Source organism: Sturnus vulgaris, chromosome 25, assembly GCF_052056855.1.
Source record: "Sturnus vulgaris isolate bStuVul1 chromosome 25, bStuVul1.hap1, whole genome shotgun sequence".
In the NCBI taxonomy this organism is placed as follows: domain Eukaryota; kingdom Metazoa; phylum Chordata; class Aves; order Passeriformes; family Sturnidae; genus Sturnus; species Sturnus vulgaris.
This window is the reverse complement of record NC_142267.1, coordinates 2,286,092-2,343,807: the sequence shown is the minus strand read 5'-3', so window position 1 is coordinate 2,343,807 and position 57,716 is coordinate 2,286,092. Positions and strand designations below refer to the sequence as shown.

The following is a 57,716-nucleotide window of genomic DNA, read 5'->3' as shown; positions in this document are numbered from 1 at the left end:
AAGGTTCTGGGTTTCTCTGGTCAAAGTCTTCATGTTTAAAACTCAGCATATGTTTGTTCTCTTGGGGGAGGGTTGGACCAGGATAACAGGAACAGGTGGTTATTTCTGGAGGACTGAAAATAAAGTAAACTCTCCTTGTAAAACTCCAGCTGACGTTCTGTAAAACACTTACAGAAATCTGAATAGGTTTTAGTCCCTTTCATAAGAGAAAAGCCTGGTACTTCAGCTGCAGGTATTTTATCTATGATCACAAAAGTGATCATATTTGACTTCTTGGGGACACAATGGCTGCTCAGGCAGGATTAGATTTCCCTTTCTTGGATTTGCCTTGTTCTTTGGGGACACAGTTGTGAAGTGCCAGCTCTCACATGGGGCAGCACTCAGGCAATGAGAGACACGGGCTGATGTGGAAAGGAAAACGCATTGTCTGATGTGGAAAAGGAAAAGAACTCCCCTTGGGAAAGTGTGCACTGTGCTGCTTCACCTGGGACACTGCTGCAGTTCCAAAAGTGAGAGCATGGTTACTGTGTCTGCAAAATGTAACCCTGGATGTTCCACTGGCATTCCTCTGAGAGCTACCACTGAGAATCATCGTGATGCAAACCTGCCATGATCAGAGGTGCACACCTTCAATTTACTGAAAATTTTGGAATTTTGTGAGGATGCTCCTACCCACACAATTCTCCTGCACAATGTGCGTTATGTGCAACAGCTTCTTGATATTTCTCCAATGAACAGAAAATTGACTGGGACAACTGAAGATGGGAACCATTCCCTGGTAACTCAGACCCACGGAGCTGATCCAGAAGCAGTGGGTTTGCAGGCAATTCCTTGAGCACAGACAGCTGAGAGTGCTGGTGTGTTCCTGGCATGGATCAAAGCCAAGTCCCAGTGCCCAGCAGAAGCTCAGCACAGCTCCTGCAAGTTCATCTCTTGGAAAGGCACAAACACTGTTCAGTTCTGTGCTTCCAGAGTGGGGTATCCACAGGTGTAGCACTGGGCATTAAAACTGCCAGGTGACTCTAAACATGGAACCCAGTGTTTCTGTTTTCATATTACAGGACTCCAGTAGGGATGGAGCTGTTATTGTGAGGACAATATGGAAAATGTGGCCTCAGAAATATTTCTTCATTTCCCAGAAGCTGAAGTTTTCTGCTCCTCTAACTGCACTTGTGACCATTTTGCTTTCAAACTGAATTTTGCAACTGTGACCACTCTTGAGTCCCTGGATACAAACTTGTGCTTTCAGATTTGGATCTAAAAGAAAACATGAACTTCATGGCACTGGTACAGTTCTGGTTTAATAAGCAATTCACACCCATGTATGATCTTAATAATCCTTAAAAGAAAACCCAGCTCATTTGTAAGGCAGAAAGTGAGACAATAAGCACTAGTGTCATACACATTTATTAATTCATGTTCTGCTTCTCCAGAAGTGACTTCAGTGATTGCTTCACACATATGAGCACAGGTTTCCCCAAATGAGCAATGGCCCCATGACCCTGAGCAGTGCTGGAGGAAAACACTGCAGTCACTTTGTCACATGCCATCGCTGAGCCTGGAAACACTGGGTTTCAGTTCTAGGAATCAAAATAGGGAATATCACCTGGTGCTTCGCAGGCAATGGGTCCATTGGTGCTCCCCATGGAGTGGCTGCCCCCGGGATTGTGCCGGGCTGGCTCTGACAGGACACCAGGTGCCACCAAAGCCACTCCATCACTGCCCTCCTCATCTGGACAGGGAGGAGAATACAACAAAAAGCTCATGGATGGAGATAAGGAATTTATACATCTGAAATGTTCACCATAGTTAAATAGACTGGAGCACACTGATCCTAAAGAGCCGTCAATACCTTTTCTGTCGTGTTTCATGTGTTTTAACAAGACTCTTTAGAAAGGGAAATTATCTGCTCTTCTAACCATTTATTTCTGACTTATATATTTCATACCAGGTTTCTCATTTCTTTATTTCTCCTTCGAGTCCCTCTGACACGGCAGAGGCTCCGGGGGTGTGTCCAGCTGTCGCACACCTGATGGAGAGATGGTGATGGTGAGAGCAGCGCGCAGCCCCGAATCGCTCCGGGGAAATCTCTGCGAGCCGAGCTCTCCGCCCTGCAGCTCCTCCCTGACATCCCGGTCACGGCAGGCAGGGACAGGGACGGGGACAGACGGGGGACAGGGGCTGGGCAGGGGCACTCGGGGGGAATCGGGCAGCTCTGCCCCGCCCGGCCCCGACCCCTCCCGGGGCGGGCGGAGGATCCGGGGCCGCGGGGCCCGGGCGGGGCGGTCCTGCCGGGTCCTGCCTGGTCCTGCCGTGCCCTGCCCCGCCGAGGCTCTGCCCCCCCGGGGATGATGCTGGTTATTTATTGCGCTGCCCAGCACGGGCTGTCCCCAGGGCTCGGTGTCCCCTTTCAGCGCCGGCCGCGTGTCCTTGAAGCGGCGGCGGTGGCTGCCCGTGGGCTCCACGGCCACCAGCCCGGAGCCTCCCCAGCACATGCAGCAGGGACTCGAGGCGCTTCTCCTTTGGCCACCTGCTGATCCAGTCCCGGGGCCCCCTTTCCTAAGCATCGCTCTGTTCTGGGAACAACTGTGAGAACTCTGCCCGGTGAGTAACCACTGCCTGTTCCCAAACCTTTCCCACCGTGACCAAGTGACATTCCCACACCAGAACGGTGACTTGCTGATGGCCATTCTTTACAACTTCTTTTTTGATCTCTAAAACAATCAGCAACTTTTAAATTTCACTGCCTCCCTTGCTCTGTGGACTGAGGTGAATGGTTCTCTCCCAAGGCGACTCCCAAGTGTCACTCCTGAGCAGTTCGCAGATGCTCTCCTGTGGTCAGAACCGTTGTTGTGGTACAGGAAATCCATTGCAGGAGGTTCAGTACACACAACCCTGCTGTGGCAGCCGTGCCCCTGAAATGTCACAGGCGCTGTTCTCCTCCTTTTGTACTGCACTAGAGCTGAAAAAAGCCATTTCTGGCTGCACTGGAGCAATGGAAAAATAACTTTAATATATCTGGTGGACACAGACAGTTCTAGACTGGCATTTTCAGACAGGCCTCTGGTATGAGGCACCCCATCTCAGTTACCTTTAAATAACAATGATTTGGTTTTCTGTGAATCCTGCACGAGTCATTCTCTCCCCCAAGCAAGAGTGAAGCACCATTGCATAAAAATATTTATTGATTCAGAAGCAACTTTTACAGTGGGACTGTTTGCATGTTCTCATCTGGAGTAATGGTACGACCATGAAGAACAATCTGAAGTGGTTTTGTTCCATATTCTTACAGAGTGCTTTCCCTTTTCCACCCCAGGGAAATGCATTCCCTGACATACATTCTCTGTTTAAATCAGTGAATCATCTACCTTCCTTCACAGATGCCCTCAGAACATGTCTGATTGGACAAGTCTGTGGTATGTCTGGTAAGTCGGCTTTTAATCTTCCTAACCCAGAACGATTTGGAAGTTTCTATGAGCAGTTCTTGGAACGAGGCAATGGAAACGCTTCTCTGGGGCAGGATCAGGGAAGGGTTTCTCTGTTTTCTGAGAGCTGCCAGAGGAATGGACTGGACGAGGCCAGGGGACATTGGGTGTCAGGTGGGGACCAGCATTCACCCAGGGCTATGTCATCTTTCCCTTCTGAGTGCACTGGAGTTGAACTCAAGGGCTTGTTTGTTCTTCCTAAATAGCCAAGCGCTGCTGGCCATTGGCTCTCGGCACAGGGCGGTTCCCAGCGGGGATTCGCTGGGACGTGGCCCTGCCCCATGCTCGGATCGCTCCCTTCTACGGGCCAGGGACTGTCCCCCTCTGCAGAGCTCCAGCCAGCACAGAGCTGAGCACGGCCTGCCGAGAGACAGAGGATTCACAGCAGGATTCGTCTCCTACCTGCCACGTGCTATAGGTGCCCTGACATTGTTTGCAGCCTTTGCATTCTGTCCGTGCACTGCCTTTGGTGGCAGCACGCAGAGGGAGTTGATTACTTTTATCTCTTTCAGGCTGGAGCAATTTTGGTTGATACAAAGAGTTGTGTAAAAAGACACAGTTACCAAAAATAGCTGGAGACGGCTTCTAAAAGCCTCGACGACAAGAGAAATTTCGATTGAGAAACTGAGGGGTGGGAAGGTGGAGTTTCAGTGGAGAGGAAAACCTGAAACACGGGTATATCAGTCTAGGAACATTGTAAATTGTTAAATTATAAACTTCCTTAAGCAATAGCTAGAGATAGAATTGTGTTTTCAAGGCATAAATATAATTTAATATACTATCATTTCCATGCTCATTTATAAAGAGAGGACTAGACTTGTGGAAGTTTATGCTTGTATTTCCCTCCAAGTACAAACCCTTGCTGTGGAAAGCAAAGCCATTGTCCCTGCACAGAAGTTGAAAATAACCAAAATAGTGAAATGTTACAGCACCTGTGAGCCATAACGGGTTGTACTGATGGGCAGCAGTTCTTCAACTCGAGACTGAGTGTTTGTGATCCAATTTTCTAATCCAGGATCCAGCACCCATCCAGGACTAAATCAAGGAGGCTTGGCCTGTCTTCCAGCCATTTAGAGTGGAATTATATTCTGGTTTAGAAGAAGTAAAACATAAGCAGTGCAATGATGGAGTTTTCCCCCCTCTTTCAGGCTGATCTTACTGCTGGTGTTCCTGCTCCTGCTCTGTGGGGTCTCAGCGAGCTGCATCAAATTCTGCTGCCGCAAGAAGAGGCTCCCAGTGGAGACCTTCCCTCGGCACCCCTGTGACCTGGCAGTGATTGGCCTTGACAGTGACAGCACTGCCCACAGCACAGTGACCTGTGAGTGTCCTGGGAGTCACCTGCTCCATGGGACATTGCTCCTCAACCTCATTCCTGTGCCTGGAATTCTGTGCCCAGCCCCTGCAGGAATGGGAATTCCCAGGGAGCTCCCACAACAACTTCCAGCCCCACGGGATGGGCACGAGAGGTGAAGGGAGGGATCAGGGTGACAGTGAGTGACAGCAAGTGACACTAAAGACCAGGAGTGATGCTATATGGACAGCTTTAGTATACAGTGCATTTGTTCTGAAAACACAAAAGTCTGTAATTTCCTGGCAAAAAAAGGAGGATTAGCCCTTTCTATATCAGTGCTTCATACAGGTGTTTAATTTTTATTTTTAATTCTTCTTCTTCACAGCATACAGCTCATGGCAGTACCCTCCAAGTGTCCAGATTCCCTTGGTATTTGTGGATATGGATAAGAACACTGTGTCCCCTCCAGCTTACAGCCTCTATGCCATGGACCTGCCACCTTCCTATGATGAAGCTGTTCAAATGGGAAAGCAAGGGGCACGGACAAACCAGAAACTGAATGACATCACTGAACAGGTGACACCAGGTGGGCTGAATCCCAGCCAGTCTCTACCTGACACAATCAACAGAGATCCAGCAACACAGGCAAGTTCAGAAGATTCAGAAGATGCCACAAAAGAACAGCCACAGGTCTGACTCAGTTCAGATGGGGAGTAAAGTGAGGGAAGGACGGTAAGAGTTAAAGAAGACATGAAGAGTTTGGTTTATAAGTAGGTTATGATGGAAAGATGTTTCTTCTCATGCCCTTGTAATGATCTATCAGAAGAAATGTTTTCTGAGACTTCTGTAATCCCCTGGTAAAGCTTCTTCAAGGATATGAAATGAGGGAAAAGGGCAGCAGTTTAAAAATGCCTCTGGTAAAAGTGGGACGTGAATGCATGTTCATCTTCTGATAAAAAATTGTTCCTTGTGTCCAGCAATAAAAAAGGAGAATTTTGCCACCTTGGGAATACACACTCAGAACAGTACAAACAGGAAGTTGTTGTTCTAGAACAGAAGTTTCCCAAGCTGGAGTTGAAGGGGGAATCCCAGCAAGTGGCACTGAACAGCCCCTGTAGTTTCTCTTCTTTTGAGAACATCAACTGCCCAGAAAACTGCTGAGGACAAAGTGCTGCACTGGGGCTCATGTTCCTCAAGGAGCAGGAAGATGCCAGGACAGGAGAGCGTGGAGGGAAATGCTTTGTGTTGTTTCACACAGGGAATGAGACAGATGAGACACGACACTTCTGTGGTGCTGGTGGTCATGAGACCTCAAGGGATTGTTTTTGAGGTTCTGTAAATCCTCCAATTTCTATTTTTGAGATGCATTGCCTTGTGGGTGGGTTCCCTTTGCCGTTTCTTTTTTCCAGATAAAGTACACATTAATTCCAAAGAGACACTCGCACACATGGTTTGGTGCTACTGAAGTGTTTCAAATATTCATCAAATATTTCAAAGATGCTTTTATATTGTTATCTGCTCAAGCAGCACAGGAAGGAAAAATCACAGGTTCGTGGCAGCTTTTACCAGTTCAGAACATGCTCAAGGAATGAACAGGGTGACACAAAACATGCTTGTGCTGAGCCATCCAGAATAAGTTAGAGATACAAATACCACAGTACAGGCTGGGCAAGAGTTCAAAGAAATTACTCTTAGGGATGGTTCTTCCTGAAGTACTGATAGAAGGATAAGTGCTGAGCATCATTTTAAAACTGGGAGCTTGGAGCTGATTACAGCAGTCACAGCCCACACAAAAACACGGGCTCCAGAGGCAGGGTTTTTAATGCCAGCTCTTTCCCTTGACCCTCCATATTCCAAATGGTCCAAATTTTGTCCACTCCTGAGCAGTGATTTTTTTTGAATCCACTTTAGCAAGGTGCTAATCTGTCTGCTTTAAGAACATGAGCAATTGCCAGGGTGGCTCATTGCTCTGGGTAAGAGCAGCAACCAAAGCCTGAGCACTCGGTGCTATTAGTGAATGTGGCATAAATTCAGGTGTCTGTCATTAACAGGCAGTAGAAGTGGTGGGCACAAAAGCCTGCACAGCTTTTAGAAGACTGTTATTCTCTGACAACCATTACTGCAAGAACTGCCCTGGAAATGAGCACTAATGATTTAAAAATGAAGATCTGTGCCAGCCACAGGCCTGAGATGCTGCTGCAGAGTCGTGTGTGAGCTGTCCATGAGTCTGGCTCCCCAGGGAAGGGTCGCTTCTATATTTAACTTGCATGTAATTTACTATGAGGGTTGAGTGGTGTAACAAATTTGCTTCTCTTGTGTCTCCTCTCTGTCATCCTTCATTATATTTCTCCTGTTTTATTCTTTCCTCTGTTTTCCTTATCTATGTCAAGATGGAGGCTGGGCATAAGCCAGGGTAACTCTTTGGATGTCTCTGCCTGGAAGGGCAATATTTGCCCAGTCCTGGATGTCTCCAAGCCATTAATACAGCAGATGTAAATGTATTTCATTTATTGACCTTTTCCATTGTACTCAGAAGGAAGCCTCTGCCCTTGAGAAGAAGGAATTTATGTTGGAGGGAAATGGCTGAGCGCTCACTCTCAGACAGAGACGGGGATTCAAAGGCGGGCGAATGAAAGAATCGTGACTGACACAAGAGGGCAGTCCCTCCCTTCCCGCTGTGCGCAGAGATGTCGGCGGCACGGGCTGGGGAAGGGGCTGGAGCTGCAGGGGCTGGGGACGGTGACCACGGCTCCAATTCCCCGCCCTGCCCTTCGTGCCTCGGCAGCGCCTGGACGGGACCTGCCCGCTCTGCTCTGTTCGGTCACAGGAGATACAAAACCCCAAAAAACCCCAAATGCCTGTGACTTCCTAGGAATAAGGGCAGAGTCTGGTGTTTCCTTTCTAGCACCTCAGGAAAAGTCTTGTGTTTTGCCCAGGCTCTTGCCTTGTTACAAAGTTCATTAATTCAGAAACTGTTAATAGCAACTAGAGCCCCACTCAGCCCTCAGGAGCACAGACTCCCCTCTGCGCACCAAAAGCAGCTCAGTTTGCTGGGTAACCTTCATAGCTGGGAAATTATGAAGATTTTTCTTGTGACCGACCTTTTCCAAAGCCTGCTTAGGGTGACCCCATGCTGGAGTCCTTCCTGCAATGGAGGGCTGAAGAGATCCCTCATCCCTGCACAGATCCTGTTTCATGGAACAGTTAGAACTTCACATTTTGGAACTTACAGTTCTCCATCACTTTGCATGAAATTGGTCAGTGGATTCAGAAGTTTTTATTGGGTGTGCAGAGTGGAAGGAAGGGAAGCAGGACATGGATTTGGAATTTGAGATTCCAAAGCCTTGCTTCCAGAAGAAACCAGGTTTAAAAAGAAACCAGGGAGAGGTTGGTCCCACAGCAGCTTATGGGCTTGGCCTGATGCAGGATCTAAGAATTTGGATTTGTCAGGCTGGTGGTTTTCACCATCACTAGATCTATTCGAGTCTTATTATATCCACACAAGCTTTGTGACGTCTCTGAGGGAAAAGCCCCTCTCTGTAATTACCCAAAGTGCATTTTTAATTGTGATTTATATTTGGTCCTCAGTTTGGCACTGTTCAGCAAGCAATTTTTCTTCTCTCATTTGTTCAAAATGATCATTTTGTCAGTTATTTTCTGCTGTTCTTTGCTGGCTGTGTGAAAGAGCCTGTGCTGGGGACATGGACTGCTGAGGCTGGAGCCTCCATCACTGTCTCTCCTCTCACACACATGCACTCAGCACGAGCACTTGTGCTCAGAAAGAAAATGCAGCCATGGAAGTAAATTTCCTCAATAATTCATGGGCTTTATAGCCCAGAGCAAATTATACCTTGGCTCTGTCATGAAATTCAGGCTGCAAATCCCTTTATAGCCAAGCTCGTTAACAATATAAGTAAAGTGCTACCTCTAGAATGGCTTTGATAATTGATGCATTATAATCTTTGGAGAATATTTAGTGGTAAACCTGCAGCATCCAGACTGAGGCATCAGTGGGGTCTGGATACAGGAAAAGTCAGAGAAAAAAAACATTTCTTTGTTTGCCTTGCAGTTGCCTTTGTCTGCCTCACTGGCCTCAAGTAGCTCAGCTCTGGTTACTCTGTTTTCTAAGTGCATTTTGTCTTTATCAGCTGCAGTTTTTGAGGCACAAGGATCACTGCTGCTGCCAATGCAGATGAGTGGGACACTTGGACACGTGCAAAACCTGCTCATTTATGGAACAAAGTATCTCTGCCACAACCACTCTTAGCTGTCTCCTGGTTCTGATCCTAATCCTCTTTACCTGTTAGAACTCTTTTTTGTTTAAGGAGACACTGACTAATTTTGCTGCAAGTAGCAGAGGTTCTTTCCTTCACCCACAATTAAAATTCAAACTGTGAGAGAAACCTTGGAATCCTTTTCAGAGCAGACGATGAAAACAAAGTATCACAGGGGAATTGTGCTCTAAAAACTGGAGAAGACAATAAATGTTTTATGAAATTCTACATCCTAAGGTCAAACTCAATGCACGAAAAAGGCTTAGGTGCAAACCCAGATTTCTGGGAAAACATTTTGTTCTGGTCAGTCAAAATTTAGGATATAAAATGCCAGTGCTGCTCTCTTTTTATCTTACTGGAAGGAAAAAGGGGTCTGTAGAAAAGAATGCAGACTTTCAAAGATTTTTCTTTTTTTAATAACAAAGCTCACCTTGGGCACTTGGAGAAAGGAGAAAATCAATTTCTATTTCAAACCTAGAAATGAATCTGCAGACCTGAATCTGCATTAAAGTGCTTAATTTTTACTCTTTTTTTTACCCTGCTTTCCCAAGTAGCTCAAAAAGGAAACAAAAGAGAAGAGCTTGATGTTGAGCTCTTACTTGTGCATTTTTTCTCTTCCCATACTAAGAGTTTATGGCATAAACCATTTCCTTCCACAAGTGAGGAAGTGCAGTCCCGAGGTCCCAGTGCTGACCTGGGAAACCCAGTTTGGTGATTTTCCTGCCCCAGCCTTCCCACATGACCCTGGTCTGTAGAGCAGCGACTGTGGGACTGTGGTGCTGCCTTTTCTTGTGCAGAATTTGGAGGATGAATACATTGAGCGTGGGCTGCGCTGTCACATTGAAATACAGGTACAGTCAGAGCATGATGAACTTTGTGTGGGACATGAAGTGCAGGAAAAAACCTCCCCACTCCCTCCCCCTCTTAAGGGGCGAATCTGGAGAAGAAACTTGGGCAAAGTGTGAGATTTAGAAACAGCCCCTGGACTTGAGGAGCCTCATCACAACACTCCCGACGAGGGGAGAGAGGCAAGGTTTGCTCAGCTCCATGGGGCTGGAAATGTTTCTTTCCCCACAAACCCTGCCAGGCCGCCGTGCTGGAGGTGGGAGAAGCTGCTCTGCCCCGCACATCAGGTCACTCCAGCTGGGTCTGAAGGCAATGGAGCTGTGATTAGCCGGCAAAGCAGACGGCCATAAAAATAAACACCCCGTGTGCGTTTGGAGGTTTCCGCCGCCCTTGGCTGAGCTGCCTGCTCCCAGCAGATGGGGGAAGTGAGCCGGAGTGGCCCCGGTGAAGGTCGGCTGGGCAGACGGCAAGGCCAACACACACAGCGCCAATTCCATTTACTGCGATTATTTGGAGGAGAAAAACGTGCTATGCTTTTATTCCTTACTTGTTTCGCATATAGACCTTTCCCTCTTGATACACAGTACCTGCTGTAAAATACTGAAATTCAAATGACTTGGGCCATCTGGGAAATAAAAAAGCGTATGTTCGGTTATTTTCCACTGTAACAATGAGGAAAAAATCGGTGATAATGAGTAGGGTTATCTCTCAATCAAGAAACATCCTGGAGTGTGACAGACTCCAGCTCTACCACAGATATCCTGGGCATCTAGATAGGTTTCAGTCTCTCTGCCTCTATTGTCCATTGGTAAATGATTCCAGGATCCAGAGGTTGGAAGGGACCTTTGGACATCCCCTAAAGCAGCCCCTGCTGCTCACTGGGGCCAGCCAGAGCAGCTTGCCCTGCCCACTGTGGCTCTGAATTCTCCAGGGATGGAGATCTCCCTGCCCCTCTGTGCAACCTGTTCTAGTCTGACCCCCCTTACAGTGAAAACAGGTTTTTGGAATGTTGGAGTGGAATTTCCTGTATTTGGGATTGTTCCTCCTGCTTCTTGCCATGCAAGCTGGTGCCCAGTGAGAAAAGTCTGCCTCTGTGTTCTTTATACTTTCCCCCCAGGTATTTATACACATTTATAGATCCCTCCTGTACCACCTCATCCTGAGGCCAAAGACTCCCAGCTTGCTCATCCTTCCCTCATACGTCAGATGCTTCGATGCCTTAATCATCCAAATATTTAACTCCATCTTTTCTCCAACTTGTCTAAATCATCCAGGAATTTCCCCTGGATTCCAGGGAGCTGTTTAATGGATTTCTGCTGCCTGTGGAATAGAGCTCTGCAGAAAGCAGAGCGTGAAGTCCCCCGTGGATGCCTGTCCCCGTGCCTCTGCCCTGGCTGGCGGCGGTGCCACCTGGGCACGGGGCGATTGCAGGGCTGGCACTGCCACTGCATCACCTGGCACAGCCAGGGAGCACCGCCAGCGTGTGACACAGCGTGTGACAGCGGCCACCTCGGCGTGGCCACCTCGGCGTGGCCCCACGGGAAGGGGAGTGCCAAGGTGAAACCAGAGGAAGATGAATCTCCCCTCTCTCCTCTGCTCTACACCAACTGTTTAATCAGAAATGGATAAAAGGAAAAAGAAATGCAACCTCCCTCCTGCTTTACACGGGGCTTTGGGGTGGAAGGTGCTACAGAAATACCCCTCCTTTGGGAAACCGTGCTTTAGAAGCACAGGAAATTGCCTGGATTAAAAAAAGAACACAAGGAATAATGTTTTCCAGGCCAGAGAAGGAAGAAAGATTTCCCTTCCTTTCTCTAGTTTATCATATTGTCACCAATAAGAAAACCATATTCCATCAGAGCTTGGCCTTGCTCCCCCAGGTTTCAGTCAAAATGGTTATTGATGAAAAATCTTAAGTGAATTGTAGTTAGAGATACTGTAAACCCACTGCTCAGTGCTATGCCAGAATAACAGTAATGAAAATTCAAAGTTTCTCATTGATTCCCACCTCTTGATTTCCTAACACATCCCACTGTTTTAGGTACAAAACCTACACCCCAAAATCTCCAAGCTCTAATCAATGTGCAAGATGCCAGGTAACACACACATTAATGTCATTAGACAGCACAACAAAATCAGGATAAGGATTTGTGAATCAATGGAATTCGTTTGGTGATTTCTTCATCCATTTATAATTATAAATCATAAAAGTGCAAGTGTGTGCACATGTCTAATCAACTGATGGCTGTCACACACAGTCCTTCTTCCTGTCCCCTCCCGTTTTTGTGACCAGGCAAGAACTTTCAGGTTCCTTGGTACCTCTTCCCTTTGTAACTCGGTGCAGTCACTTACCCACGGACCTGTGGTTAATCCTGACGCCCAAACTGGCTCCTTTGAGTCTGAAACAACATTCAGAGAAATGAAACTGAAATAAAGGGAGTTTCTCATCCATCTGGAGATGGGGTGGGGGACGGAAGAGGCAACTGCTAGGTCCAAAAATCAGATTGCTCTGTATGAGCCCCGAACCACAGGTGTGGATGTAGAAGGGTCTTTCTTCAAATCCACATCTGAGTTCCAGTGATTCACATCGAAAGCTGTGGCTGCATTGTCTTGAATTCAGGGAAGGCTCCAGTATAAAATCTCTGGCACAGGAAGTTCAGCTTCCTCTCCAGATTTCTTTCTTCCACCTCCTTATATGCAGAACAGCAGGGAACTCACTTTGGCCTTGCCACTGCAAGTGAAAACTCTCAGGACTGCTGAGCAGTTTGAGTTTATGGCCAACAGCTTCAGCTCAAGAGTTCAAGGGAGGCAGCACAGACCAGTGGTTCTTGGTGACAACACTTAATCCCAAAATATCCTCAACTGCTGAGCTGTGTTTGGCTGGAGCACATGAAGCTCCAGTCCCTCAGCAAACATGATCAACAAGGATGACACTCTTAGTGACATTCAAACAAACCATTTCCACAAACTCTTACTGATGACAGTGAGCATCAATCAAAGGCAGAAAATTTGGCCATCATGTAACTTTGCTACAATTACAAAGTAAGAAAAACTGTGGAAGAGAAGGTTTGGATCCAGTCAATGCCTAGACTATCACTAATTATAACAGGCTAATTTCACTTTCTAGATTTTTATCTAGGCTTTGGTGTCCTATAAAAACAGCCTGCTAGACTTCAGGCCAAGGGTCTGGCAGTTCAATTGTCCAGTTTGAGCCTCAAAAACTGAAACAGGAAAAATGTGAACAGCATTACAACTGGAAGCTGATGTGAAGTTTGCTGGGAGAATGGCAATGTCTGAGCATGGCACAACCCTAGAGACCTCTGAGCTACGTCTGTAGGAACAGGATCTGTGGATGTGCGTGCAGAGATCCTCAGCAGCATCCCAGAAGCAAAATGCCACGGATTGGGGCACTCAGCAGGGCTAAACTGAACTATGGCAAGGCACTGATGATGCTTCCAGTTCTGCAATCTGCCTGTGTGGCTCTGCTGCCAGTGCACAGTGCATGCATTCCCCACAGGAATTCTCTCCAGGTGGAACAAACCCAGCAGGCTGTGCTTGCACAGTGTCACTGAGCTCCACCACGCAGAGGCTCTTCCCTTCCAGCCCCTCTCCTGTGCTACAGTGGGGAAGGAGCAGAGGCAGCAGCTGCTCCAGCACCTTCCACAGCACAGCCACCCCCAGAGTGCAGTGAGAGGGGAGAGCCCTGCACGGCCCAGCCCCTCCAGGCCGGCCCCAGCACTGCTCTGGCAGTGGGGCTGGGAACAGACAGGCAGGGAGCTCTGCTACCCCCCTGCAGGGAATCTCTGCTCCCAAGGCCCCCCTCACCCCTCACTGCCACACCGAACTGCACAGAGCTGGCTTTAGCTGTAGCCCAGGCTCAGCAAGTGCAGAAATACCCTCGGGCAGCCCCTGCAGACAGAGCAGAACCCTGCCCTTGGCTCCTCTCTGCCAGCCTTCCCAGGACACTCGTGCTGCCAATGCCCGGCCTCTGCTGGGCTGGGAAATGTCATCACCAGAAAGCACAGACAGGGGAGTCACCTCCGAGCCACCAGTGGCTGGTCTGGGCAGCAGGAAGGGGTTAAAATCCACCCGTCACCTGCTACCTCATACAAGAAAACAGGAGAGTCATTAAGTTTCAGTCACATCCAGATGCTCAGAGTGAGAGATTAATAAATAATAAATAGGAGTAGCATCAATTACAAATGCCAAAGGGGGATGATGTCTCTGGATGCATTTCTGCTGACTGGAGCATATTAGGAAACCACAGAGTGCTTTTAGCTTTGACTCCAACATTAATTTTGGCAGCGGAAAGAGGTTTTATTAAAAGTACTGAAAATGTCATTCATCTTTATTCGTATTACATTTGTTACAAGGATTTAAACCCCAATATGGAACTATGGGGAGACAAAAAAATTGAAATGGACTCATCTGATCATAAAAATAAATGAAACTCTAAACATGTTTTAAATAGTAAGAAGTACATTTGGGTATTATATTTCTAATACTGGAAGGTGATACTGATATGAACTGTTTTTTTATGGTTTGTTTTTCTCTAAGGTGTTCTTTTTGAACCCCTTACAAAGCAAATTATTTGTAGGTATGCTATGATGGTAGCCCATAATCCATAGGGGAAAAATAAATAAAAGATGGAAATGTGGAGAATTGAAACCATACAATTATTATTTTTAGATATTAAATTCAAAGGAAACAAAACTATTATTTGAAGTACTACCCAGTGATCTAAGAGGTTCAAAATCCTGCTGTAAGTCCATTTACTCAAAACTGTCTTTTTGTCTATTTTAGTTAAGTGCTGAATAGTACATTGATAATGCTGGATCTTTTCTAGGATGTCTCCAAGCTGAACTTAGTGGGGAATTTAAGTGACTTGCAGTCTAGGACCCCGAACCCAAAATCCAGATTTTTCTGCTGCAAATACAAAATTTGCAAAATGAAAAAAAACTATTTCTGATGCAAATCCCTAGGGGCACCACTGTGTCAGAAATCACAAAAGCCCAATGATCTTTGTGTTTTATGGGATTGGCACAACACCAGAAATGGAAGAGCACAACTCCACCCCAACACAGAACAGCTCTGGGGCTCTGGAGCTGAGCTTCTGGAGGTGACAAATGGGCATTTCATTGCTCCTGGTGTCATGTAAAAGCTGATTTCCAGCTGTGAAGTTCTTGAGTAAAAATGTCTTTAATCAAGCATCAAGTAGATTTTATTCTCAGGTCTGAAACTGGATTGTTCAGTGAGTGAAAAGTTAAAGATTTTTAGAGAACACTGGGTTTTATGGGTTTTCTTCCTGGTTTTGTACTTGTTCATGATAATGCTCTCATTGGGGAAAGGAGGGAGTTTATGTTACTTTGAGTATCTATTTTTTAATGTATTTCTTGATTCTTTGGAACTTCTTAGTCCAAACTTGTTTGTGTTTTAAGATTTATAAAAATATTTCCCATCAAAATTATTTCTTCAATAAATATTTTGGCTTGACCAAGCAAAAATATACATGTAGAGGGGCTTATTTTTTCCCCACTATATGTAATTGTCTTTGTATAAAAACTAAATTTCACATGCTGTTTACTTACTGAAATATTCATTCAGCCTCTGAAAATCTGAAAAACTGACTTTGTCAGTTCTCTTGAGCAGTGGCTTGAGAGATGTTACACTTGATAAAAGTTGTGCCTGGCTGCTTGGAAACACGAATTTTATAAGCATGTTCTTTGTAACAAGTCCTCTCAAGGGTTTCACAGAATTGCTGACAAATGGTCTGAGATTTGGGATATTTACTGTAACAGATCCCAGAGGCCACAGGAAAGTTCCTTTTTTTGTAAATTTAGAATCCAGCCCCTCGCTCGAAGGGCATGAACTTTCAGACATGGAAGAGTAGAGCTTGGCTGCAAGTTCCAGTACATCTTCCCAAATAAATATTTCTTTTTGGAGTATGGGATGTAACCACCACCGAACCTCCTCATTTTTTTACCTACTGCAATTCAATTAATGCCTACTGAACTTCCCAAGCACACCTTAGCCCTCTCCTCTATTGGTTTGTTTGACTTCACACAGATTCTCCAAGGACAGTGGTACAAGTCCCCTGACTATAAATATTTTTGTTTTATAACTGTATTTTTGTTTTCTGGATTCTAGAGTCTTGCAGCAGCACTGAAGTTCTCCTTCAGCTGCAGGTCAGGCTGTTTGAGAGAACAGAAGTGGTTGGCAGCAGCTTCCTAGGACACACACCTGAACCCACATTCCCAGACTGCTCTGGCAAGGATGGAAGAAGGGGATGGAAGTTCCATGGGAATCTGACACACAGCAAGGTGAGCATTTGTTTGTCTTTGAAGGTATTTCAAACTTCACCACAGGTCTGGTGTGTCATGGAAAGTTTAGTAGCTAGGCTGAATTCTCAAGGTGGATTCTGAACTCCCAGCATCTCCTGGGTCCCAGCTGTTTTTCTGTTTGTTGCTCAACAAACCCCTTGAGGAAAGTCCCTTTAAATGGGGAAATATGAGGTTTGAAATGGGGAAATATGAGGCTTTAAGCTTTTACTCAAACTGCTTGATCAGCATTTATGCAACCAAATGTTACCTGCTTAAAGGAAGACCTGAATTTGTGCAAATGGTTGGGTGTGTTTATAGATGTGTGTAAACACACACTGCAGAATCTGATTTCTAAGATGATTATAACAATTCCCTTTGTTGCTATTATATTATTTTCCAGGAGCAACAAAGGACTTCTGAAAGCCAAGCTACAGCTTGCAAGTTTAAAGCTACAGCAAAAATGTAAACTCACAACAAATACCTGAGTACAAAGGAAAACCAGAATAATCCCCAGCACACGGAAAAGAGCTCTGACACAATTCTGACTGGAGGAAAAAAGCACTCAGAGCTATTCCTCTGGCTCTCTCAAGATGGATTTGTATAAATAGAATGGAAAAAAGGAGAATTGGTGTTTGCTAAGTGCATAAGCATGCTCAGACCAACCTTGAGACACCTGTTTATGTTTCAAGGCTGGAAGATGGAAAACCAGAGAAGTTCAGAACACAGCTCTCCCAGCAGAAAAGTTCTGTGTTTTGTTGGACAAGTATCCACACAGATTACAAAATTCTGTATTTGTGTCACACTAGGATTGTATCACAGTATAAAATCAGGTGTTGACTGTGAGGAACAGTAGATCCAGGTTCAAGCAATCCCAGCATTTCATCTCCCTTCTTTCCATGAAGTGCTGGGTATTGGTGGCAAAATAATTTCACATCATTCTGCATCAGCCTCCTATGTCTAAGACAACAGTATTTGTATTTTTTTGGCTTTGGAAAATGCTTCAAGTTCTGCCAAACATAGGATCTAGGAATAAATTAATATTATTGTTGGAGTCAGAGAGACCTGTGGCATTGGATTTTTTAAATGGGTCACAAGGGAATAGGAGCAAGGTTTTTCCCTGGAAATGAAAGCACCTCCAGCCATAATTTGTGAGAAAACAAGACTAGAATTTGTGAGACAACAGGACTAGAGATAATGCCTTTGTAAGGACATGGAGCCCAGTGTGTCCTGTTCCAGTGCTGCCTCTGTTGAGAACAAAATATTCAAAGACAATCATACAACAGACATGATTATAACATTCCCAGGAACACATCCAGGACAGCTCTGGGCCTTCACAACTCTGCTGCTTCACTTACACAGCAATGGATTCTTCCAAAGGATTTTGAAGTGACTTCCAAAGTCTCTCAAGAATTCTGAATTAACTGTCCTTGAACCCATTTCACACATAACCCATCCTGATCCTCACCATAAGAATTCAGGAACATCTTCCATGACTGTATCAGGTAAAAACTCAGGTCTATGGACTTTCCTCACTGACACAAAGACTCTCAGAACCATTCCCCTTACCTTAAAACATTGTCAATTATATTCTCTGCAGACTAACACAATTTTGCTAATTTTATGCCATGTTCTCAGAAGTGTTTAAAATAACTCTTTTGTTCCATAATAATAGGGAAACTGAAAGAAACTGTGAGAATGCAGAATGTAACTAAGGAGACTGAGCTACTCCTACTTTTTGCTCTGCCTGGCCCCACTGAGGATTTCTATTCCATTTGCCTTTACTTATTTATTTTCTCTAATGAATGATCTTAATATTCTGCTACCTGGGTCCTTCCTCAGAAGGTAGCGGTGATGATTGTCATCCAATTGTTAAAGAAGTGGCAAATAACAGCAGGTTGGAACAGCTCTGAATAAGGTTTTAAAAAATAAAACAATAGTAAAAAAAAAAAAAAAAAGAGCTCTGAATAGACTCAGGATTGAAGCACAGCTGAAGTTTAGACATTGTATAAGCTTCCTTTAATTTTGGTGCAATGTCAGGAGAAATGAGAGTTCTGCTTTGCTTTAGGGACCAAACAGAGAACTTCAAACTAATTCAAAATCACGTGAGTGTCTCCTTGGCTCTCTCCAGGGCTCACAGAATGCACTCTGCAGCCATGAAAGGATACAAAGGCAGACAAAACGTTATGGAATGGGAAATGCTGTGATTCTGGAATATCAGGTGGGGTTTTGAGTCAGTCTATTAAAAACACTTATCTGAGGTTGCAAAGGAAGGAGGCAAAACACAATTATTTATTGCTTCAGCAGTATTCTTTACCATCTGAGGAGCTTTGCAAAGTGCTGATTTTTCACCTTTTTGTAGAAAGCATAATTTATACCTGTTTGGTGAGTTATTCTTTCAGAGACCAGGAGCATCCTGATTTACCGTAAGAATCATGCAGTATTTTCACTCGGGTAACAATATGTCAATTTTGATTATAACAATGGTATTTGTATGCAAAAATTAATTACTTTAAGAAGTGAAACTGCCCAAAGCTTCACCTAACTCAGGATGCTCCCTACAAAGGGGTTAATGGCAGCTGATTGAGAAAAAGGTGCAAGAAATTTTGCAATGGAGAACTATGGAGCAACTTTTCTACAGAGGTTTTCTGTAGCTCTAACCCAGGACCAAAACTGTAACTTCCAAGTGGACAAACAAAAAAAAAACCGTTAAAATTTCTTTTATTAATTATCTATACCAGATCTTCAAGTATTCACAGGTATTTTAGCTAAATTTTTAGTTATAAACAATATTTTTGCAGTGTATAGAAACAGTTAAACATATCAGGTAAATCCACTTAATTCTGGTGATTTGCACATTCATCCACCCAACAGTACAAACTACAGCAATTCATAGAGCTGTGTAAAAAATTAAGATTAAAAATGAAAAATAAAATTTAAAAATAAAAAGTAAAAAAAAAAATTAAAAATAAAGATGCAGCAGCTTCTAGCACAGGATTATATGAGGACAGCTTGTTGCACACAGCAACGTGGGATTCTTCTGCCAAGTTTTAAAATGCAGCAAAACTGATTTGTCCAGTGAGATTTACAAACCAAACCAAACCAAACCCAACCCACCTGGTACAAGCTCCCCTCTGTAAACAACCACCTCCAATGCTCAGGATCCCTCCCCACAGCAGCAGTGGAACTGTACAAAATCAAACTTCTCCTTGAAGAAATAGATATAAATTAAGTCACTGGATCAGAAACAGGAACTATTGCAACAGCTGTATTTTTACAAAAGAATAGGTGTGGTGAAAGCACTGGCTGTGTGTAAATGTGCTATAAACACTTCTGACTGATCCAGTTTCCTTACCCAAATTCCATGGATTTGAAGACATGGCAGAGCACAGATCTGTGGACAGAAATTCCCTTAAGCTCACATGAAACAGAGGATGGATAAAAATTAGAATGCAAGGAAAAAAATAGAGATTCCTAGGAGAGCATAAGATCTCAATGTATATTTTATTAAAAAAAACCCAAACAATGCTATTAGAATTGCACCACTGGTAAAAGCATATGAGAGAAATCTAAGGAGGAAAAGCAGTACCTGTATGACAAGAATGTGTAATGGGATAAAAGCATGCATTAGTTAATGATATCATTCATAATTATGTAATTTTTGATATAATTAATTCACACTGCAACTGTTCTAGTCCAATAATAAAATCTCAATGCAGCTATTTTCTCAAAGAAGTAAAATGTGATTTACTATTTGCTATCAATCTCACAACGTTATTTTTGTTCATTACACAGATTTTTTTCTGTATGATCCAGTGCTAGCTGAAAACTTTCCACAAAATCTCATAAGACTGAGAAATCTTCCTTTGTAAAACAAGGACTTTTTTTCTTTTCAATCCTTTATGTTTAATATCTTATTTTTTCCTAATGTATTAAGTGGTCATTCTTTTCCACATAAATGGTGCATTCCCAAAAGGATATCTTAATCTCTGCTAAGCCTAAAAGCAATCTCTAACTAAAAAAAATTAAAATAAATTAAAAAAACCTCAATATGCAACTTGCCTACTATAAATCTCACTTAAATTTAATGAGTAAAATATTGTGTGTAACTGCTTTTGAAATCTGTAGGCAACTTTGCAAATATCTAATAAAGTTGTGGTGTTTCTTAAGCCCTTAGATTTAATCAGTATTTTCCAGATGGGGATGCTGGATGAATCTCTGGCCTCAAGAACACTGACATCCCCATCTGCATACAATGTGGTTCCACAGATTTTAATGGGAAAATTCCTGTCCACATTTCAGGGGTGGAACAGAAATTTCCCCACCGTTACTGAAAAGAATATTAGCAATTTGAGACAGTAATTCAAGAATAATTTATTCTATTTTCAGTAAATTTCTTATTTTGTTATTTGTAAATCTCAAGGTGATGAATTAAAACTTTAGTGCATCATAAAAGTTATTTAAAAACAAACATCTGATTATTATAAATCAAAGGCTTAACCACACCAGGATCTAATAGTTTTTTGTAACAACCTGAATAATAGCCAATCCACTTTCCTACAGTTTAATTGGCAAACCTGCTCTTTCTTTTACTAATTAAAGGTAACCACACCTCCCTTCAGAAAGCATGACGGAAGGAACACTTTGGTTTAAATTCTAGGGAAGCAAGAATCTACTTGGGGAAGAATTTTCAGAAAAAAATATTAGCCCCTTTAATCTTTTTGTTGTTGTTTGTTGTGTTTTGTGGGGTCTTTTGTTTATTTTATTACAGTGTATCTGTGCTGGATAGGTTTTAATTGAAAATTGGCTATAATGCTGTGGGTTGCTTTACTTTTGCTATAAACCTATTTCTGTTGCTAAGTAATCTCACCTTTTAGCAAGGTATAAACAAATATTGGGAAAAACCCCCAGATTTAGGCCTGTGATAAGAGGAAAAATGATGCAATATTGTATCTCTACTTACTTATATGATTTCTGGTGGGAAATGATTCCATTTTGGTAACATCTCACCTGCCTGGTTTACATGAGATCTCGTCTGCAAAACAGAAATTGCAATTTTTATGCTTCCTTACTATTTTTTTTTCTACTTTCTCTTTCATGCAAACCCTTCCAGAGCAGTGATGGACGCCGTGAGGAGAATATGAAAAGAATGCTCTGGAAACTTGGACTGTGTGAGTACCTTTATAACCAAAGCTGGAAAAAAAAGAAGCTCTAAGCTACAGAATTGCTACTTTGTCAGGATGCTAAAGGAAAGATCACAGAATGACAGATTTGTTAGGGTTGGAAGGACCCTCTGGAGATCACCGTGGCCAAGGCAGAGTCACCTGGAGCAGATGAAATAAAAATAGTGCCGAGGTGGGTTTGGGGTGGCTCCAGAAAAGGAGACCCCACACCCTCCCTGCCACCCTCATGGAAAGCAGCCCTTCCTCATGTTGAGGCGGAACTTCTGGTTTAGTTTACAGTCATTGCTCCTCGTCCTGTCGCTGGGCACCGCTGAGGAGTCTGGCACCATCCTCTGACACCCTCTGGAGATATTTTTATTCATTAATGAGATCCGTCCTCAGCGTTCCCTTCCCAGACTAACCAGGCCCAGCTCCCGCAGTCTCTCCTCACACGATGATACGAAGGCATTTATCGCTTGCCAGCCTCTTGTGAGCAGCATTTTAAGGCCTGTGGCCACTCCCGCCCTTTCCCGCCCGGCAGCCCGGAGCGCTCCCATTTAACGTGGTGTGGAGGCTCTGCCTCTCCCAGCTCTGAGCTTAAACACCATTCGTGGGTTCGCTTTCGTGTCTTTTTGTTCCCATCCGGCTCTTTCAGACTTGTTTTCGGCCCGCACGATCCCCCCGCACGCCGCCCGCCCTCGCCCTTTGTTCGCTGAGGGGAGGGAGCGCGCGGGAGCGCGGGCGGGAGGCGGGAAGCGCGCGGCCGCCGCCAGCGTAAGGGGCCGAAGGGCGTTGCCCGCGCGGGAGCGCGCACCGCGAGGCTCCCGGGAGCGCGCACCGCCCGCCCTCCCTCCCGGCCGCGCTGGGCGGGTGCCCGGTGGAGGCGGCGGAGCCTCCGGTGAGGCTCGCGGCGGCCGGGGCTGTGCGGGGCCAGGGCGGGGCGGCGGAGCCTCCGGTGAGGGGCGGCGGGGAGCGGCGGGCCGGGCCGGGCCGGGGCGGGGTGGGAGCCGAGCCGGGGTTTCCCGGGCGGGCAGCACGGGCGGGGCGGAGGGAGGAGGGGAAGGAGGGAGGGAGGAAGGTTCGCCGCGCCCAGGCTGCCGCTGCCCGATGGCTGCGGGGAGCTGAGCGGGCTGAGGAGGAGTCGAGACCCAGCGACACCCCCTCCCCCGCGGATCCCTCCTTCCCGCTCGGCTCTGCCGCCTTCCCCGGGACCCGCCGGGCGCAGCGCGGGCGGCTCCCCCGCTCCTCCTCCGCCGCCTCCTCCTCCTCCTCCGCCCCCCTTCCCTCCCCAGGCCGGCGGGACGCGGGCAGGACCGCGGGCGGCGGACGGACCGGCCCGGTTCATGAGCAGCGGCCGGGAGGGCAGGTAACCGTGTGAGGGGTGCGGGGAGGGCGGGGGTCCCTCAGAACGCGTTTCCCGCCCGCCGAGCCCCGGCCGGCCCCACCCCGGGGCCATCTTCCCTCGGCTCCCCCTCAGCCCCGCTCCTTCCCCTCCCCCGCGCTTCCTCCTCCTGCCGCACTTCTCCTTTCCCTCTCCTTTCCTCCGCTGTCCTCCCCTTCCGCCGCCGCACCGGGGGCCCCCCGGGCCGCCGCCTCCTCATCGGCCCCGTTCTCGGCGACCCTCGGTATGGCGGGGTTGGAAATAGCCCCCCTCCCCCGCGCTTCCCACCTCCTCGGGGCTCCAGCTTCCCCTAAAAAAGAAGTGTGTTTGTAGCTGGAGGAGGAGGGGAAAAAGGTGGGGGTGGGACTGATTCCCTCTCGAAGGCTTCCAGGCGAAAAGGGAGGAGACCTCGGATCTTGCGGGGTTCCATTTTTAATTATAATTACGCTGTAGTGGTCTCTGCTAGACGGTTTTGGGGTCTTGTCTTAAGCCACAAAAGGCGAGTTTCCCCAGCGATCCAGCCGGCAGACAGAATATTTGGAGAGAGATTCAAGGGAAGAGGAAAAAAAAAAAAAAAAAAAGCAATGGTGTGGCTGCTGTAATGGTGGAAAACTGATTAAGAGGAGCCGGGGGTGAGACAAACAGGGTAAGGCTGCTTCCAGCACCCCCAGCCAGCCGAGGGCTCGCAGATGGGGCTCATGCTGGGTGTGCTGGGCGAGGGAGGGGTAGGGAAGGTTTTGTTCTCGTTAGAACCGGAACCGAGGATGGATTCAAACCGCATATTTGTTCCCCCATGTATTACGGTGCTGCATATTTTTGTGTGCCCGTAGCAGCGATAACGAAGATCATGGAGGGTGTTTGCTACAATAGAAAGATGGAGTTTTTCTCCTTGGAAATGTTGTTTAAAATATTACTTCAATTCTCAGCTTTTTATCGAAAGGATTTCAGCTTTTTTTTTTTTTCATCCGTGCAAGCGATATTGAACGTGTAGGATTTTTAATTCTACAGATTTGTAGGAAACGAAGATGTGTAAAGCCTTGCATGTAAATATGAAAGAGACGAGGCGTTTTATTAACAAAAAAATCTTGTCCAGAAGAAAATCAGGATGATGTAGAGGTTGTTGTAAGATGTCAATTTATCATTCCTGAAGATGAACTGAAATTTTAACGAATGTGATATTTCATTATTCTTTAACAAAGTCATGGCTGGGACTCGTTTTTAAACCAGGCATCCTTTCTAGGATGTGCCGACTGCCACGTTATTATGTATTGTCTCCAGAGGAGGAAATAGGAGGAAAGCACTGTAAATGTAAGGCTTAAGTGATTATTGAAACAGCTTTTGAGAATAGTTGGCTGAACTTGGAGAGGTGATTTAAGACTGAAAAATTAAACGTTTTGCTGCTGTAGGATATCTGCACCTAATCGTGAGAGATTTATCCCATATTTTAAGCTGATGTGGACACGAGGATGTGAATCAAGACAAAATGCTGTCGATGTGTATGTGAAATACGTGTGAGGAAACGAAGATGATATGTTAATTCCTAAATCCGTGCCTAAATGTGATAGATCAGAGTTTATTTCTCTCCCTCGTGTGCTTGAGGAGAGGAGAAGGAGAAGGGGTGATAATAGTGTAGTTGTTTTGGTGGCTGCAGATTAGCCAGGGTGTCTGTTTGATTTTCTTTTTGCTGTGAATGAATGGATCTCTCTGTGCCTGGGCCCAGTAGCTGCAACAAGATGGCGTTTGCAGCAAGGCAGCTCTCATTTTTCAACTCCTCCTCACCCCAGCTTTGCCAAACTAGATCTTATTTCGTAATTGTGTTTTAGATTTACTTTCTCGTTCTCTTTGCTTTCTTCTCTTCTGGGGTCGGGGTAGGAGGAGCATTTGGAAGATTGCTGTGAGAAATCTGTGGGTTTTTTTGATTTTTTTCTTAATTTTTGTGAGCTTCTCCAGATAGGAACTAGGTGGGAGGAGTAGATAGTTTTATTGAAATGTTCACATAGGCTCTTAAATGAATAAAGGGGTGACACAATTTTCGTTTTTACCTTGCAGCGTCTGCTTAACACCACCAAAACGTTCCTGGCTTTTATTAAGCCTGTTGCTAAAAAAACAGTTTTTAAACGTAGAGCACAGGTACACAAAGGCTGCTGGGCCGTGGGTCTCCGCTGGCCAGGTAATCATCAGATCAGAGCCCGTGCAGACAGGTGTCTTTCTGTGCCACAAAAGAGTCTCCTGTCTGCTTCAGAACACTCCCAATTTGTGGAGGGTTTAAGACTGCTGCTGACCCAGAATTACTGCCATCCTCTGGATAACTGTTCTTTTAACGGGCAGGAATAAGAAAGGCTTGGGGGATGTTAAAACAGCTCTGGGTCTGAGTAGTCTGCTTCAAAACGACATTACAAATTTCTAAAGCCTTTTATGTGTGGTTTTTAGTACCTTTTAAGAAAAATGGACTTTTGGTTTGTAACTCCTGTGATATTTCACTATAGTGCCAAACTCCTTAACTTTGGTAGCCTAAATAAAATAGCTTGGTTAATATTTGATATACTGGACTCAGCCTTAAAACAATATCCTTCCCAGCAAGAAAAATAAGAAATGCTTGTTATGTCTCCTGTATTCAAGTGACCTCCAAACCTTTGATAATATCAAACATTTTAGTACTGTTTATCTATTACTTAATGTATAATCAGTTGTTTGTTAGTTTATTGTAGTAACCCAGCTGTAGCTCATGCAGAAGGAAGCTAGGAAGCAGCAGAGCTGATTTTCAGTTGAGGCTTGTGGTGCTGGTGCTTTTTTTAATTAAAAAAAAAAATCTGAAATTAGCTGAATGCTTTTCTTGTGTTTCAAGATTTATTTTTTTTTATAACTTAAGAATACTGTCCAATAAACTGTTAGTTCCATTTGATGTTAATGTCCTGTTAAACCTGAAATTACCTGTGCAATTTTTTTGTTACTACTACTTTGGCCTTTTAGCACAGGATCAGAAAGAAGCAGAGTGAAGTGATATTCTGTTTTGGGTAAGATAAATTACATTTATCCTTGTTGAGTCCTTGCAGCTGCTAAGTCAGTACGTAGCAGGCATCCTAGCATGAAATCTTTGACAACATGGTAAATTAAAATTCCACAGGAAATCTTAGCAGAACAGTTTTTTAAATCACCTCCGTGCCTCATGGAAATGTGGGGATGCTGTATTTGGACTTAATGAGAATTCTTGTGTAAGTAATCAATGAAGTTCTGTATAATGAGGGAGTGGATAGAATTTTCTGTAGCATTATTCTTAATATCATCCCAGAAGAATCACTACACAGCTGTTAAAAATTCTAAAACTTGAACCGTTAAACTAGTTTACTTAGAATAAGAGAACCCTTCAACTAATGCAATTTCAAGGCCCTTTCATTATAGCAGAAATATATATTGTGTTTGTAGGATGCCTTTTCCTGAAATGAAGCAAGATGTTTGCTGCTCTCTGTAACTTCCTGGTGCTTTGGAGGCTTCGATTTGGTCATGTGGAAAACAACTAAACTGCTTCTTCTTAAATAGTAACTTAGTTATGATTTCTCAATCCCTGTGAAACCAGATGCCAATTCATCTGAAACTTTGGTTGTTTTTGTAGATTCCTACCAGGCCTGGAGCTGTGGTTGAGGATGTTAAGCAAGTGTTGGGTTCAGCTGGTTTTATAGTTACTGCAATAAAAAATTGGAGTTGTTTGCGCTCTGTGAAACCAGCGCTACATTTGTGTCCTCCACGCAGGGCTCAGCTCATGTTCTAGGCACTGAATTGGATTAAATTCTTACTGTCCATGGATTTTGGCTCTCAGCATTAGTGGATTGGTAATTGATATTCTCAATTTTAATATCCAGTTTTAGCCATATGGTACACCGTATTGTCTCAGCAATTGCATTCAGCGCTGCTTTGTGATGAGCAAGTTGAAATGGGAAATTTGGCATTCCAGTTGTTGAATTCCCCTTAGGTGAGTTGTCCTTGGAGTCTCAAATGCCTGTGGTCATGGGAGAATTTTAGATGGGGTCTTTTTTTTTTACAGGATTTTACTGGTTATGTGGCAAAAAAAATAACCTTGAAAGCAGCTTGCTTGCATTAATGAAATGTTTCTTAAGCATGTGACTGAAGATAAAGTGGGCATTTTTTTGAAGGGAATCTCTTGGTTGCTTCAAGTGCAGACTGAAAGTGAAAAGAATACATACTCCATTCAAAATGTTTTTTTTCTCCCCACTGATAAAGTTGGAACTAATATTAGCCAAGGTCATGATAAAAAACAAAAATACCCCCAAGCCCCTATGTTTCTATTTAACATAGTGTCTCAATTTATTATTTCTTCACAGGGTGTCCAGTGTGCTGGGGATTTTGTGAGTGTGGATTTGTTTTTCACCAAACAGAAATATATGCAGAATCCATAGATACTTGAGCCAACTGGTAGTTGAGCAGAACATTAAGAGGTTTTTAAAAGCTTTGAGCTGGCTATGAGCAGTACCTTTACTTGAGATGCCAAAATAATCAACGTAAATTGCTGTGAAAGGCTTCCTAGTATAAAAATATGGACCCTCCAGGATAGGTTTTGAGGCAGAATATTGCATTTTTAATAAAATAGTAGAGGATTTCTGAGTAGAGAGAGAGGAGATGGTTAGCCTTGGAATAGAAATACACACTTTAAAATAATTTTGTGAGCATAAAAATCAGATCTTCTTGGCTGGCCCCTTTTTTTAACAACTGGCCTTCTAAAACGAGTTCTTTGCAATTAATATCTTGTAAGAGTATTCATTTGTATTAAATACAAATGAATTCATGTATGAATGCATTAATACTTGTCCACTGCATTTATTGGAATGGTGTAGAATATGTTATGATTTGTTAATCTGTTGAAATATAATGGAATATTTCTGCCTGTCTGGGGGGTTTGAGTGTGCTGGTTACAGGGGGTGATGTTTGCCTTGCCCAGTATATTCTTAGAAATGCAGGAATTTTCTGTCTTGAACCCAGCTAGGGAGTAATGACAATATTCTTGGGTGCCATCTGGAAGCAGCCAAGATGTGGTGTCGCTTGCTATGTATATCTTACTCTCCTTTTTAGTGGGGGTGCTGGAATTAGATGCCTACATGGGTTTTTTTTTATGTGTTAGCCAAAAAAAATACTTTTCTGGGGACGTTATGGAAGTGTAATTTGTAAGGAGCCATGGAAATAATAGCTTCTAAATTCTCTCCAGGATTTTCAGTGCTGGCCTGAAGTGGCAGGAAATAAGGATTTGTCCAGGTGTTACACATTGTCCTGGTTATTAATATTAATATTTGGGGGTGGACACAGGAATAAGGGCTTGAGAAAGCATTTCAGAAGCAAATGTTGAGATAATGCTGGATTTCAGTCTTGTTAAAATCTGGTAGAGTAACTCCTGCAGGTTTAAAATTGGAATCTTTTGGAAGGTGGTGCAGACATTTTGAAGACCTGGCTTTGGATTAATGAATATATTCCCTTTGTCAGATACTCCATTTGTTGAAAACAAGGTATTTTTATCTTGAAGGGAAGACCTACAGTTATTTCTGCATTTGATGGGACTGAAGGGTTAAAATTTGATCTTCTTGTGCTGTGTCTGTTTTGGAATCCTAATAATGGATAAGTGAAAATGAGGCTGAAGACCTGAGGAAGGTGATCTGAGGGAGCTTAGAGGAGACAAGCTGGAAGGTAGCTCTGTAATTGAAGGTGGTAAAGATAGGCTAAATCTTGGAGTTATTTTCATAGATTGTATTTAGAACTTGATGAGGGAAAAATTAGTAGTATATAATACAATGAAGGGAAAGGGGCTGATTAAAAATCTAGTTGCCATTTTAATGGGAAATGTAATTCATTTCTGTAAGTAGTTTGCCTGAAACTGCTTCATTAAAAATGAGTATATTAATTTGAGGAGGTAGAATATCAACTTGTCAAATCACTGCAATTTCTAAAGGTTCTCTTTTTAGAAGAGAAATACATTCTAGATGTTATAGGTATTAATTGAATTGTTTATAGTTAAATATCTTTTCTGTATGTTCCTACCTTGATCTGAAGAAGGTTTGCCTACAATTCCAGTTATGTTTATCGTGTTTTTTTTCACATGAGAATATTTTTGATGTCTTCTTGAAAACTGCAGTAATGCCTGCCAGCACTCCCCAAAAAAAAGAAAATATTAATTATCTGTAATTAGATAGATTAGATAATTTTTTGTAGCTTTATGTAACGTGGTCCTATATTCAAAGCTATGTATAGATTTTTGTCACTATTTTAAGCTTGTTCTTTTTTTCCCCCAGCAAAGGGAAAGAAAAAAAAAAAAAAGTAAAACCAAAATACTTCTCTCTGGAAACTCAGAACTCCATCCAAACTCCTGCATGCTGTGTGTGAAAGTAGGTTTAGGGAATATTTTATCAGTTCAGATATCAGTGCTGATTTGGCTCATCCTCTTTATAAAATCAAAAACTGTGTTGGGGATGAGGGAATAAATAAGAAATGTCAAGGCTTTCTGTATGACTTTGAGACAGGCAGCTGTGGGTGTTGGCCTTCAGTGACAGGAAAGGGATGCCTTGTCTTCTGTTCCTTGTTTTGTCTTCTGTTACAGTAACCTTAATTACAGCAGCTGATGCCAGTTCTTTTCTTTTCTTAAAGAAAAAGAGTTTCTGCTGAACTGTTCATTCTGTACATCTCGATTTTCTTGCTGCATTTCTGCTTTTTTTGTCTGGCTTGGGTTAAATGCAGGAAACCATCTTAAAAGTCTTCTCAGGCACATGTGCTCTGTGTTTATCCTGCCATTTCAGGATTTACTAAAATCTGTCAATAAATAGAGGTTATCTAAAATTACTTGCAAAACCATGAAGTTATTTGACAAGCTGAGTGGGTTTTATTTTTGTGAAGCATTGAAATTTCCAACACTGATCTGACAGAAGAATCTTTAATTGTGTGCCTCAAAATTGGAGTTGAATTCCATGGATACAGAAATACACATGCCCAGTATTAATGGGGTGTTCCTTACTGTAAGGACTTGCTGACTGGCACATCTGGGCTAACATGGGATATTTTCCCAGATTTCTTTCCCTGGGGCTGACTGGGCAGGATGTTGAGCTTACAGATGTTGTTGGAGATCTCATGTCCTGTCCAGATGTGCCTTGCAAGCTTGGGGTGTTGCTGCCCTTCTGTAATCTGTGGGAAATGTGGCTTTCTTCTGGAACTGGAGAAATTAAATCTCTTAAATCACACAAAACATTTTTTATTCAGTCCAACTGTTTGGAGTTTTGTAGGTATTTGAGGGATTTACCAAAACAGCTGAGGGACAGGAGGTGGGTCAAAGCTCCAAGGTTAAAACCATACAGAAGATGGCATAAGTGTGACTTCTTTGTTGATGCTGAGATCTTAAAAGTCAATCCTTGGTCATCTTCAGTAGTAAAATTTGTAAGGCCAGGCAGAAATGCTCACTCTGACAGCACTGATGAGAAGACCCTGAACTTCTTAGTTTGAAATGTGTGCAATACTGATATTTTCTGGTAAGATCTTTGTGGTGAAACCCAATGCAGAAAGTCTGGTTTAGTCATCCTGTGAGGTTCTGTAGTGTTTAACTTCTATTGAAATTATATTTGAGCTGATACATCTTGGTTAACACCAAGTGGTTCAAGGTATGTGTTGAATGTAACAATGCTTGAATATCAAAATAAAAAAGGTAAACTTAGGTTTCAGTATCTAAAGTATTTTTAAAAGAGTTATAACAATATAATACAAAACTTGCTACATTTTGTTCCCAATGAATGATGTAACAGAGTAGGCCTAGGCCTGCCTCAAGATGCTGAGAAGAAATCTGTTTATGGTCCTCTTGCATTTTATCATTTTGGTTCCCAGAACTCTGGGCAGTTTTGTTGTTTTTTAGGTAGCCTAACAAAGGCGTTGGGAGGCCGGTGTGGTAATTCTCTCCGTTTGTCTAGAAAAACAAAGTAGATGTGATAGTCTGCTGAAACCTTTGGTGCCTGAAATAAGCTGATACTGTACTAATTAAGGAGCTGTCTTTGTTGGAACATATGTTTGATATTGCTGTTGCACGTTCTGTGTGAAGTGCAGGGCTCTGAAGACAGGCTGCTGTCTGTGTAACAAAGGTGGTGTCTGTACAAAGATCAGGAACGGGCTCTTGATGCTCATGGCAGTTTAATTGTGCTGCAGGTTACCAAGTCCTGCATTTCACTGCAGCTGTCAGATATTATCTGGCCAGTGCCTGAAAACTCAAGTTCCTTGCTGGAAATGCTGTGTAGTAATCACAGAAAATGAGATTGGAGCAGGAACCATTTGACAAATATAAATCTTGACAAAGTCGTGGGGTCTTCAGAAGGTGCCTGAGATGTTGGGGAAGTGGATTTCTGTGTGTGCAAACTCAAATATGGACACTTTGGACAGCGAGGTCAAATTGGTTGATTTGACTTCAATTCTTCCTTTCTTCTTCTGAGCACGGACAGCAGCTGAAGTGTCAGCGTTTCAGGAAGTTCTGAAGTTCAGCATTTCAGGAAGTGCTGTGGTTTATCCTGGAGTTGCTCACTGCTGCTCTGGGGTGGGGGAGCCTGTGCAGAACTTGCTCTGGGCACAGCAATGGGTGGGAGCACTCGGCAGCTCCAAACCTGCCCCCCCTGCTCATCCAGAGGGGCTGTGCTGAGCTCCAGGGCTCAACCAACCTCCCTGGCTGCTGGTTTGGCACCACTTTGCAGGTATTTTTTTTCCATAAAGTAGGTGGGATTGTCTTCTGATGTTTTCAATTTTGTCTTTCTCACTTAATTCCCTGGTGTTACTTTATTTTTTTTTTCTGCTTATCATGTTTTCCTCTATATTTTGATCATCTAACAAGATAGATACCATCTCCAGGAATGCAACTGATAATTAAAGATTAATGCCAGAAATTTTCAGAGAGTTAATGCAGATCCTTTGGGAAGAGGAATGGAATGTCCAAGGGTGAAAGCTGAGTATTTCCTGCTGTACCTTTGTGCTGTGGCTCTGCTCTCCTATCAGCACTGAGCATTGGTGCCTTGTGTGTTCCCAAACACATTTCTCAGTCTAATGGATTCAAGGTTTCCTGTGTTACTCGACTTTTCAGGCTCAGCCTTGCTTTTCTTGTTCTTCTGTACCTTCTTTTGTACAAACAGTACATATCAAAAAACACAGCAATTGAGAGAAATCAATGAGCTACTCAGGGCATAAATCATTGCTATCAAAACTAATGGAGCTGCTTGCACATTGATTAAAGATGGGACATGTTGATTTTGGGGCTAGAGAATGAAGTGTTAGTCTATTTTGGGTGAAAAGATTAGAGAAATGCCTTATTTTAACCTCTACTGAGTATCTTATATCTGTTATATGCATATAATATATTTTGTTGATTTTTAAGGCTCACTGAAATGATTCTTATCTTCAGAGTGGTGCTGGAAAGCAGCTGTTTTTCATGGCATAGCTAAACTTACTCTAACAATGCTCTGTTAATCTCTTACTGGAGATCACTGTGCTGTTTGAACACTAAATTCTTATTTCAGTGAATTAAATGTATTCTGTTTTTTAGCTGGGGCTTGGATAAAGATCTTTTACACGGTTGTAAGGAATGAATATTTTGCTTTTAGCTGATCTCTGAGGCTTTGTACAGTCTGTGTAGCAGAGGCACAAAGGAGCAGATGGTTTGTTCCAATGTCTTAACTCCCCTATTTTTGTTGGGGCAGATGTGACAGCAGCTGTGGTGAGGAGGTAGTTATCAACTCACGTCCAGCCTGCCTTGAAGAGGGGGTTACTTTTGTTGCTTCTGTTGGATTTTTCTTCTTATTATTTTTACTTTATAAAAGCTTAATACAGTAAAAGCTTGCTTGCTTTCTCTGAGTCGTTGTAAGGCAGAGCAGGAAGAAGAATCCCTGGTTTCTGAAGTGCTCTCTCAGGATTTGATACTGACAGTGAAAGGCATTTTGGGTGGAACTCTTGATCCGTATGGAGAAGCACAATTGAGATTTGATAGAATATGGACTGCAAACACAATGTGTTTCTCATTAGAGTTTCTCATTAGTGTTCTGAGGGCCTTGGTGCAGTGAGACATGGCAGCATGTGAGCTCCTCAGGCTGTGCCTGCTGCTCAGATCAGGGAAATGCTTTTCTGAAGCAAAGCTGGCCATGAAAGATCACTTTAGATCTCTAAATGTCTCCCTTAGATCAAGAGTAGAGATGTCCCATTTTGATTTGCTCTTCCTCCTTGTTTTTTAATGGTTTTACTTTTAAGGATATAAAAAGTAGGGTTGCTAAGTGTAGCTTTCTGGAAGTTGGTTGTATTTTTTAAAAGGGTGTAGACAGGAAGCAGTTGATTCTCCTTTGACTCAGTTGACTCTTTATTAGCTGGCATATGTAGAATGAAATGGATGATTCAGCTCCTGTTGATAAAATAGCAGAGCTAAAATTTATGGAAAATACAAAATACAATAATGGGGATTTCTGCTGATTTTCTGTGCTTATGCAGGCACGGAGTCTTACTGATTTATTTTTTCTGTTAGTATTTTATTCTGCTATTTTTGTTTCTGGGGTTTTTTTTTGGTGTTGCAAATAAGTGATCACATAGCCCATTTCCTCCTCTAATGGAATAAATATTGTAGTGAAGATGTTGATGTACCTGCTGATGTCACTGTGATGGTAATATCTGAACCAGCACATGATTTTTAACAAGGTGAAGATCATTCCAAGACAGATGTTTTGGCAAGCAGAGCTGAGAGAAATCCCATCCAGCCTTTTGGAGCCTACTTGTTCTCTTACACTTTAATCCCTGACAGGGCAGCTGATCCACTTGATGGATTTCATTGTAATCTTCAGGATTTTGGCAACAGGAGGTGCCTCTGCCAGGTTTTGCATCTCCCCATTCATTTATTTGCCTGGGAACTCAGTGCAGTGTGATCCAGTCACATGCTGGGCACCTCCTGGGAAATATTTGGGGAGAGCTTGAGCAGAACATCATCCTGAGAGAGAAATCCATCAATCTTTGTGAGGGCTTCAGAGCATTTTTAAATCACAGAAAATGAACTGAAGACTACATGAAAACTGGCTTACCCAGAAGTGACTTTTAAAAGACAATATTTGGATACTTAATGGGAATTCTCAAGAATTATGTTTCTTAATAGGATTGCAATTTACTATAAGTGTGTTCTTAAAGCATGGATTAAAAACTTGTTTTGATACCTGAATAAACATGGTTTTAATTGACTTCCATTGAAAAGAAACAAGTATATGAATTTAGGCATGTAAAGTGTTTTTATTTGCTGTGTAATGGTTCTGTCACACTAGGACACTGTGAACTTCTCCTACAGCTGTGTGCTTCCATTTCTGGCTTCTAGGAGAAAATGTTCTCTGTTTAGCTTGGATTGTGAACTAGCTCAAACCTATAGATTCAGCTGATGGACATGAGGGATCACACATTTTATCAAAAGATAATATCTTGATACCATGCCATTACTTGATAATATCACACGAATATTGCAGTCTGACTTGAATTATTAATTATTAAAGCAAGACTGCAATATTCCTGTGGTGCGTGTGCTCTGCCCTGCTTAGGTAAACACAGATTCTGGTGGCTTTGCAAATGAAATGAAAATATCAGTAAAAAGTGGATGTTCATGATAAAAGAGTAGAAGGAAGCAATGAGAAGTGACAGCTGAAGTCAGAAACAGCTTCAAGGCTCTGCAGGTAGAAGCATCCAGTAATAAATGCTTAGTCATTTCTCTGTTGGTTAATTAATAGTAATAAATTCTCCTTCAGTGCTGCCTGTGTTTTGTTTGTCAGTCTGAAGGGAGATGTCTGCTTGTACATGACAGCAGAATTGCTTGGGTTTGGATAAGGGGATACTTTAGGAAGTGGCAATTTTCAGTGACTTCTTTTGATAAATGTAGCTAGAAATTCATGCATAAGCAGATTCTAAGTTTTCACTTATTCTGGTTTTGGGGTTTTTTCCATTCTTTTAAAATGGTAAGATCAGGAAAGAAGACAGTCAAAAACATCACTGACTAGATGGATAAAATCGGTGAGTTTATCTATAAATGTGTTGCTCTGCAGAAGTACTAACTGCATAGAGATAAATTTGAATAAAACCTAGAATATTGGTTTATTGTGATTTAATAAATACAAGTTTGTTGAAAACTTACACTACATACCAGTAATATTTGTTCTTAAAATAAGTTAACTTTCCATGCCTGCTTCTTATCAGGAAGTGTAAAAATGCTCTTAAATGGGAATTTCTTTGAGAGGAAGACAGAAAAGAAGAGATGTAGTTAGGAAATGTTTAGGCTTAGCTCACTGAAGTACCAGGAGTTATTAATAGTCATGAACTACTTCAAAGGTCTCTTAAGACCCTTCTTTTTAAAAAGTGTTATTTTAAGCATTTGGCTTTAGGCATCTGTTAAACTTGTAATATCAGTTCTTTCAATTTTTTGCAGAAATTCTCTATTGTACCTAGAATATTAAGTTGTTTTGTTTTGTTTTTAGTAATGCACATGGCTTCCAGATGCATTTAGAAAGGATTAATGAAATGACCTGTTACAGTCCAGATTTTTATGCTTAAATATTACATCAGGATGATTCTTTTTTTAAATGTAGGTCATGGGATTAACATGAGGAAATGTGAGTATTTTGGCAGCATGGGATTGTGTCTGCCATGAAGACAGCTGGAGTTTGTGCAGTGGTGGCACAAGGAGACATGGACAACTTCCACCAGAGCTGTTTACTGCAGTCATGTGTCCTGCCATGATCTTAGCATTGTTGTCTGCTTGTTAAGCTGCTATTTTAAGAAAGTGGTAAACTGTCCAAAAGGTTGATTTTTCAAGTGCTTGTTAAACAGAGGGAGGGATGTCTCCTTGGAAAATCGAGGCATGCAAGCAAGAGCTGATGGATTATGCATGATTAGCATTTTGGTGACTTTCAGTAGGTATTGTGTTGTGTTACTGTGTGGTAACAACCTCTGGCATATTGAGGAATTTGAATATTGAAGTTAAACTTTTGTGGTGAATTATTCATATTTTGGAGGAGACAAAAATGCACTGTTCCTCTGACACAGTGGTTCCAATTTGGGACTTTGAATGTGAAAGTGCCTTGGTGAATTTGGGTTTTGCAAGGTATTTCAAGGTTTCCAGATTTGTTAATATTTTGTTTCTTCCCTTAATTTTCTGAAATAAAAGCTTAATTTTTTCTTGTTTTGTTTTGTTTTTTTTTTTTCGTCTGAATAGTAGCAGCTATTTATGGTGGATGGGTTTGTTCTGGGTTTTGTTCTTTTTGTGGGAGTTTGGATTCTGAAGTGCCAAATGGAAGCAGTGAGAAACTTGGGAATTGCAGTTTGGTGGAAGTTGGCTGATTGGAGGCTGTTCCATGTCGATCTGTTCTGCCTGGTTTTTCCTGTTGCATGTGCTGTTTTGTGTGAATGAGGTTACAGGATGAAGGAAGGTGGCCAGAACTTTGCAAAAGCCCCAGAACTGACCTTTATTCTTTAGCCAACAATTTTCCTGTGTTCTGTGCAGCAAGGAGAAGTTTTTTTATTCCTATTGTGGTGCTGTAGATCCATCAAGCTGAGTAGAAAAAGTGCATAGGTTTTCTTAGGAGGAAAGCATTTCTGGAGTTCTCCTTGAAACAAAACACAAAAGCTCTAAAACTAAACATCAGTGACTCTAGAAATGGAACCTGCCATTCCTTATTGAGCTATAGGTAATAGTGAAGCACTGATGAAATCAGGTTGTTGAGTTGCAGCTATTTTTAGCTTGTGTAATTATCATTTTACTCACACACTATATTGAAAATGGGAATTAGTGAGCTCTCCAGCCAACCAATGTAGCTGCTGCAAGATGAGCATTAACACTGATCGACCTGTTGCTTGTTTTGTGTGTACTTCCCACTAATATATGGAAAAATGTCTACTGAGCACAGCTCAGCTTCAGCTGGGAACTTGGCAATTCTTCAGCACAAGAAGCAGCCAATACCTCCCACAGAAACATTCAGCTGTGCTGGCCTTGCACGACACAAGTGCTTTCAGGAAGTTTTCGAAGGAGTTGTACAATCTCCTGTTGTCCCTAGCGGGGTGAGCTCTTTGGCAAACCTGTTAGGAAGGTACTGCTTGCTTTTCAAAGTTTGTGTGCTTGGAAATTACAGACATGGCAGATGCTTCCCAGAAAGGAGACTTGGAATAAAGGAGGAGTTGTATCCTTTTGCTCCGGCGTGTTTAGATTGGTGAATTGGTAATTATTATTTTATATTTCTCTAGGTTGTAATTCAAAGCTACCCTTGGAGGGGGGGACGGCAAAGACTTGGCTTTCTGGACTCCAGCTCTGCACTCCCCAAGGAAAGTCTGAGCTGGAATTAACTCTTGGAGGGGCACATGCAGATCCTGAAACATCCTTTGAGCTTCCAGCTGTCTGCTAGAGCACTTAAAGTTGATAGTTAGGACCAAGTCATTAAACTGAGGATGAGGGAGTTTTTTGTATGCAGAACAATCTTAAAAGTTTGAATTTGAGACTTAATTACTGTTGCCTGGTGGCACATTTGAATTTCATGATGCTGGCAGTGATTTGGCAAGGTGGTGTAATCTCTTGGGCATGTAGCTACTGTTGTGTGATAATAATCAGCTTTGTAGACTGTAAGAAATGATTTTAATAAACTAACTCGCAATTGCTGGTTTCACAGCCATTATCTCTGTCTCGTAGGTGATATATTACAGTGCTGATGATGTTGGGTACCTGAACAAGAGCATCTGCAGGCTAAATTAGGAATTGCCTGGCTCCATCCAGCCATCCCTGCTGGCTCAGGGGTGCTCTTCACAGGGCTGCAGAGCAGCAGAATAACTTCACTTAAAATTGCTGGTTTATCTTAATAGTAATACTGAGGTTTGCTAGTAGGTTTTTGGATGGTTTGAGGGGTTTTTTTTTTTGTTTTTCTTCCCCTCCAGTGACGTTATTTTAGTTTGAATGCCTTGAATGAAACAACCCTATGTGCCACTCTTGCAAGAGGATGTGTTATGCAAGACATTGTTAAGATTCACGTGGTGTAATGGTCATGAAAATCAGTTTTTTTTCTAGTGTTGGTTGAGATCCATGTTAAACTGTGTTGATAAAGCCACTCAAATATCTGTGCATACATTGATTACATCCCCCACTGAACACATCTCCCAGCTTCTCCATGTTCTTACAGCAGGGACAACTGCTGGGAGTCTGGGCAAATCTCATCCCAGGGTTTGAGCCAGATCCTCTGCCTGGCCCCACATCATTGTGCATGAATTGCTGGTGTGTTTGAAATACTAGAATGCCTTGGCACCTAGTTAGTGTGTGTGTAGAGCAGTCTTGAGAAAGTTGGAATTAACATCCAGAATATTTGGGTTTTAAGCCTCTCACTGAATCCATAGGTCAAGAGAAAAACGTGTTTATGCTGTAATGGCTTTGGAGAGGGAGCAGTGAGTGTGATTAATCTGCTTAGGAAGTTGCTTCATTTTGGAGTATTCTCCAGATTTCCTATGATCTTAAAATATTTCAAAATGCTTTCCATACTCTTTCAAGTCCTTTTTCTTTCTTTTCTTCCCTGCTTTCCCCAGCCTCATGAAAAAGTTGTGGTGTCTTCTGCAGAAATCTTCCTATGTAGACTTGCACCTGGAATATGCTGGAGTTGAGATAAATTTTTAGGCTGGATTGTCAGCTCAGAGTAATTGCTTCAGTATCTGTAAAGTAAAAAGGATACTGGGCTGGCAGCAGTTAGGGAGGGAAAGCTTTACCCAGAAATGATGACACTTTTGACATTTGGAGTTACTTTACTTTTTTTTTTTTTTTTTTTTTTTTGCTTCACTTGGAGCAGGAGGCTGTGGGCATGTGGGGACACTGGGAACACCAACCCTGCGTGGGGCTGGCTCACCTCCAGGTGCTTTGGTGTGATGGTTTAACCACTTGAACCGTGCTTGGAGTGTTCTGTGGAACTTTTTGTTCTGTGCTGTTTTTGAAAGCCCAGTTTTTGGTGTCAAGGAGCTGCAGCTCTGGGCTCAGCAGGGCTGTCAGGGCAGCGTGTGGAGCTCCTTACAAGAACTCTTTGCTGAGCCAGTGCTGCGGTGCAGGGAATGAACTGCCCTCTAATTTTCATGTTGCTTTTACCAGGCTACATTTTAGCTAAAAATGGAAGCTTGTGGCAATGCAGATCTTTTTTTCATGAGTAGCTTGTCTGCTTTTGTCCTTAAATGAGCTCCATCTTTAAGGTAGAATTGAAAATATCTCCGTTGCCAGGACTGCGTTCTGTGATGCTTTCAGCATCCTCAGAAACTTAACCCTTTGAAAAATAAACTCAACTTTTGTGAAAAAGTTTGCTGTTATGCTTCCTTCCTCTTCTTTCAGGCTGGTTAAAGTGGCTTTTTTTTTGTTTGTTTTGTTTTGTTTTTGTTTTTCTTTTTTGCAGAAAGCATATGAAATCTGCAACACCTCTCCTGCATTAATGAGGGTGCAGCACAGGACAATAATGGTGTGTGTTTTGGCCTTTGCTATTGTGTATTCTGTGTGCTGTTAGTGTGCCAGCATAAATTTACTTGTTTACATTTCAGGTAATTCTTTCAGGATTTCATTAGATTTCATTATCTCTGTAGTGGAGGCAAATTTTTTTCCTGTCAAGACTTCTGAAAGTTGACTGGAGTTGCTCTGTTTTCAGAACTTAAAATGGTCACGTCATGTTTTTGTGTCTGGGGGGTGGAGTTCGGCCTCTAAGTGTGAGTTACTGTTTATGTCCCAAAATGTGTCGTTCTGGCAGTGACAAACAAAACTGCTTACACCGTGATAGTTTCATAATCACAGTATTAAAATGTTTATCTATAAATGAGCTTGGGTGAGGATGATCCATATCCTAAGTAGCTTAACCTCCATACCAAACACTGAAGTGGTTTGTAAATTCTCCAGCTAGTAGTGAACTGGGAAATCAGAAACGTGCATTTTATGTGAGATTTCAGTTGAAAGTGTGTGAAGTTTTAGGCTGGCTTTGTGATTTCAGGTCATTTTGTTTCAGTACCTTCTTGCTTTGTGCTCTGAATAATCTCCCCTGTCCTGATGCAGTGACTTTGAACACTGAGGGGTCCCCTGGCATCACCCCCAGCCCTTGTCTTGGTGTGTGACAGAGCCACATCCAGATGTTTGGGATGTAGAAGTGGTTGTCAGTATTTCACATCTTGGGGTGAACTAAAAAATACTGCTTAGTGCTGCCAGGGGAGAAAACTGATCCAAAATTTGTTATATTTTTCCCCTTTCTGCAAAGGCACTTTGTTAAACCAGTGCAGTCCAGACTGTGAGTGTGTGAGTTATTGAATGTGTCAATTCTTTCTGTACTTTCTGATATAATTTGTGATTTGAAGATGTAACTCTTCTAGAAGAGCGGTGTGCTCTCACTTGAGCTCGTTAGTAGGAGGTTTATGTAACTCCTTCTGATAAAATAGATGTCATGATATTTAACTGTGCTTAGAAGGCAAATGTAGCTCAGGGACAGGATTGAACAGAAATAATTTCACTGTGTTGAAAATGCTGATGGGGGGGCACTTTGTAGTACAGTGAAAATTGTATGAGTGAGACTGTATTTCCTTCTAATCCTAAATTCTCTTAAAGCATGGACTTCTCTGTCCCTGGGGCAGGAGAATGATCTCAGGATTGCAAGAGTTTTGGGGAAAAAAAGGTCAAAATGAGCTGCTTGACCTGAACCCATCTTTTGGTTGTGTTACAGTTAATAAAACTGTTCCAATTTCCTTCATGAAGGCAGGTCAGCTGGTCAAGTTAGCTAACAGAAATAGTCTGCACTTTGATAGTAGTTTAATTTCTGTCAGATTTGTTGAGAAATTGGTGCTTTTTTTGTGATCATTACATTAAATGCGGTTTTGGTGTCTTTTTTTTTTTCCAGAATTTACATGTTTGACAGCAGAAGTTGGCTTTCTACTATAGTGAGAGAAAATGTAAGTAAAGAAAGAAGATGATTATTTTTTTCTACACTTTGAGAAACATCCTATTTTTAAAAAAGAGATTAATTCAGATTTTTTGGCTGTTAGTCTGTGCAAGCCTAAAGTACCTGTTTTCTCCTTTAGCATGTGTATTCTTGTGTCAACAGGAAGGATTTTAAAATGGCCAGGAAACCTGCTAAATAATAGATGTTAGTGCCTGCCTCTGTCAGAGAGGGAACTGGCAAAGCAGAGGGAGACCACAGATGAAACTGTTTCATCTCAGTGGGGCAGGGAACTGTAATAAATAAAATGATGAGAATAGTCATTCTCTCATGAATGAAAAATTACTTCTCCACCATGTTTGGCAAAAGAAGGCCAAATTTCTTTTGAGCAAAGTGGCTCTTGTCACAATGTTCTTTTCAATGTGTCAGTATTATTTAAACAGAACCTAAAAATTTCAGAGTTTATATTCTGTGTAATTGTAATTATTACTATTGTTCTCGAAGCAGTAAAATCTTCATTACCTTCCAGACGTTAACTTGAATGTCTGTGAGGAGCATTGCAAATTGGCCAAGTATTTGCTGAGTTAAATCTGGTATTTTCCATTACTGGATCTTTACCTGTTTTTCAAGAGGCAGGCAGCAGCCTTTATTCCTCTGCCTTCAGTTCCCTCTGGATCCAAGGGGACCCTGAATTTTTTCTTCAATTTTAGTTTATATAAACGAGAAAGAGAACACTTCCAATTTGTTCCACAAGTAATTGTGATCTCACTGCATTTCCCACTGAATAAAAGAGAAACAAGAAATGCATCTCTGCTCTTGAAAACAAAAAAAACCCTCAGCTTTTCCAAGCCAGTGTGACGTCAGCTGACTGGAACTAACAGTGAGTTGAGGATAATTCCTTTGTCATTGTGAAAATGTCCAAGCTGCTGTGCATGTTGCTAATAGGATTTGTGGTATCTGCTAGATTAGCACAGCTTCATTTAATCAGATGACCTGCACTGGGACTGTCTGCTGGCCATGCTGGGAGCTCCTTGTTAAGCCTGGAAAGTTTGGGCTCTGGTTTTTTTTTTTTTTTTTTTTTTTTGCAAATGTTTTATTTTTCATCCATGTTGGAGTGATGGGTGTTGGCAGGAAAGAGGTTGAGGGAAGAAATGTCAGGCTGTTCATGGGAGAAAAGGGATTTGCTAGACCTCCTTAGAAAGTTACTGTGCTTGAGTAAAATATGAACAATTTAGCTTTTAAACCCTCTGTGTTACCAGACTGTGCATCCACAATGGCCTGGTGGGATCATGTTAGGTTTTGGTAGTAGTAATGTCTGCTAAAAATACCTTGTGGCAAGCAAAGCTTGACCAGCAAGGGATAGAAATTCTAAATATTTGACTTAATGATAGCTGTGATTTCAAATGTGGGCTTTTTTCTTTTAATGTGTAAAGATTATTCTCAGGACAGAGAAAGGGTGGAAGACTCCATCTTTTTTTTTTCAATAGGAATGGTGTAAGAAAATAATTCTTTAATAAGCTTCATTGCTTACTAAATTCTTAATATGAAGAATGCAATTCTTCATTGCTGTTACCAGCAGAGGAATAATATTTAACAGAGGAATACATGTTTGAATGAGTTGTATTCAGCTCTCAAGCATGAGGGTACAAAGGAATGTGAGGGTGTTAATGATACCTTGGTTTCAGTAGCTGGATTTAATTGGATAAACAGTTCGAGCTGTGGAAAGGACACTGGAGTTGTTACAATGAAATGAGGGAATTTGAGTTTCTTCCTCAGCCTTTGGATTTTTCTGTCACTGTTTTCTGAGCAGTGAGTGAATAATTCTTATTCTTTAAATAAGAATTAGTCCACTGGGAATCCTGAGTATATCTCCATTTGCAGGAAGCACATGGAAGTTCTGTAAGGCTTCCTGCAGTTTAAAAATGTAGTGCAAGGCTGTTGGACACACAAGTGACAGGACACAACTCTCCTTTTAGAGGAATATAGCTCATGTTAGAGAGAGGTGGAGAAAAGCAAACCCTGAGCTGTTCCTTTGACATAAATGAAGTGCTAAATCCTTTTGACACAGCTGAATTGTGAAGTTTTGTCCTATGTGAAAGTGAAGTCAGTTGATTTTCCTTTGTGGGAAACAGGAACAAAGTGACTCCTCCATGGGTGCCTTGTCAGAAGAGATGAGAGACTCGGGTCATGTGGGGGAGTGGGCAATAGTGAAGAGCACAGATTGTTATCCTGCAAGAGGAGAATTACCCACAAGGTGTACTGGTCAACAGGATTAGGGGAAATAAGCTTAGAGCAGAGACACTTAAGCACTTCAGCCCTTGGAAAGGTCTGGAGGGAGTTGGGGAAAGTGGATGTGTTATTGCTGAGGAGCTGCCTTCAGGGACACACTCACTTGGTCCCAAGTGAGGTAAGTGAGAGTTTGGATCCTTCCTATTTCTGCACAACTCTGGGGATAACTGGGGAAAAGGAGTGTGGAACTTGAGGAGTGACTTTTTTTCCTTGAGGTTTGCTTGGTTTGGAAATGCAGTAACTTCTTTCAAAAGTCTAGAAATAGGATTATCATCCATATCGAGCTTACAGAATCTTCTAGAAACTTTCTTGTAAAACAGGGTTAAATGTCTTGAGAACATGCCAGGAAATAAAAATCTATTTTATGATACTCGGTTGTGCTTGTTTGTGATGAGCAGAGGCTGTTCAATATATGATCCATGTCTGTAATATAAATAAATCTGTATAAAATTTCCCATGTATCAAAGTGAGAATAGATAAAAGCATTTTTCCCCATACATCCTTATGACCTTACCTGATGTCCTTAGTCTTTTGAAGATATGTTTTTAAATGCAAGACTAGTAAGCTCTGATTTACAGTATAGCTAAAGAGGACATGGGAGGCTGGAAACCTTTTTTCCTCCCACAGATCTCATATTTCTACCATAAATTCAATTGTCTAAAACATAGTATAAAAGAAATAGTGGAACAGCCAAGCTGATTTGCTGTTTGTCCCATAAATTTTACAGTTTGCTTTACAGAACTCCTATATTTTAATGCCCTTGGCTGCTGTGGGGTTGTCATTTCCTGAGTGAGTGAGTTCAGTCGTGTTGGCAGGAATTAGCACTTCCTGTTGATGTTGAAACAACAAAGACTACAAAGAGAATGTGGAAATGTGCTTTAAACAATTCCTATGGATGCTGAGAGAAAGGCACTTCAGAGTTTGGAGTTGCTTGGAATGCATAGGGGCTAAGCTGGAATTCTCAAAAGTGGATCTATATTCAATATGGGAACTTAGATGGATACATTAAAAAGTTCATTTTCTTATCTAGTGACTTTTTTCCTAGGCTGAGGGTTCATCTCCTTAGGCCTCTCCCTGTTCCATGCACAGAAGCTTTGTTTCATTTAAATGCAAGAGAATTCTCTCTCATAGTGCACAAATTCTGCAGAAATAAATGGGTGCTATTTTAAGGGGAACATATCTGCTCTGACTGACGTGAAATTATTCCTCCTATTGTATTTTTAAATAAAGCTGCATGAAAAATCTTCAGTAGTTCCTTGTACCTGCAGCTGGAATTCGTGGTGTCCTGAGTCTATTGCAGTCTCATCAGTGAGTTGCTGTGACCTTGGGCAGAACACAAAAGTTTTGGAATTTTTTTGCTCTGAAATAGGAATGATACCATCTCTAAATTTTTTGTCTGGAGTGGTCAGTGTTTACTTAGTAGGAAATGGTCTTATATGTTAACTCAGAGAATGGCAGAACTGGATAGAAAGAAGCAGAAAGATCTGAAAAATTGCAGTTTATTCTTCAATTAATTCATTTCTGACGAGAGCAGTGCATTAGTGTTTCACCAGGTGTGTGAAGTGCTCAGGAGCTGCAGACATGCTCAAAATCCTGACAGCCAGCCCAGAGTGTTTGTCTGCTGTGTGGAATGAACAAAACATCTTGAGAAACAAAAGAGCATTCAAAAGAAAAGCAGGATAATGAAGCACTCAGGATGAGTTTTGTCTTAGCTGGATTTTGGGCTGAGCTGAACAAGCAATCTTAAAGGGGCTTAGAGATGACCCTGGAAGCAGAAGAGAGAGGGAAGGAGACCCAGTTTCACAATGAAGTGAAAGGGCCTTGGAGTTGTGTGAGTGGAGGTTTTGGGAGAGAAGCCAACTAAAATTCCTTTTCTCAGATACTGTGGGTTTCAGAGAAGAGGAAAAAAATGGTAAATGATGCTATGACAAGATCTGGCATCTGTTCCTAGAGGTTTTCAGTTTGGAATAACTACTATGGAGAGAGCTTAAGCCTAAGTCTGGTTCTGGGGGATAGAAATATTTAGGGAATATTGAAGTCTAAACTGTTTTGCAGCTTCTTTTAACAGTGAAGTTTGTTCTACTGCTCTAATTTACCTTGACAGTATGTTCTCTGTTATTGTGACTGCATAAAAATTTGGAAGTTATCCTCATCTTTCTCCTTGGGAAGGGCTTTAAGAGGAAAACAAACCCCACATGCTTGCAAAGATAAATAAGCTGATTAAATCTTAACAGAATAATATGTAAAACTGCTAGCAAAGCATTTCCTTTATTGAATAGTAAAGGGTCAATGCCAGCTAATAAAATGTTCTAAAATCACACTATCAGTGTTAATTTATAAACTCCAGGTGTTCTGTGTAGTATTTGAAATTGGAACCAATTATCTTGTTCTGCAATAAAAGAGAAAATTCATCAGCATGTTTCTTCAGCATCTTCCATTGCTGTCAAGCTGCAGAGATTTTAAAACAAAAAGTTTAGGAACAGCTGAGTTAGAGATGTGGAATGCTGGAGAAAATGCCAACAGAATCTTTCTGGAGCAGAGGCTTTTAAAGATAAGTTGTACATTTAATAGGAAATATCCATATGAATTGTGATAGTGGGAAATATCATCCAATAGTTGAAGAACTCTAGGCAGAAGCTGAGGCTGTTGCAGTGGCTTCACAGAGCCTCTGCCTTGCTGGCTCTATAGAATATATATAATTTGGTGCCTATGGATACTGGGAAAACAGAGGCTTAGAGGAGAAGAGTGTCTGATGGCTGTGGTTGCTCAAACTCCTGCCCTCAAGCCAGCAAAAAATCCCTGGTTTTACCCTGACAACATGTTTGTGTTGTCAGCTCTGGGTCTCAGACATCTTAGCAGTTATCAAATAAAACCTTGAACATTTTTGAGTGATCTCCTTTTCTCCACTAGCAGAACAATATTTTTCATAACCATGATGTTGCAGACAGTTGTTACAGCATTTTGCAGGTGCTTGTGTCAGTGTAAATCCTTTTTCTTTGCTGGGACAATTCCTTACTCTGGTCTGAGGAGCTGCAGGGAAGCTTTGACTTCCATGTCTAAAATTGGTGTTAGCTGCTTACTCACTCTTGGGCAACTTGAATTTATACAAAAATGAATCAGAAACATTCTAATGAAGAAAAGGAAAAAGGTAGGAGGCCTGGAGGAGAGAAAAAAGTCCAAATTCTATTTTATTTCCTATGGCTGGAAGGAAATCACATCCATTTGTGACAACACCCTATGCTGAGGAGGTTTCAGACACAAATTTTCACGTTTATTCCTGTGTTAATAAATCAATCTGCCGTTTTTTTTTTTTTCAAGTTTGAAGTGGTTGAAAGTGATTTGTAATTTCAAACTCTTGACTTGTAATTCTGCTTCCTGTGCCCTGTGTTTCAGATTTCTGGTTGTTTCAGAGGTGGCAGTGGAGCACACCTTTAGCACAGGAAAATGAGCGAGCTTGACCAGTTACGCCAGGAGGCCGAGCAACTGAAAAACCAAATCAGAGTATGTATTGTGCCTCAGCACAAATGAACGTGGCTTGAGGAGGACTCAAATGATGCCTTAAATGTTTCCCCAATGTCAGAGTTAAAGTAGGAAGGGCAAGCACATATGACTGCTTGAAAATTACTTTCTTGTCTTTTATATTGCTTAGAAAATAAGTTACAGAAGCAATGCACAAAATCGCTGATCAGAATGAGTGGTTACTGAAGTTTGTCTGAGCTAGAGCATAACTAAAGTTAAAAAAAATTCTTAAAATAAGGTCAGTGATAAAGTTTGTCAGAGCTTTGTGCAGTAAGTTCTTAAAAACCTCTGAGGTTGGAGGCTGCACAGCCTCTGTACAAGCAGTTCCACTGCTTGAGTGTCTTTGTGGTGAAAGTCATGTTGCCTTTCTCCCAAAAGAAGAAGAAATTTCAAAGTTCAGTGCACAATGTGTGTTGACAGCAGGCAGTGTATTATGGTAATGCTGCTGTTAGGATGGGTCCTCTCTGGGTGACAAGCAGAAATGTTTTCTGAACCTGGGGCTCAGGGGGCTTAATCAACTTGATAAAACAGAGAAAGAAATGTACAGAGCTCCATCCAATTTCTCCAATTTCCTTCTCTTGCAGGATGCTAGGAAAGCATGTGCAGATGCCACCCTGGCTCAGGTAAGAATTTCAGAGTTTAACAGGAATTAAGAAAATTTATCTCCTTTACAAAAAGAAAATGCTGTGTAAGAAGGTGAATGCAAGTGAATCTGGTTTTGCCTCTTGTAGCAATTTTTTTTATTTTGCCTTTGGGTGTTTTCTTCCAGAAATAAGTACATGTTTGTCCAGTTTCTGAGAGCAGTGGCCTTGAGCAGTGATTTCTTTGGGTGACTCAGGGCACATTTCTGCTGCTTAATGGAAAATAATGCTCGGCCCTGGAGCTGGGAGCAATACTGTTGTTACCCTGATAATGAGAACCATAAGGCCTGCTGAGGTCAAACTGCTTCAATGTCTGCCACATTTATCTGTGCAGGAGGAGAAAACCCAGATCAAAGGTCTGAAATCCTTGAAGTCTAAGAAGATACAACCTAAACAAAACAAATTCTGGGAGTGTTTATAAATGCAATAAGCTGCTTGCATCAGGTGATAAAGATATGCTGCTCAACATGACATAACTTGTGAATGGGCAGTTAAAAAAAAAAATTCAGTCAATATTGAGAATATTGGACTGTGGGAATCGTGTATGAGATGTTAGTTGTGAAGAGTGAAGGGGAAAACTCAGTGTGTGACATTTTCCTGCTTCAGATCACAGCCAATATTGACCCAGTGGGGAGAATCCAGATGCGCACTAGGAGAACACTCCGGGGACACCTGGCCAAAATTTATGCAATGCACTGGGGGACTGATTCCAGGTGGGTACAAAACTGCTCCTGTGGCTTCACTGCTGGAAAGTTGAATGCACAGGCCTTGGGACCACATGGAATTAATAATTCTGAGAGAACTTGGACAAGCCAGAGGAGTCAGAAACGCTGAATGCCAGAGTTTTCCTCCGTGTTTCTGTAATCCAAGTCTACATTTGATGCCAAAATCCCAGTCTTTGTGTACTTGCCTGAAAAATGCAGTAGTGGTACCACATGAATTCTGAGGAACTGTGGAAATAGAGTAGATGCCATTATCAGTTGTCTTTTTTCCCTTTTGTTCCTTTCCTGGTAACTACTGATTCATTTAAAGAGAAACTGAATCCACTGGTACCAGCTGCTTTCATTGTCTTTTCTTTACAATGTTCATCACAAAGGTATTCCTTGGCTGCCCACAATGATTGTTTTTCCCTCCTGTTTCCTCCCTAGGCTTCTAGTTAGTGCCTCCCAGGATGGCAAACTTATAATTTGGGACAGCTATACTACAAACAAGGTAAGGCCAGCTGATCCATTGCAGTGTGATTCAGTTGTGAATGCATCAGAAGGAAGTGTTGCCCATCATCATTTTGGCTCTGTTGCTTTCCTAGTCCTAAGTGCAAATCTTGAATTCTGCAACACAATCAAGTTGTGTATGAAGAGCACAGCAGTGTGTGAAAATGTGCACCACAAATGGAGAACAAGGAAAGATCTCCTTCTAAAGAATGTTTGCATTTATTTTGATGCTGCAGAAAAATGATTACCAGAGAGCAGGCAGTGCTGAGCATCTTGCACCAGAAGGGGCAGAGATTTCAGCACAGCCAGATTAATTTGTTGTCTCAGTGGAGTCCTGAAAGACTCCACTGACATGTTCTAATGAGTCATCACTTGGTGGCTGCAGTCACATGAGGCAGTTCAGGACTACTTTTACTTTCATTTGACAATGGTTGGTATTTACAGATCATGGCCACTGTTACAGGGCTGCCAACAATTCCCAGGTAGCCTCTTTTGGTTGACAGAGCTGCTTGAGTCTCATGCATGGAACTGGTTTCATTCTGAAGAAATTTTCCTAACTTAGCTCCTCACAGCATTAAAATCAGTGTTACCAGTGCACTGGAGCAAATGGCATCACCTTACTAAAAAGTTAATATAATACATTTTTGAAATTTAAAAGAAATTGTCTCCTTTTTGCTTTCATCCTCATCCTTTGACCCCAGCCTGCAGGTAAATGTCATCTAAATTACTGTGGCTACTGTAGGATGGTGAAATCATCACTGCATCCCATGATTTCTGTATTGGTATCTTCAGTTCTTACATCAATGCTAATTAATCCCTGCAATATTCTTCTGGCAGTTCCAGCACACACTGGAAGTAACACAGTGTTGTCATCAATTTGATCTTTGCTTAATGATAAAATAAAATGCCTCAAAGTGAATATTCCAAATAGTTCCTTGGTAGAAGACTTCCAAAAATGAACTGGTTGTGGTTTTAGGACAGGGTTGGGGTTTTTTTAACTGATCTTTGCTGCAGGATCACTAATTCCTGGCTGTTGCTCTGCTTCTAATGAGATTTTTCCTTAAGAAATTCAGGCACATTGTTAATATTGCATGAAATATCACCATATGTCTAAGGGCACCAGCCCTTTCCTAAAGACTTTCTGAAGAAATTTAAGGGATGAACATAACGAGTTAACAAGACAGAACAGGTTTAGCTTCCATAATTATCTAAAAAAAGTTCTTTGAGCACAGGATGACAAGGAAACATGGGGTAGTTATTTAAATGTGAAGCTTGATTGCTTGCAGTGGGTTTCCAAAGAAGGATTTAAGTGGCAGTGGAAGCAGCGATTTCCTTACTTGTTCATTCACAGCATCTAAGCCTGGAATTGGCAGTTTTGCTGACTGTGCTTGGAAGTCAATATTTTCCTGAACCTATAATAAACCAATAGTAATCAGAGCACTGAAATGAAATAATTCACTTTGGACCAAAATTGCTGATGAAACTGGATTGAGGAAAAGCAAATCTGAGGTTTTATGACGTCACTACTTGTTCTGACGAGCAAGTTTACCCTCAAAATAGTTTGTACTCAAACTGCTGTTTTATTCTTGCCTCTCTGCCAAAAAACATGATGCCTGCCTTGAGACACAGGTGAAAAACTTCCTTGTGGTGCATGACTGAATGCAATTTTTGCAGCTGCAATCCATGCCTGTCTCTGTTTCAGGTGCATGCGATTCCCCTGCGCTCCTCCTGGGTCATGACTTGTGCATATGCTCCCTCTGGGAATTACGTGGCTTGTGGTGGGCTGGACAACATCTGCTCCATTTATAACTTGAAAACTCGTGAAGGGAATGTCCGTGTCAGCCGTGAGCTCGCTGGGCACACAGGTGAGTGCTGCTCTGAGTTACCTCAGCACAGCGAAGGTGAAAAAAAAATCCTTTAAATATCATTTCCTACTAATGATCTACTTCTTTCCTCAGGCAGGAATTTAGCTGCAGACTGCTTGGTTTTAAGTGTTTCTAAGCAGTTTTTCTGCTGTAAAATTGAACAAGAACTTACAGCTGGAAGTTGGTGTTTGCAGGTTTTCATATTTTCTGCTGTAGTTTGAATTCTGTGCTTTGTGAAATGGAGGTGGTTGGCAGGCAGGCTTATTCTGTAATCAAAGTGGTTCCACTGATGGTTTGGCAGATGGGATTTCAGGAAAAAAGAGCCTTCAGACCATTCAGATGAAATTCTTTGATGCTGCTGTTGGGAAACATGCAATGTCCATGCTCAGGTCTTTGTACTGAGCAGGAGTGCAGTTTATTTTTCCTCAGTGCTTGTCTGATGCAGTTGAGGTCATGAACATTCGTTGCTGCTGGATGCAGTGACACTGAGATCCCCTTCCTTACAAAGTTGAGTGTGTGCAGTGCAGGCTCTCTTAGACTCCTGCCCAGCTTGGCCAGTGGCTTCCACACTTTTGTCCCCCATCCCTTGGGTGGGTCAGGGTGATCTCTAAAGAGCCAACCCACATTTTGTCCAAAACATTGCAGATTCCTTTACAAAAATCATCTGTTGCATTTTAGGCTTTTAGTGTTACTTGCTGCAGCTTCAGGAGAGGAAGGAAGCAGCTTATTAGCAAACCAATTTGCCTTTGGAGGGTAATCTCTGGCCTTATTTGTGCTCCTTTTATTCTGTTTCCAGGCTACCTGTCCTGCTGTCGTTTCCTGGATGATAATCAGATCGTCACCAGCTCTGGCGACACCACTTGGTAAGCTGGGACATGGGGACAGCACTGTCAGGAAGGGCTTTTCTAATCCATTCTCTGTGCCTGAAAGAAACTTTGTCCTTCACAAACTTCATCATCACCCACAGGACTGTGGTGATGCTGCTCATATGTCACTTTTTGTCAAGTGACAATTTTGGTAATTTCAGCTATGAGCTTTGGCTGTTTGCTTGTGCCCATGTTCTGAAGAGCCTGACCTAATTCTGTGTTAAGATGTTCTGGGAATTTTTTTTTAATGTAACTGTTTGGTTTTCAGGAATAACTGTAATAGACTAATGATTTTCCTCAAAACCCTTTTTGTATTCAGTATTTATTACTTAAAATCATGTTTGGATATTTCTAATACAGAACATAGTTAATGTTGTTACTCAGAATAGCTCCTAGAAAATATTCTCCAGTGACAATAGCTGGGTTTTTTGAGGAGAATGTAGGTGTGTATCTTCATAAATTCTGGCTTCTGAACTAAAAAAGGCCTCCATCTTTTTTTCATAGATTTTTCTATTACATCTATTTCTTAAAAGCATTGCAGTTCTCCCAAGCAGCAGCACTTGCAGCAAAGGTTGTCTAATAAATACCTGTCAAACACAATGTCAGTCTGTTTGAATGCCTGTGTGTTAGTCCACTGATTGTCAGTAGCTATGGAAGATGTATGGGATTGAAACCAAAAATGTTTCTCAGTATGTGTTGGTGTTTAGAAAACTCAAAAAGCTATAATGAAATGAGAGAGTTTGTAGAAATGCTGCTCTTTGTGAGAGAATACAACTTCTTCAGGAGCTCTGTAGTAATTCTGCAGCTGTCCTTGACATCACCTCAGTTTAGCCAAGCCTCAAAAGAATTTATCAAAGTACAGGCATCTCTTGTTTGCCTGGTTTGAACCTGCTGCTGATGGCTCTGGTTTGCTGAGAAATTACAGGAATTAAAAATCCCCCCTTCCTGAAGTGTTTAGACCTCTTCTTAAGGAGGTGATAGTGTTCTTTCATCCTTTTATACTCTTAATTATCACTGTAGTAGTGATTTGGCCGACTTGCAGCTTTAAGATCAGACATAATTCACAAAGTTACTCATCCTCTGTGAGTTTATAAAAATGAGAAATGCTGGCTCAGCTTTTGCTGTAGCCTTACCACTGCTTCTTCAAGTGAAGCTGTGGTAGTACTGGATAACAGCCATGGCAGAGAACTATGGGATGAACAGCCCTCAGTGCCAGGCACCAGTTTTTTCCAGTATTTTTTCAATTTAAAACCTCCCAATGTTTTAAAATTAAGGATAGCTTTAAACCAAATAGTTAACCAGAAATGTTTATTTCTATTGTCAGTATCAATGTTGTTAATACTTGGAATTTTACTTCAGCAGTGATAAAAAGACCTTACAAAGGAGCACAAAAGTGTTGATTTTTGCCTCTTCAATTCTTCTTTCCAGTGCTCTCTGGGACATAGAAACTGGTCAGCAGACAACCACGTTTACTGGGCACACTGGAGATGTGATGAGTTTGTCCCTTGCCCCCGATGCCCGGTGTTTTGTTTCTGGTGCCTGCGATGCCTCTGCCAAACTGTGGGATGTCAGAGAAGGAATGTGCCGGCAAACCTTCACCGGCCACGAGTCAGACATCAACGCCATCTGTGTATGTAGCTGCTTCTCTGGCATCTTCTGGTTGTCTGCTCTCAGCTCTTCAGCATGATGATGTTGTTTTCAGGGTTTTTTAAAATAAGTTTGTAGAGCTGAGAGAATTACCTGAAACTTGTGTTTTTTCACTGGGTTTCATATCCCCATGTGGAGAGGTGCAGCCTCTTGTTTGCTGTGCTCTGATGTGATGCAAAGGGATGAAAACTGAAACCATTTGTGGTTTTTTTTGTTTTGTTTTTTTTTTTTTTTCCTCCCCCATGAAGTTCTTCCCCAATGGCAACGCCTTTGCCACGGGCTCAGACGATGCCACCTGCCGGCTCTTTGACCTGCGGGCTGACCAGGAGCTGATGGTTTATTCCCATGACAACATCATCTGTGGCATCACCTCTGTAGCATTTTCCAAGAGTGGCCGCCTGCTCCTAGCTGGGTATGATGACTTCAACTGCAACGTGTGGGACACGCTGAAAGCTGATAGAGCAGGTAAATAAATGGGTTTGAATATTGCAGACTCAGTGGGGATATTTGATTGGGGTAGTCCCCAGCTCTGCAGGTGTCCAAGGCATTCCTGGATGTGGCACTCGGTGCTCTGGGCAGGGTGACAGGGTGGGCACCAGCCACAGGTTGGACTTAGTGGCCTTGGTGGCCTTTTGCAACCTGTGCTGCTGAATGTGTGAATTGAATCTCATGCACAGATCTGTCAGCACTCACTGTCTCAACTTCAGAACTCTGAAAACTTCTTCAAGCTGCCCAGTGATGGTACAGATCCATTGGAATCCTGCTCAAGGATGGATGCTTGAGAACAGGAAGATTGCCATTAAAAGCAAGGGCTTGGGGTGGAGGGATATTCTTTTTTAGACTTTATGGCTTTGTTTATGCATTAACTACTCAAAGCAATTCAACATTAATGTTGCTATTTATACACAAAAATTCTTTTCCTGGTATTAGTAGCAGTAGTTGTAGAGACAACCAGCAAAACAGCAGAGACTGTGAAGTTTATCTTTTGAGGAAACAAACATGAAACTCATGGTCCAAAGATGAAGAGAATTTAACTTCGGTTCTTTAAAATGAAAACTTTTGTTGGAAAAAAGGTACAGATTAGGCCACAAATGTTTCATTACTCTCATCAGAATAGGAGATGAGAAAAATATTCTCCATATTGAAATGTTCCAAGGCTTCAGGTTGCCAGGCAGATTTGGCACTTCTGATATTAAACACTTCTGTATCTTCTGATATTGGCACTTCTGTATTAAACACCTCTGTGGTTGTGTGTTCAGTACAAGTATTTTAAGACTTCTTGGTGCTGATTTTGTTTCACCAAATTGCAGCACTTCCTATTGCTGGTGGGAGAATGAGGAGAGTCCTGTGAGCACTCTAATTCATGTAGAAAGATTAATTTCAAGTCCATCAAGAATATCTTGGCTCAGTGCTGTGGACTGGAAAGCTTGAACATAATTAGGTTTTCTTTTTTACCTCCTTGAAGCTGTTAAATTAAAGGGGATAGAGGAAAATGTTGTCTCCCTTAATTTTTCTGCTTAGTGTCTCAATTCTTTCTTTTAATGGTGCTATAATTGAATTGTATTAGATCTCCATATTGACAAATAGATTGTATGGAGGAGTCTGTCTTGTGAATGTAGTAAGAAAAAATTGGATGAAAAATGCTTTAGAGTTCATAACATAATTCAGTTTAACTTCCAGTTTTAAAAGAAAATTTTTTACAAATGTAAACATTTTGTAAAATTTAACTGATCTTTGTCACTATGGTGAGGAACAGAAGCTGTGCAGTGCATGTTTGTGGTGACATTGTCAGAATTTTCAGGGCTGTCACTTCACATCTCATGGGAGACCAATATAATATGGGGAATATACAAGGAAAATTTTGGAGTCATGCATTTACTGAATTACCCTTTGAGAACCCAGCTCTGTCCTGAGTCTGTGCTTGTAGAACCAAAGGCATTTAAAAATTCCAGCTGTGTTTGTTCAGGATTTTTGACTCTAGAGCTTGGCTAGTCCAAACATGCTGTGGTGTGATTCGAACAGGCAGGAAATCACCACAACAATGCAATTTCTTTGTTCATTTCTCATCTCTAGGTGTCCTTGCTGGTCACGATAACCGTGTCAGTTGCTTAGGTGTGACTGATGATGGCATGGCAGTGGCAACAGGGTCATGGGACAGCTTCCTCAAGATCTGGAACTGAAGTAGGTGAGTACCCAGCTCATTAAGGCTGCTTTGGGGTCCAGGATGCTTTTTGCCAGCAGTGCTGTTCCTTTTTCAGGTTAGGAAATCAGTGAGGAGCAGACTTGGGGGGGTTTAGATGATCATTATTTTAATGTATGCACTGAACATTGTTGTGGTGGCCAATTTTGGAGTGCTGTACTTCCCTGTGTGGGTTTTTGAGTAAATAAATAAATATCCTTGGGAAAGGGGGGGGGGATAATGCCTGGATGTGTCAGTGGTGGGGACAGCAGTGTTGGCCCTTGTTTGCAGTTTCTCAAAGTGCCACTCTCACCAGATGTTTCTGTGTGCCAGAAGAGCAGTGGACTCCACGACTGGAAGAAGTTTCCAACGGTTGAAAATGAAAAACGATAGCATATCCAATCCAACCATACTAACTTGGACCCCCATCCTCCCCAACTTCAAAGGGCAAGATCTTTTCCGTCTCCTGTTGCTGAAATGAAGAGCACAATTACCTTTCCAAGAAGAATTTCTGTGTTGTAAGCAAAATGAAATTGTGCATTCCTTTTGGGACCATTTTTTTTTGTCTTGAGAATTTAAAAACAAACGAAACACTATCATAAAAAGCATGACCAGAAAATAAACTTGAGCATAATTGTGAAACAGTTAGCTTTCACTGTAGTTTCCAAGTTGAAGTTAAGGACTTTATCTCACACACTTGCAAATTTTAAAGTCATGTTTGTAGCAGGATTTTTTTCAAGTTTCCTTTTTGAATACATTTCCTTATGTATTTAATTGAGCAAAACAAGGGAGTCCTAGCCCAGAGCACCTGGGGGTTGTTAACGCTGTAAATTTAGTCCCTAATTTTTTTTATTTTTATTTTCTAGTATCACAGATAATTGTTGCACAAAACTTGGCATATATAGGATAATGTTAAGCAGTAAGGTAACCAAGCACATGCTGTAAAAGGTAATGAATGCTTGTTTAAAGAATCCTTTCACCTTTTATGGATTACAAATGCAATCCTTGGTCCCTCCTGCCCCCCCCTTTTTCACCACACTGATTTTTTTAATCTGTTTTGGTTTGTCCACTTGGAAGGGCAGTTTATATATCCTAACACTATCCTATAAGTCTCAACAACCAGGAATCTCTGTTTTCAAAAGAGACCTATCCTACACTTGGGTATTGAGTCAATTCTTTGTGTATGAAATGATGTACAAATCAATGTTTTGAAAATAATGATCTTGAACTTTCTAAGTTAAACAGAAAAAAAAAAACCTTTTTTGATTGTTTGCCATATTGGGTGGGTTTACTCTTAGAATCGCATGCTGTAGAAATGCTAAAAAGTGCATATTGGACTAAGTCCTTAGATGTTTTTTCTTTGAAGAAATAACCTGTTTAAAAACTGTAACCATTGTCGCTGTATTCATTTATTGTTGCTACTCTGTGCATAAATCTATGAAGAACTCCAGTACGAAGCTATGCACGTTTTGGAGTAGCGTGATAAGTCACTTTTTTTTTTTTTTTTTTTTTTTTTAAAAAAAAAAAAAAAAAAAAAAAAAGAAAAAGAAACAGCCTGTTCAAACAATCGCTGTCAAAGATTCTGGGGTGTGGGAGGAGGGAACCTAGACCATCTTCTTTATAAATCAGTTCCTCACAGCCAGTTCCTCTTGCAGGATGAGTCCTTTGCATCTGATCAGAGTCATTTTTGTAATGAGCAGGTTTTCCTGGCTTTCTTTTCAAATAAAATGTTAAAAGCAGCAGTGTTTGGACAGCAGATTGTTCTTTCCTATCTTCTCACTGTATCCAGAAATGCTCCTTCCTAGCAGCAGTAGTAGCTTTTCTCCATTTTGTTTTTTCTGCAACATTCTGTACAAAAATGTGCTGTAATTGTGCGTTAGGCCTGGATTTGGCATAAAAGATGAGTTCCCTCTTACTCTCTTTCATGAAACTACTCTGTAGAGCTTTCTCCACGCCCTGTATCCCTCTTCACCTTTTGTATTTAATTTTAAAGTCAGTGTACTTCAAGAAAGCTGGATGCAAGATAGATACTATATTAAAATGTAATGTTATTTAAGATGTAATAAAGCAGTTTGACATGAGTTTGGACTGATCTGTTTTACAGCTTATTGTTCAACATGCAGAACATCTTCTGAGTTGTGAAATAAGAACACAGGAGGAGGAGATGCTGTCCCCAGAGAAATGGTTTGGTGTTTTTTAAATGGTTAATGGTCAGTTATTGGGCAGAATATGCATTTAACTCCAAATTCAAAGAGCCAGTATGGTTCAAGAGGTGCACATGACAAAAATGCTTTGTGCTATAGGAGTGGAGCACCTGAAGTAGGAAATCAAAGCAAAACGCTGAGTAACTTCTTTTAAAACTTTTGTGTCCTTTAATAGGGAAAGAATTGAGTGGAACATCTTTGTGTTCCTGCCACGGGAGGATCTGGCCACAGCAGCCCTGGTGGCACTGTTAGATTGACAGGGTAAGAAGTCATTTTCATTCTCAGTAAGAACAAAGTCTCCATGAGGCAGAATTTTATCTAAAAAAATGTTTTTAAAAATTATTTTATACCCAGGGAAGCAGATTGGTGTTTTAAAGCAGTTGGTTCAACAGTTTGGTATTGGTTGACTTGAGGGTTTTGTGGTTTTGTCGGTCAAGTCCCATCTCTTGTTCTGATCCAAACAAAAGTGGATTTTCCCTCATTTCACATCAACCAAGAGAAATTCCAAATCCATGGCTTGGTCTTGTACCAAACATGGAAATTCTCATCCTCAATGGAGAGGTTTTTAAAGGCTGGGAGTTTGGAAAATGTGATGGTGAC

General features: G+C 41.9%; 2 protein-coding genes and 1 long non-coding RNA gene across 11 annotated transcripts; 2 read left to right on the top strand and 1 right to left on the bottom strand.

Annotated features, from left to right (window-relative positions):
- The first annotated feature begins 2,392 nt into the window (after positions 1 to 2,392).
- TMEM52 (transmembrane protein 52) lies at positions 2,393 to 7,277 on the top strand. Of its 2 annotated transcripts, XM_014883905.2 has the most exons (4): positions 2,393 to 2,604; positions 3,381 to 3,425; positions 4,634 to 4,803; positions 5,162 to 7,277. In XM_014883905.2, exons 2-4 carry the CDS (start codon positions 3,394 to 3,396, stop codon positions 5,470 to 5,472), a joined length of 513 nt encoding a protein of 170 aa, XP_014739391.1. In that variant the 5' UTR covers positions 2,393 to 2,604; positions 3,381 to 3,393; the 3' UTR covers positions 5,473 to 7,277. The 2 variants fall into 2 exon arrangements, with proteins under 2 accessions (XP_014739391.1, XP_014739392.1); XM_014883906.2 differs by lacking the exon at positions 2,393 to 2,604 and having other exon boundaries at positions 2,620 to 3,425.
- Positions 7,278 to 18,215: 10,938 nt separating this feature from the next.
- LOC106857707 (uncharacterized) lies at positions 18,216 to 21,362 on the bottom strand. Its single transcript, XR_015808396.1, has 2 exons — positions 21,177 to 21,362; positions 18,216 to 19,607 (listed from the first exon to the last, which is right to left on the bottom strand). It is a non-coding gene; the product is annotated as an uncharacterized LOC106857707 (long non-coding RNA).
- An 858-nt stretch (positions 21,363 to 22,220) lies between these two features.
- Positions 22,221 to 56,993, top strand: GNB1 (G protein subunit beta 1). Of its 8 annotated transcripts, none has more exons than XM_088178635.1 (12): positions 22,221 to 22,273; positions 40,657 to 40,708; positions 46,378 to 46,485; positions 47,088 to 47,126; positions 47,751 to 47,857; positions 48,293 to 48,356; positions 50,058 to 50,220; positions 51,017 to 51,083; positions 52,515 to 52,716; positions 52,982 to 53,198; positions 54,807 to 54,918; positions 55,204 to 56,993. In XM_088178635.1, the coding sequence occupies exons 3-11, from the start codon at positions 46,429 to 46,431 to the stop codon at positions 54,911 to 54,913; spliced, it is 1,023 nt and encodes a 340-aa protein (XP_088034761.1). In that variant the 5' UTR covers positions 22,221 to 22,273; positions 40,657 to 40,708; positions 46,378 to 46,428; the 3' UTR covers positions 54,914 to 54,918; positions 55,204 to 56,993. The 8 variants fall into 8 exon arrangements, with proteins under 8 accessions (XP_088034761.1, XP_014739452.1, XP_014739451.1 ...); XM_014883966.2 differs by lacking the exon at positions 22,221 to 22,273 and adding an exon at positions 22,569 to 22,741 and having other exon boundaries at positions 55,249 to 56,993; XM_014883965.2 differs by lacking the exon at positions 22,221 to 22,273 and adding an exon at positions 22,569 to 22,741 and having other exon boundaries at positions 55,246 to 56,993.
- Positions 56,994 to 57,716: the final 723 nt, after the last annotated feature.

Bases quoted from the DNA above. Each gene is read 5' to 3' on its own strand.
- TMEM52 (XM_014883905.2), top strand. From the start codon at position 3,394: ATGTCTGATTGGACAAGTCTGTGGTATGTCTG. The intron at 3,426-4,633 runs GTAAGTCGGCTT...CCCCTCTTTCAG, and splicing joins ACAAGTCTGTGGTATGTCTG to GCTGATCTTACTGCTGGTGT. The intron at 4,804-5,161 runs GTGAGTGTCCTG...TCTTCTTCACAG, and splicing joins TGCCCACAGCACAGTGACCT to CATACAGCTCATGGCAGTAC.
- GNB1 (XM_088178635.1), top strand. From the start codon at position 46,429: ATGAGCGAGCTTGACCAGTTACGCCAGGAGGCCGAGCAACTGAAAAAC. The intron at 46,486-47,087 runs GTATGTATTGTG...CTTCTCTTGCAG, and splicing joins AACTGAAAAACCAAATCAGA to GATGCTAGGAAAGCATGTGC. The intron at 47,127-47,750 runs GTAAGAATTTCA...TTCCTGCTTCAG, and splicing joins CAGATGCCACCCTGGCTCAG to ATCACAGCCAATATTGACCC.